At 42.8% G+C, this 62,612-nt stretch overlaps 1 protein-coding gene and 4 non-coding genes across 9 annotated transcripts; all 5 read right to left on the bottom strand.

Moving 5' to 3' along the window:
- Positions 1–11,821: 11,821 nt before the first annotated feature.
- LOC105468078 (NOP58 ribonucleoprotein) lies at positions 11,822–48,554 on the bottom strand. 5 transcript variants are annotated; one of them, XM_071073199.1, is made up of 17 exons: positions 48,504–48,522; positions 40,398–40,474; positions 38,217–38,269; positions 37,891–38,008; positions 33,418–33,539; positions 30,952–31,088; positions 27,114–27,178; positions 24,122–24,256; positions 23,292–23,437; positions 21,499–21,625; positions 18,844–19,007; positions 17,162–17,296; positions 16,776–16,837; positions 14,286–14,419; positions 13,193–13,285; positions 12,492–12,631; positions 11,822–12,102 (listed from the first exon to the last, which is right to left on the bottom strand). In XM_071073199.1, exons 5-17 carry the CDS (start codon positions 33,523–33,525, stop codon positions 12,052–12,054), a joined length of 1,497 nt encoding a protein of 498 aa, XP_070929300.1. In that variant the 5' UTR covers positions 33,526–33,539; positions 37,891–38,008; positions 38,217–38,269; positions 40,398–40,474; positions 48,504–48,522; the 3' UTR covers positions 11,822–12,051. The 5 variants fall into 5 exon arrangements, with proteins under 5 accessions (XP_070929300.1, XP_070929298.1, XP_070929299.1 ...); XM_071073197.1 differs by lacking the exon at positions 37,891–38,008 and having other exon boundaries at positions 48,309–48,554; XM_071073198.1 differs by lacking the exon at positions 37,891–38,008.
- LOC112424382 (small nucleolar RNA SNORD11) lies at positions 21,268–21,351 on the bottom strand. Its single transcript, XR_003015127.1, has one exon. It is a non-coding gene; the product is annotated as a small nucleolar RNA SNORD11 (small nucleolar RNA).
- LOC112424383 (small nucleolar RNA SNORD11B) lies at positions 23,143–23,230 on the bottom strand. Its single transcript, XR_003015128.1, has one exon. It is a non-coding gene; the product is annotated as a small nucleolar RNA SNORD11B (small nucleolar RNA).
- On the bottom strand, positions 38,028–38,112 carry LOC112424381 (small nucleolar RNA SNORD70). Its single transcript, XR_003015126.1, has one exon. It is a non-coding gene; the product is annotated as a small nucleolar RNA SNORD70 (small nucleolar RNA).
- On the bottom strand, positions 39,049–39,136 carry LOC112424380 (small nucleolar RNA SNORD70). The gene has a single exon (XR_003015125.1). It is a non-coding gene; the product is annotated as a small nucleolar RNA SNORD70 (small nucleolar RNA).
- Positions 48,555–62,612: the final 14,058 nt, after the last annotated feature.

Here is a 62,612-nt window from a genome sequence, read left to right as displayed (position 1 = left end):
AAGATATATTTGATTCAGCAATGAATTCAATTGTTTAAAACTATGTGGGCCAACATTTTGTGGAGCAAATAAAATATTTTTACACCCAAATGTGGACCAAAGGCAGACAGTTTACAATCTCTGATCTATGAGCTCAAGAATACTAATTTCCCTTCTCACTTTTGAAAATATGGCTGTTAAAAAGATTTCCTCAGGCCGGGCACAGTGGCTCACGCCTGTAATCCCCACCCTTTGGGAGGGTTGCATGAACACAGGAGTTTGAGACTAGCTTGGGCCACATAGGGAGATCCCATCTCTACAGAAAAATATGAAAATTAGCCAGGCATGGTGCCGCATACCTGTGGTCCCAGCTGCTGGGGAGGCTGAGGTGGGAGGATCACTTGAGACTAGGAAGTTGAGACTAAAGTGAGTTGAGATCATGCCACTGCACTCCAGCCTGGGCAACAGAAGGAGACCCTGTCTAAAAAAAAAAAAAAAGGCCAGGCACAGTGGCTCACACATACTTGTAATCCCAGCACTTTGGGAGGCTAAGGTGGATGAATTGCTTGAGCTCAGAAGTTTGAGACCAGCCTGGGCAACAGGGCAAAACCCCATCTCAACAAAATATAAGAAAATTAGCTGGGCATGGTGGCGTGCACATGTAGTCCCAGCAATTAGGGAGTCTGACGTCGGAGGATCACTTAAGCCAGGGGAAACTGAGGCTGCAGTGAGCCATGATTGTGCCACTGCATTCCAGCAAAACAAACAAACAAAACAAAACAAAGAAAAAAAAATTTTTCTTTTTTCTCTAAGATTTTCATTTTGGAGGAAACAAAGCAAAATGTCTATTAGGTTGTACCACATGGAATGATTTTTATAGGTCAAAACCAGTCAAATATTGGCAGTTTCATGTGGTTCAACCTAATATAATTGCCTAAACATTACAAAAGTGTATTATTTGTCTATGAAGTCCAAAACAGATGTCCTTCATCAGTCGGTAGCTGTCCTTGACACCACTGGTGATTCAGTGTCCCAGGTTTCTTCTATCTTGTAACTTTTCTGTCTTTAACAAATGACGTCCAAGGTCATCATATCTGCCACATTGAGACAGAATGGGGGGATAAGGCACTGAGGAGTGTACTGGGGGATATTTATGGAACAGGCCTCTGAGTGATGTAATCACTGCCACCCACTACCATTTCATTGGATAGAGCTCATCCCATGGCCATACCTAACTGCAAGAAAGGCTGAGGAATATTCTAGCTAGCTGTGCCCAAAAATAAGAGAAAATAAGGCTGGTACATTCTTGCATCTTATTTTTTTATGTAAATAAATTTCCAGTAATAATAATACAATAGGCGGGGCGTGGTGGTTCACGCTGTAATCCTAGCACTTTGGGAGGCTGAGGCAGGTGGATCATTTGAGGTCAGGAGTTCAAAACCAGCTTGGCCATCATGGTAAAACCCCATCTCTACTAAAAATACAAAAAATTAGCTGGGTGTGGTGGTGTGCACCTGTAATCCCTGCTACTCGGGAGGCTGAGGCAGGAGAATTGCTTGAACCCGGGAGCCGAGTTTGCTGTGAGCCGAGATCGTGCCACCGCACTCCAGCCTGGGTGACAAAGCGAGACTCCAGCTCAAAAAAAAAACAAAAAACAAAAAACAATATATTTGTTCAGTTTACAAGGAATTTGTGCTTTTTTTTGGAGTCAAGAGTCTCACTCTGTTGCCCAGGCTGGAGTGCAGTGACGCCATCTCGGTTCACTGCAACCTCTGCCTCACTGCAACCTCTGCCTCACAGGTTCAAGTGATTCTCCTGCCTCAGCCTTCTGAGTAGCTGGGATTATAGGGCTGTGCCACCACACCTGGCTAATTTTTGTATTTTTAGTAGAGACAAGAGTTTTGCCATGTTGGCCAGGCTGGTTTCAAACTCCTGACCTCAAGTGATATACTCACCTCAGCCTCCTAGAGTGCTGGGATTATAGATATGAGCCACCGTGTTTGGCCTGTGCATTTTTTAAATCTGAGGTTTTATTTTTTGGAGACAGAGTCTCGCTGTCTCCTAGGCTGGAGTGCAGTGGCGCAATCTCGGCACACTACAAGCTCTGCCTCCTAGGTTCATGCCATTCTCCTGCCTCAGCCTCCCAAGTAGCTGGACTACAGGCACCCGCCACTATGCCTGGCTAATTTTTTGTATTTTTAGTAGAGACGGGATTTCACCATGTTAGCCAGGATGATCTCGATCTCCTGACCTCGTGATCTGCCCGTCTCGGCCTCCCAAAGTGCTGGGATTACAGGCATGAGCCACTGTGCCCGGCCTAATCTGAGTTTCTAAGAGCTCTACAAGATAAACAAAAAATTATTACCATTTTATAGCTGAAGAAACTGAGCCTGAAAGGGCAAGGTTGACTTGTCTAAGGACATGAACTAGTAAGCAGTGAAATCAGATTATAACAGCAAGGATATTTTAAATAGTGCCATGTGGCTTATGCAGCACTTTCATGTATATTTTCTCTGACCAGTAGTGCAGGGCTCTTCCCATCCTGACAGTTAGCTTGTGGCCTCTCCATCATGCCCAGCTGGTTATTAGCATGTTGCTGGCCCAGCAGATTTTAGGCTATAAATAGATGTATTTGTTGTCTGACTGATTCTTTTCCTGGAGTCAGGCACATTTACCCTTGCTAGAAACCAAGCCCTCCCTGCTTCTTGGCTCAGGTTAAGAGGCAGTTTTATGAGGCCCTGAGAAGGCACATGACTGCCTCCTTATACTTCTGTGGCACAGAAGAGCTCTCCAGGTGAGTACTAAATTGCCAAAGCTTAAAGGATGTGGAAGGCCAGTTTTGGGGTGGGGAGATCCCAACTCTATTATCTGCCAAGGGGTGGGCTTTGCTGCTTTTTTTTGTTTTCCAGAGACAGGGTTTTGCTATGTTGCCCAGGCTAGACGCGAACTCCTGGGCACAAATGACCCTCCGGCCTCACCCTCCTGAGTAGCTGAAACTATAGGCAAGTGTCACCCCATTCAGCTCTTTCTGCTGTTTTCTACTTTCTTCAGATGTGTAGTATTTGGTGGTTAGTAGAGAAAGGGAGAGGAATGATTTCTGTTTCATAAACTCAAATTCGACTTCACAGCTTCTGTCTTCCTAATTTCCATAATTCTAATCTTCTATGGCGATCTCTAACTGCTGCTTCCCCACATTCCCCCTTCCTCAGTTATTTATTTCAGTGAGAACATGCCTTCCTCATCAGGAGTGTTTGAGGTCTGAGGTTCACTTTGTGAATTCTCTGAGGTCAGCAACTCCTGCATCTTTCTCCTTGAGTTCTCCCTGCTCGCAAGTGCCTGGCCCATAGTGGGTGTCCCAAATACTTGCTGGCAAGAACTTTGCAAGGATCTTGGAAGTTTTCAGAGAGAAAGAACTCAGAATTAAAGCAAAATAAATAGCATGTTTCTGCTTTAAAAAATAAGACTTTATGATCATTTCAAGCATTCAGGAATAAAAAGGGAGAAAATAGTATGATGATCATTCATATACCCACACCACATATTTCAACAACTGTGAACATTTTGCTGTATTTGCTTCATCTATTTATATTCATAATCTCTGCTGAAGCACTGCAAAACAAATTATAGACATCAGGCTACTTCTTCCCAACAGCTTGCATCTTTAAAAACTAAGGACAGGCCGGGCGCAGTGGCTCATGCCTGTAATCCCAGCACTCTGGGAGGCCACGGTGGGTGGATTACCTGAGGCCGGGAGTTCGAGACCAGCCTGACCAACATGGAGAAACCCTGTGTCTACTAAAAAAATACAAAATTAGCTGGGTGTTGTGGGGGGCACCTGTAGTCCCAGCTACTCGGGAGGCTGAGGCAGGAGAATTGCTTGAACCCGGGAAACGAAGGTTGCGGAGAGCTGAGATGGTGTCATTGCACTCCAGCCTGGGCAACAAAAGTGAAACTGCATCTCAAAAAAAAAAAAAAAAAAAAAAAAAACCTAAGGACGGCCAGCACAGTGGCTCACGGATGTAATCCCAGCACTTTCGGAGGCTGAGGAGGGCGGATCACGAGGTCAGGAGTTTGAGACCAGCCTGACCAACATGGTGAAACCCCGTCACTAGTAAAAATACAAAAATTAGGGCATGGTGGTGCACGCCTGTAATCCTGGCTACTCAGGAGGCTGAGGTTGTAGCGAGCCAAGGTCGTACCACTGCACTCTAGCCTGGGCGACAGAGTGAGACTCCATCTCAAAAAAAAACCAAAAGAAAACTAAGGACATTATCCTACATAACCCCAGTAGCCTAATCACATCTAAAAGTAATTATAACTCCCTAAAGTCATGTAATATCCAGTTTATATTAGAACTTCCCTAACTGTTCCCAGAATATCTTTTATACCTTTCATGTTTTGAAATCAGGATAAATCAAGGTTTACACATTGCATTTGACCCTTTAAGTGCCTTTTAATCCAAAACAGTGGTCAGAAAATTTTTCCAGTAAAGGATTAGACAGTAAATATTTCAGGTTTTGCAGGCCATAGTCCTTTTTAATACCTAATTGTGCTGTTGGAGCATATAGCCATGAACAGTACAGACACAGACAGCTTAAAGGAATGGGCACGGCTGTGTTCCAATAAAACTTTACTTGCAAAAACAGGCCGTGGGCTGGATCTGAACCTCAGGCTGTCCTTTGCCCACCTCTGATCTAAACAGCCCCTCTTCCTCATACCCATGTTTAAGAATAATTTTTTAAAAACAGTTTTCAAATCTAAGCAATCCATACACATCGTTTAGAGACTGAGACAACTGCTACTAAGATATAATGAAACCAGTAGTCCCTTATCCCCCATCCCACCCTCAATTCTCAGAATGTAATTCCTAACAAGCAATCACAATGAAATCCCTGCACCTTTTTTTTTTTTAATTTATTATTATTATTATTTTAAGACAGGGTCTTGCCTTTTCACCCAGGATGGAGTGCAGTGGCGCAATCTCGGCTCACCGCAGCCTTGAACTTCCTGGTCTCAGGTGATCCTCCCACCTCAGCCTTCCAAGTAGCTGGGACTACAGACGCACACTACAATGGCTGGTTAACTTTTGTATTTTTTTTTGCATAGAAGGGGTTTCGCCATGTTGCCCAGGCTGGTCTGGAGCTCCTGGTCTCAAGTGATCTGCCCACCTTGGCCTCCCAAAGTAGTGCTGGGATTACAGGCGTGAGCCACTAGGCCTGCCCTTCTCCCACACTTTTTTTTTTTTTTTTTGAGATGGAGTCTCACTGTGTCACCCAGGCTGGAGTGCAGTGGTGTGATCTCGGCTCACTGCAACCTTCGCTTCCAGGGTTCAAGCAATTCTTCTGCCTTAGCCTCCCAAGTAGCTGGGATTACAGGCGTGTGCCACAATGCCTGGCTAATTTTTGTATTTTTAGTAGAGATGGGGTTTTGCCATGTTGGCCAGGCTGGTCTTGAACTCCGACCCCAAGTGATCCGCCCGCCTCAGCCTCCCAAAGTGTTGGAATTACAGGCGTGGGTCACCTCGGCTGGCTCTCTTCCCTGTGTTCTTAATTATTTGACTTTAACGCTGCACATTTTGGATCTGATTGTTTCCTATGATGCTTTTTCTGTAAACTGAAACCTAAAAGACCAACCTAAAAGCTGAATTAAATGTGTAAACTTTCAATAAAAGAAATTGCTTTTGGCTAGGCGCGGTGGCTCATGCCTGTAATCCCAGAACTTTGGGAGGCTGAGGTGGGCGGATCATCAGAGGTCAGGAGTTTGAGACCAGCCTGACCAACACGGAGAAACCCCTTCTCTACTAAAAATACAAAATTAGCCGGGCGTGGTGGCACATGCCTGTAATACCAGCTACTAGGGAGGCTGAGGCTGGAGAATCGCTTGAACCTGGGAGGCGGAGGTTGTGGTGAGCCGAGATCGCACCATTGCACTCCAGCCTGGGCAATAAGAGTGAAACTCCTTCTCAAAAAAAACAAAAACAAACAAACAAACAAACAAACAAACAAAAAAACAAAAGAAAAAGAAAAAGAAATTGTTTTCTAAGAGAAAAGACAGGCCTCATGTCTTTGGAATACACCAGCACGCTGGGTGCATGTATAAAGGTCTCTCTGGGTCTGAGTCTTCATTGTATATAGGCGATTTCCTGGATTCCTTTTAACTCTAAAACCTTCTATTCCCCTGACAACAGATCAAATTTTTGACGAATGTGATGTCATGCTCCATGTTGTCTCATTTACAGCCATTAGCTCTCAAGTATTGTGACACCTTGAGTAATCAAGGGCTGTAGTTTTTATGAGAGTTTGTTCAGCTTTGGTTCCTTTTTTTTTTTTTTTTTTTTTTTTTTTTTGAGGCCGAGTCTCGCTCTGTCGCCCAGGCTGGAGTGCAGTGGCGCGATCTCGGCTCACTGCAAGCTCCGCCTCCCGGGTTCCCGCCATTCTCCTGCCTCAGCCTCCCAAGTAGCTGGGACTACAGGCGCCGCCACCACGCCCGGCTAATTTTTTTGTATTTTTTTTTAGTAGAGACGGGGTTTCATTGTGTTAGCCAGGATGGTCTCGATCTCCTGACATCGTGATCCGCCCGTCTCGGCCTCCCAAAGTGCTGGGATTACAGGCTTGAGCCACCGCGCCCGGCCTCAGTTTTGGTTCCTTTTATACAGGATACATTCACAGCTATCCTAGTAACAGTTTACCTTCCAACTTTGAAGGCTGCATTTGCTGCTGTGACATAGGAGTTGGTATGCAAATGGATGTCATGACCAGCTGAGTACTAGGGGCCCTTTGTCTCAACACTGTAGGCCAGGAATTTCCAGGCAGCCACTTCCAAAGCTAGCTACTGCTTGGTGGCTTGCCAGGTTTGGTGGCTTGCCAGGTTTGGGGGCTTGGTTTAAATCAAAGTAGCAAGTACCAGCCTTGGGTCCCCAGGCTTCATAAGAAACCTCCAGTGAGCTGCTACTCCAATCTGTCTCCACAGGGGTAGCAAGCACAACTCACTGCTAGACTCAAACTATTTATTTTTTCCAATGACAAGATTCCAGTTATCTTCAGGCTACTAAAATGCTCCAACAGCTGGGTGCAGTGGCTTGTGCATGTAGTCCCAGCTACTCCAGAGGCTGAGGTAGAAGGATCACTTGAGGCCAGGATTTCAAGATCAGGGCAACATAGTGAGACCCCCATCTTTAAAAAAAATAAATATTTCTCTATTTACACAAATACCCTTTGGGTTAGCAGCACAAGGCTAGGTGGGAGTATATAATCTTGAAGATGATTTCAATGCTGTACTGATAAATGGAATCTTCTTGTACATCATGGACCACAGAATTGTGAGAGGAAAATTATCCAGGTTTAAAGCCACTAAGTTCAAATTAATATTTTAAAACATTGTTTACTACTATATGAAAAATCGCTAGTGAGCAGGGGACTGGAATAGATGCTAATAAAAAGATGATTATGAGACGGTTCCTGACATATGAGCTTTCTTTTAATGCTATTGGAGTGTAAATTACGACATTCTTTTGGAGGCAAACTGACATTATTTTACTTATATCCCCTTTGACATAGTAATTCTACATCTAAAAATTATCCTATGGAAATGCAAATACATGAAGATAGATAAATGTTCAAAGGCGTTCACTGCAGCCTACAAAAAAAAATTTGGAAGCACTCAAAAATACTAAATAGAAGACACTTGGATATGAAGATATTGTGAGTCTAGTATAAATAAAAATTTGATGCTAAAGTGATAATTTTCTTTCAACTAGTCATATCAGACTCCTTAGAATTTTAGCTAATTAAAGCAAGACTAAGCAATGCTCAGCCACATGCACAATGTCAGGAATAGGGCATGAATTTATCTTCTGACATTTTTCAGATGATTTTGCATTGCATGTACACTTTTTGCTGTATGTTTTGTGGTGCGTTAATTCTGGTATTGTTCTCACAAACTTTAATAAACAACACAATGGGGCCAGGCACGGTGGCTCACAGCTGTAATCCCAGCACTTTGGGAGGCTGAGGCGGGTGGATCACCTGACGTAAGGAGTTTTGAGACCAGCCTGACCAACATGGTGAAACCCCATCTGTCCTAAAAATACAAAATTAGCCAGGCCTGGTGGTGCATGCCTGTAATCCCAGCTACTCGGGAGGCTGAGGCAGGAGAATTGCTTGAACCCGGGAGGCAGAGGTTGCAGTGAGCCGAGATTGCGCCATTGCACTCCAGCCTGGGCAACAAAAGCAAAACTCGGTTTCAAAAACAGAAACAAAAAGACTAAGTTTTTTCCCTTTTATTTAATACTAAATATACATAGAACACTTGCAGTATCAGCAATTAAGTTTGTTCCTTCAAGAGCAAATTCTTATGGCCAGGAAACAATGCTAGTGATTATTTCTTGTACCCATTCAAGCTTGCGTTTTCTATGTAGGAAGAGCATTGATCTGATTGTCTAGCCCTCTAGGGTGCTCAATTACCTACAGTGCAACAGCACAACTCAGGCCTGACGCTGGTTTTCTGGTGCTTTTCATGTGGACAAAATGGGCAGGCCTGATTTCTTGACCATCAAGTTAGGTTTTAGTTTGGAGAAGTATAGGGCTAGGCAATGTAAAAGGGAGTCCTTGTAGTACAGTGGGCCAGGTACTGTCCCCCAACTATCAACTGGAATCTGTAACAAATGGAAATTCTTGGGCTCTACCCTATACCCACTAAATCAGACACTTACTCTTTCAACCTCCAGGTGTTTTAGGAACCACCATTCTAATTTACAGTTGATCCTTGACACATAACAGATTTTCTTCCGCCTCTGCCACCCGAGATAGCATGACTAACACCTCTTCTTCTTAGCCCACTCAACATAAAAACAAGTATGGGCCGGGCGCGGTGGCTCAAGCCTGTAATCCCAGCACTTTGGGAGGCCGAGACGGGCGGATCACGAGGTCAGGAGATCGAGACCATCCTGGGTAACACAGTGAAACCCCGTCTCTACTAAAAATACAAAAACTTAGCCGGGCGAGGTGGCAGGCGCCTGTAGTCCCAGCTACTCGGGAGGCTGAGGCAGGAGAATGGCGTGAACCCGGGAGGCGGAGCTTGCAGTGAGCTGAGATCCGGCCACTGCACTCCAGCCTGGGTGACAGAGTGAGACTCCGTCTAAAAAAAAAAAAAAAGAAAACAAGTATGAAGATCTTTATGATCACCCACTTCCACTTAATAACAATACTTTTTTCTCTAGCTTACTGTAAGAATACAGTAAATAATACATAACACACATAATGTGTTTTGGCTTTGTTATTGGTGAGGCTTCTGGTCAATAGTAGGCTGTTAGCAGTTAAGTTTTGGGGGAATCATAAGTCATATGCAAAATTTTCAGCTGTGCAGGGGTCAGGCCCCCTAGTCCTTTATTGTTCAAGAATCAACTGCACTTCTTTAAAATTTTTTTTTTTTTTTTTTTTTTTGAGACCGAGTTTCGCTCTGTCACCCAGGCTGGAGTGCAGTGGCACCATCTCGGCTCACTGCAAGCTCCACCTCCCGGATTCACGCCATTCTCCTGCCTCAACCTCCCAAGTAGCTGGGACTACGGGCGCACGCCACCTCGCCCGGCTAATTTTTTTTTGTATTTTTAGTAGAGACGGGGTTTCACCGTGTTAGCCAGGATGTCTTGATCTCCTGACCTCGTGATCAGCCCACCTCAGCCTCCCGAAGTGCTGGGATTACAGGCATGAGACACCGCGCCTGGCTAAATTTTTTTTAAGAGACAGAGTCTGGCTCTGTCACCCAGACTGGAGTGCTGTGGTGTGACCACGGCTCACTGCAGCCCCAACCTCCTGGACTCAAGCAATCCTCCTGCTTCAGCCTCCCAAGTAGCTAAGGGTTAAGTCTTGACTTTACCACATAAACTTGTTCACAAGCATTATCTCACGTAATTCTCAGAGAAATCCAGTTTCAGATAAGCAAACAGGTTCTGAGAGTTTAAGTAATTTATCCTAGTACTTTGCTACCATGCACATGGACCCTCATCTAGCACCACCTGAGCTTGTGAAAAATGAGGACATCTTGGGCTCCAACCCAGACCTGCATTTTTTTTTTTCTGCTGTGGCGGCACTAATAGAGCATCAGATTTACAGTTTATCAAGCAAGGTCTCTAGATACTTCCTATGCACACTAGTTAGGGTTTGAGACATTTGGCCCTACTCCATGTTATTCTAAGGGGTACAGCTGGGATAAAGGATGAGCCTGAGCCAAGTCTGAAAATGGTCACAGAGAAGCAACAGATGGATCAGAGAACCCATCAAGGGCAGCAAACAAATCTTTTTCTAAAAGAGCCCTGGGACAGCACTGAAGTTGGAGGAGAGAGGACAGCTCACTCAAGGGCCGTGTAATCTTGCTGAGGAGCCAGAAGGCAATGAACAGACACAGGAGCTCAAACTGGAAAATAGAAATTTCCATTTTTGAAGGGAAATGGAGAATCAGTAGGTTTTCAGCAGAGTTTTGTGGTGCAGCCACAGAAATTCTTCAAATTTACTAATCAAAACTAGGTATATAAAACTCACCCGAGTTTCCGATTTCAAACTAAGTTCACAAGGCTCTTCATCAGAAGTGCTTCAATAGTACCAAGAAGAATAAGAACCTACCTTTTGGTTAGTGTTTTAAACAGTTAAGCCTTCAGCCCTTATGAGAGGTGGTTGCTGCAGGATTTAACTATGCTTTCTCTGGGCCTGCAGAAGATTATTCAAATAACTAGAAGTTTATTATTTAGGTTTCTCAAAAACCTATCTTGTTTCGCATGTAAACCTTTTGACTGTACATCTGGGTAGGTGGTTAGGCCATTTTCATCAAAAGTCGGTCATAAACTAAGTCCGTTTTGTCCTAAATTAGGAATGTATCTGCGGTACAAGTGGGTGATGCAAAAATGACAATGCTCTCCTGGGAACAAGATAACCAGCTTTATTATGTAATTTTGTCTAGGGATGGCTGCATGTATTTTATCAATATTTATTTCAAGAAAATTAAATTTGAAGCCTAGTAACATCTCTGAAAGTTTATGTCATTTCATTTTCTACAAATCAGTTGGGAGAGATAAAATTGACCATTATCTGTGATTTAGAAATGAGAAAACCAAAGAGGGGCTGTTGACTTGAAAAGCAAAGGTGGAACTCAAAAGCCATAGTCATTCTAGTTTCCACCCACCAACAGCGTTTACTGAATTGGGCTTTAGTAAGATGCCTATGACATATACAAACCGGCAATACGTAACAGTGCTATAAAACTCATGACTCTCATGACTATAAGGTCTACCAGGCTTTAAACACTACCACTCAGAAATAAAGATTTCTCTTTGGCATTCTACTGTCCTACTTTTTTATACCTCATTCCCACTGGCACTTTCTTTTTTCTTATTTTTTTTTTCTCTATTCTCCATTCTTTATGATCACTTTGTACAACCTTTAAAAAAGTCACTTCAGGTTGACTACTTTAAAAACAAATCAGGGTATTAAGAATTATTTCGGTGTGCCTTTTACAACTGCAAACAATAAAGGTAGGGATACTATCTCCCACCCTTCTGAACAGATACTAAAATGTTTTGCTCACCTAATTTTAAAATTTGAACAAGAAACAATATTTAAATAAAGAGAGGTAGAAAGACAATAGGTGGAAAATAAAAAGTAGTCCAAAAAGGCAAAAGAAACACATTAGAGTAGGGTTCTTGAATTGGTCCACTTAGTCACTGCCTTCCAAAAGGTCAAATTTCAAAAAAACTCTCACTTTTCAGTTATAATTATCAAAACAATAATCATCACATGGCAAACTATAGAAGGAGCCAAAGATTCTCTACTCAAGATATAAAGAGATCACAAAATTGTCTTAAAATACAAAGAAAATTTTATTTGTATATCAAAGACTCTAAGAAATGATGACATAAGGTTAACAGAGTTGATGTCAAGACACAAATAGGTTTGAAGTTATAGATGATAAATCACTTTGTTTTACTGAACTTTCCCTTGGTTATGTTAGAGAGCATCCCTGGTATGCTCCCAGTTGAATCTTAAGCATGATGTGTCCAGGTGATACACTTGTAATTCCTTTCTGTTAATCCTCGTTATCTCTTTTTTTTTTCTTTTTCTTCTTTTTCTCTGGACTCTGAAAATAGCCAACAAGAATGCTTTGAAAGAGCTGTAATTGTATGGGTGACTAATCACTTTTCTTCATAAAATGCAAAATCAATCTGTTTCCCTTGAAAACAAATTCAGGGAAAAGATTAAAATTGAAAATATAAAAACCCCACCTATAAAAGTAAGTTTCAGCAAATCATACTCTTCCTCTCAATGCAAACTCAATTTTTAGTAATAAATTCTAGATTTGGGAAATGGCCTTTTATAATGTAAATACAACAAAGCCATTTCACTTTTACCTCCCCATCAATGAAAACCATTTTTTAAAATGCCTGCTCATTTCTGATATAGAAAATAGATTGAAATGTGGAGAACTGGCCCCTCCAAGTGAACATCGATAATTAAAAACAAACATACAGCAATTGCTGTGCTGGTACATGGTTCTTCCTCAGAAAGTGGTTCTTCCTTAATGTGTTTCTTTTTACCCTTTTTCTTCTTCTTCTTCACAGATGTTTCTTCTTCTTCTGCCACTTTTTCTTCTTCTTCCTCTTCTTCAACTGAATAGAGTAAGTGTAAAGGCACAACAAATTAACACTATATCAGATCTCACTCTTTCCAAAAACGTTTGAGTCCTAGGTTTTTTTCTGTCATTCTCATCAACTACCCAATGTTTGTTTTGTTTATTTTATAATTGGGAAGGTTCTCCAAGGCCTACGACTAACTTTAACAAATGATACAGATAGAGCTCAGGCAATTTTCTCACGAGCATGAAATCACGTATAAAAATCAGGATTAAAACAACGGTCATCTGATCTCCAATCATTATTGGGAAGAGAGTCAATTATATTAGAAATGGTTAAGAGCTTGCACTCTGAAGTCAGAAGGCCTGGGTTTAGTCTACTCTCTACAACCCTGAAAAACTGTATTTACCCCTGGTAAAACTACATATCCTCATCTGTAAAACTTAAGAATGTCTTATCTTACTGGATTGTTACCGAGACTTAAAAAGATGATGCATAGAAAGTACAAAGTATAATGCTTAGCACACATTACAATAAGGACTCAACACGTAGCTATCATTAGACATTCAGTGACCAGCTGGGTGCAATGGCTCACACCTGTAATCTCAGCACTTTGGGAGGCTGAGGCGGGAGGATCACTTGAGGTCAGGAGATCAAGACCAGCCTGTCCAACGTGGTGAAATCCTGTCTCTAATAAAAATACAAAAAAAGTTAGCCAGGCCTGGTGGCACATGCCTGTAATCCTAGCTATTCAGGAGGATGAGGCAGGAGAATCACTTGAACCCAGGGGGCGGAGGTTGCAGTCAGCTGAGATCACGCCACTGCACTCCAGCCTGGGTGACAGAGCAAGACTCTGTCTTGTGGGGGGCAAAAAAAAAGAGGGGGGAAATTGTGGGATGAAAAATTGACAGATAAATCGGAAAAGCTTATTGGATACACAATTGAGGATACAAAAGACAGAGTTTGGTGCCTCAAATGCTACTAATGGGTTTAGGGATCTCCTTACTTTTCAATAAAAAGAAGCATAAAAGTTAAATAAATTACTTCTCTATCAAGTATACTATCCACATTTGTAGAACATACACTTTTGACCACTAAGCTACTTAGAAACCAAGTTAAAGCAATCATTGTGTTAATGCTTTACTCTTTTGCTAGACTTGCTAGTAGGTGTTCAAGAAACCCAGGTTTAACTAATAATGGGGCCCCTGCTTATCAACTTCACAAGACAGCCTAGTTAACTGGTGAGCACCTACTGGATATTGTAACTATGACGGCAGGCTACCAGTATGTGTTCCTTCTAGTCCACTCCAGATAACAGAAACAATGAAGAAAATCACTGTACCATCAATTCCATATAACTATAAAACAAAAAATTTTCAACAACCAATTTAGAAAACACATTCCTTTTTTCTCTTAATTCTCAAAATAGTTCATGTAGTAGAAACTCAAGTTTTGGTACTCTTAGTAAAATACCTAATTTGACTAAACTTCTCACATTTCCTCTGTGAAGTCTGATAAATTTAACAATATCATAACTATTCCCAGAGAACATCATGGCATTATTAAAACACCATTAGCGTTCAACGAGCAGTTTTATAATAAAGTGCAATGGCATGTACTTGTAAGACTCACAAAATCCATAGTTCTAAAGAAATGAGTATAAGTTGTGTTAAAAAAAATTCAAACTAACCTTTAACTTTAATCTTGGCTTTTTTTGCTTTCTTTTCAGTAATTTCATCCTCTTTATCTACCTGTTCTATTTTGCGTTTTTTAGAACAGGTTGGAAGTGTGGAGTCACCAGAAGGATCGTACGTCTTCACTTCACTGAAAGACCCAAAAAGTTTTAGAAAATCTCTACAAGTATCTGTAATTGAAATAATTCTCAAGAGATAAAGAAAATGCCATTAGATAATACTTACATAAGCACACAATGTTGTTTCATTTTAGTGGCTTTGGGGTAGTTTATGAAGACTAATAGTTTCCAAAAGTTAAAGGTATTAATATTTTTCAAGTAGGTCAATCACATTCAAGAGAAGTGGTGAGCTAAATGAATTCTGATTTAGTAATCAATGTAGTTACTATGGTACAGGAAAACACTCAATCAGCATGGGGGAAATGAAAGAAGAAAATGTCTTCACACCTAACTAGAAAGTGAAAAATGAACCAATCCAACTTTCAGAACACTGCGCAATTAAATGGGAAAAAAAAAAAAAAAAAAGCAAAACAAAAAAACCTAAACCAAGCTTAGTATAGAAGTCTTCATCACAAGATCACAAGCAGAACAAGAAAGGATACAAATACACACACATGGAAAAGATTCCTTAGAACCCAACATTTGCTTTTGTTCTAATGTAAGCAGGAAGAAAATACTGAAATGAGTGCCTAAAATGTGAACTGATGCTTTAACTGCATATGTTTAAAGTAAAAAGCATTAACTGCACAGGAACATTAAAAAAATTGGTTCAAAACAAGTTTAAAAATGTTCTGTTTCTTAAGCAGATTTGTAAACTGCATGACTATTTAATTTTTATAGGTTAAAGACATTTACAATTTAAGAAACAAAGACCCATGTTTGTCAACTAGAGATAATAAGTTACAGACTGTAAATATTGCAGAATGTATGGCTATTGTAGAAAGCCTGGAAAATTCACAAAAAAGAAAATGTGAATGCCCACAGAAACACATTTGATTTCCTTCCAGAACACACTAATTATACTTAAATATGTATTTATAATTGCTACTGTTACTATATATTGCTCTCTTCATCCACTTATAGTATAAGATTTTACTATTAAAATTCTTGAAGGAGGCCAGGCGCTGTGGCTCACGCCTGTAATCCTAGCACTTTGGGAGGCCGAGGCAGGTGGATCATGAGGTCAGGAGATCGAGACCATCCCGGCCAACATGGTGTAATTCCGGCTCTACTAAAAATACAAAAATTAGCTGGATGTGGTGGTATATGCCTGTAATCCTAGCTACTTGGGAGGCTGAGGCAGGAGAATCTCTTGAACCGGGGAGTCAGAGGTTGCAGTGAGCCAGGATCACGCCACTGCACTCCAGCCTGGCAACAGAGAGAGACTCCATCTCAAATAAATAAATAAATAAATAAAATTTAAAAACCAAATAAATAAATTCTTGAAGGTTTATGAGCCCTGAAAGTATAATTTATTGGGTAATGACTGGGAACATTTTGAAGAATCTTGATACATACTGTGAAATGGCTTCCTAGAATAGCTATACCACATTCTGCCTCCACCATGACAACCTCACCAGCATTGAGCATTACCTCAAATAATAAGCCAAATACCCCTCCACATACAAATCTTTTGTTAATCTGATAGTTAAGTTTGAATGCTTTATTGTGCCTCAGCCATTTTTAGACTTGTTTTCTGTCTTTATACTTTTTACAAAATAGTTTTCTGTAGGGACTAACTCTGAATGAACTTTTTTTTGAGACCGAGTTTTGCTCTTGTTGCCCAGGCTGGAGTGGAATGGCGCAATCTCAGCTCACTGCACCCCTCCGCCTCCCGGGTTTCAAGCGATTCTCCTGCCTCAGCCTCCGAAGTGGCTGGGATTACAGGCGCCCGCCAGCACGCCCAGATAATTTTTTGTATTTTTAGTGGAGACGGGGTTTCACCACGTTGGCTAGGCTGGTGTTGAACTCCTGACCTCAGGTGATCTGCCCTCCTCGGCCTCGCAAAGTGCTGGGATTACAGGCAGGAGCCACTATGCCCGGCTGAATGAACTTTTTGATAAAGAACATATTATAGAGAAACTTTAGATTTAAAAATTTACTATCAATATCTGGAAATGAATAAATACGTATATGAATGAAAAGTAGAAGTTAATGTGGAAAACTAAATGGCACGGAAAAAAATTAGGGGTGCACAACATGGTTAACTACAGTTAACAATGTGTTATATTCTTAAAAATTGCTAAGTAGATTTTAAGATGTCCTCACTACAAAAAAAAGTATGTAAGACAATGCATGTTAATGAGCTTGACTTAATCATTCCTCAATGTGCACATTTTCCAAAATAACATGTACACAATAAACAATTTTTGTCAATTAAATAAATTTGAAAAACTATGGGCACATCAAAGTGAAATTTACAAAATCGCTGTCAATAATTAACATTTAAAAAAACTATTCACCCCATTGTCACTTAAATGTACTCACCTTTTGTGTTCATATTTTTCTGTTTTTGCTAATGCCTTTCCTGTTCCACTTATTTTTCTTATCTAAGACGAAAAGGAAAAATTACAAATACAATTCTAAGTCACTTTATAATACACTAAACAGTCTAGTGAATCAGTGGGCCAGCAAACAATTTCTGCTATTTTTTGTTATTTTGAATAGCATATCCTAATGGCAAATGCTATTGTATACATCAATTCTTGGTAAATAATAGCAATTGTTAATAGTAGGCACAAAAAGAATACTTTAGACATACTAACAAGGATCATAAAACTGTTTAGCAGATAAAGTAACTTCATAAATTTACTCAATTTATTAACTTTTGACAGTTTAATACTTCTGGAATAAGCATGATGTGGTATTCTTACCCCTCTATCTTCCAAAGTTCTCAACCTGGCCTCTAATTTGGCTCTGTTCTCAACTCCCATTGCAGAACTTGAATCCTCACCAAAAGCATCATAACGGATAGCCAAAACAGTTTTCGCTGCCAGCATTCGAGAAATCTAATAGAAAAACATGAAGAACTATATTCCATGTTCAGATGTAAAATCCTCAATAACTGGCTCATGAGACAGTTCCAGCAAATTATCACATTTATTCCAGGATGTTTTAAAATTAGGAGTTATAAAACTATTATGAATCATACAATTCAAATCATCCATCGTATTTCAATCTTTGCCACAATCTAATGGCCATACATCACCACCAATTCTGTGGCTGAAAAGATTTTATAGCAGTTCCTGTCAAAAATTAGCTCAAACTGGATTTTGTAAAATAACTTTACTTTCTACCCACTGACATTAGTTCTGTACCTTGAGGTCATTCACAACAAGTGCATCTTTTTCCCCATAACAATCTTAAATATGTGTGGGTTCTGACTGGGCACAGTGGCTCAGCCTGTAACCCCAGCACTTTGGGAGGCCGAGGCGGGTGGATCACGAGGTCAGGAGATCGAGACCATCCTGGCCAACATGGTGAAAACCCGTCTCTACTAAAAACACAAAAAATTGGCTGCAAGTGGTGGCGGGCACCTGTAGTCCCAGCTACTCGGGAGGCTGAGGCAGGAAAATGGTGTGAACTCAGGAGGTGGAGGTTGCAGTGAGCCGAGATCGCACTACTGCACTCCAGCCTGGGTGACAGAAAGAGACTCCGTCTCAAAAAATAAATAAATAAATAAATAATAAAAAGTGTGGGTTCTTTTTCAACCTAATTAACATTTTATTTTATTGCACCCTTTATTTCCCTCCACCACTCTGCTCTAAATTTTATCAAATTTCAGTTTAGTTCTGTTAAACAACACATCTTTCAAAAACATTGGAAGTACTTAACTTGTCTAAGCCTCAGTTTCATCATCTGTAAAACAGATACCTACATCTCATAAGGCTACTAAAGATTTAGGATGGGCACGGGTGCTCACACCTGTAATCTCAGCACTCTGGGAAGCCAAAGTGGGTGGATCACGAGGTCAGGAATTCGAGACCAGCCTGGCCAACATGGTGAAACCCGTCTCCACTAAAAATACAAAAATTAGCCAGGTGTGCACATGCCTATAGTCCCAGCTACTCAGGAGGCTGAGACAGAAGAATTGCTTGAACCCAGGAGGTGGAGGTTGTAGTGAGCCGAGATCAAGCAACTTGCACTCCAGCCTGGCAACAGAGCAGGACGCCGTCTCAAAAAAAAAAAAAAAAAAAGGTTTAGTGAATTCTGTCAAAGTGTTTTAGCATAATGCATATACTATTGTTTATGATTCATAAATGTTAGATTTTTTTTTTTTTCTGCCAGAGATAATATTTTCAGTGTGCCAACCACAGGGAGATCCTAGGGGGAAAAAAATACTAACACGATGAAGAAACTGGCTTTAAATCAACAAATAACAATTTCTTCTAACTTTATCCTTCAGTGTACACAAAGTGCTTTTTATTTAAATAACTCACCATTCTCTAACGAGAAAGAGACAATAGAAAGATTTAATGTGTACTACAGAAGAAAAAAGGGTTGTAAAAAATGAAGAAGTCCAACCTCAAAAACAAAACAAAACCCTGTAACACACCTTTCCTTTGTGTTTGGGACTTGTCTGGCCTACGAGTGAAGCATGATAAATGAGACCGTACTTAGGGGTATCCCGTCTAGATTTGAGGGCTCTGAAGAGTGCCTTTTCTGCTCCAAGAATCTGAACGGTAGAAGCTGCATGCTTGGCCAAATTCAAAAGAGAACCTATAAAAGAAAAAAGTTACAAAGAATGCACCTTCAAATATATGAATGTTCCATGTACTAAAACAAAAGACCTATACAATATTATAGCCACCACAATAAATAAAAATCACATATAATATAGAATTCTATAATCCAGAATTCCCTAAAAACCTTGATGTTTCATTTGTAATTCCTTCATTAGCACAAGCAGGTTTGCAATGAATGCCTAGGACAAACTGAAGGTTAAGCTTATTAAGTCCAATGTCTCTATTCACCTGAGAGATGGTAGTACCATTCTATATTTCATTAGTGTACTACAGGAGTGACATAAATGTCACACACAGGAACACTAGGTTTTAAGTCTCTTGCCACCCCACTCAGCTCCCCCGCCATCCCTATCTACCCATTAGTCACTTTTGTAGCCCTCTCCGTGGTGCAGTAGTACTGCAGTGCTTATATTCAAGTAAACAATGCACAAAAATAGTTATGCTGGCATATTTTTTTTTTTGAGATGGAGTTTTGCTGTCGCACAGGCTGGAGTGCAGTGGCACGACCCTGGTTCACTGTATCCTCTGCCTCTCAGGTTTAAGCAATTATCTGCCTCGCCCTCCTGAGTAGCTGGGATTACAGGCGCCCACCACCACGCCCAGCTAATTTTTTTCGTATTTTTAGTAGAGACAGGGTTTCACCATCTTGGCCAGGCTGATCTTGAACTCCTGACCTTGTGAGCCACCCTCCTCGGCCTTCCAGAGTGCTGGGATTACAGGTGTGACCCACTGCCCCTGGCTGCTGGAATATTGTTATAACTGTTCTATTATTACTGTTGTTCATATCCCACTGTACCTAATTTATAAATTAAGCTTTATTGTAGATATGTATGTTTAGGAAAAAACAGTATATACAGTATAGGGTTCAGTACTATCCTCTGTTTCAAACATCCTTGGAAGGGAGAGCTTAGAATATATCCCCATAAATAGCTGGGGACTATTGTTATCAACATGCTGCTTAGTTGGATATGCTGAATAGAATATTTATTGTCAGAAAACAGACTCAATATTAATGCTATGAATTTAAGCACTAGACATAGTTTAAAAAGTGTAATAAATACATAGTTCCTTTTTTTTGAGATGGAGTTTTGCTCTTGTCACCCAGGCTGGAGTGCAATGTCACAATCTCGGTTCACTGCAACCTCTACCTGCTGGGTTCAAGCGATTCTCCTGCCTCAGCCTCCCAAGTAGCTGGGATTACAGGCTCACGCCACCAAGGCCAGCTAATTTTTGTGTTATTAGTAGAGATGGAATTTTACCATGTTGGCCAGGATGGTCTCGAACTCCTGACCTCAGGTGATTCACCCACCTCAGCCTCTCAAAGTGTTGGGATTATAGGTGTAAGCCACCACGCCTGGCCAACAAACACATACTTCTATTAACCCCTGCCATTGCTTACTGCTACAAGTTTAGCTGTACCTATGAAAATGGGTGGAGGCAATGAAATCATCTGATCTTATAGCTGAGGGCACTTGAATGAAATCTTTGATTAATGATGCAGCTAAAGGATATGCCAGGTCAGGCGCAGTGGCTCATGCCTGTAATCCCAACACTTTGGGAGGCCGAGGTGGGCAGATCACCTGAGGTCAGGTGTTTGAGACCAGCCTGGCCAACATGGCAAAAACCCTGTCTCAACTAAAAATGTAACAATTAGCCAGGCGTGGTGGCAGCGCACGCCTGTAATTCCAGCAACTTAGGAGGCTGAGGCAGGACAATTGCTTGAACCCGGGAGGCGGAGGTTGCAGTGAGCCACTGCACTCCAGCCCGTGTAACAGACTGAAACTCCGTCTCAAACCAACAAACAAAAAAGGAGTTATGCTGTTTTAAACACTCTGATGCAGATGATATGGGATCTTTTTTGACGGATTATAACAATGTCTCCAAGTAACATAAAAATGATGAATCAGCACTTCATTGTATTTGTAGGTATTCAATTACATAGCATTTTAATTATAGCATATCATCCTTATAATACTGCCATACACATATACAAAGTTTTATTATAAATCAGTTGTTGAAAATATTTTTCAAAGTCAAACATATTACATCCGCACACTCAATAGTGAAACTAAGATAATCAATCGAGGGCATAAATCCTCTACAGTGATTTCTTAAAACTGTATTTAAATCTAGGTCTAGTGAGTTTTTATTATGAAAATGTTAACTGTTTTATCCTTCTGCATGCATCTGATTATTCTAATTAACCATAACAAACTTCTAACAATGGACTACAAGTGTCTCAGAAGAGGTAGTGACTAAAGATGCCTTCATTATCCAAAAGGAAATCAGGCAAACAAATAGAAATCATCATTGAACACCTGGCCCTTAGTGATCTCCTACATACTATCTACTTTTGTGTTATTAGCTAAAATTTCTTTAATAGCTGTGGTTTAAAGATGTAAACAAAATCCTAACCAGAAAATACTTCAAACACTCATATTTACAAACTACATTAAAACCATCACCTGCATGAGCAATAAGCCGTGCTCCAACTAATTCCCCAACCATGACTGTAACATTGGGTGCAATGGCCATCATTCGATTTTGCAGATATTCATAGAGCTGGGTTCGATATTCAGAGATTTCAATCACCTAGTATAAGGAATAAAGTGAGTCACAAATATCATGAGTAAAAACAGTATAAAATTCCTGTCTAAAACACTGGAGCCCTCAATCATGAAAGAGCAGCTACACAACCCTGGGTACATCAACTATGCCTAACATCAGTTTTCTTTTTGTTTTTTGAGACAGAGTCTTGCTCTGTCACCAGGCTGGAGTGCAGTGGTGCAATCTCGTGACGTCGTGATCCTAATATCAGTTTTCTATAAAATGGCTGTAGTGAGGACTTTCTTATGTAATGTATGTAAACCACCTAGTCCACTGCCTGAAAATGTAACTGTACTTTTAGAAGATTCTAGGCCAGGCACGGTGGCTCATGCCTGTAATCCCAGCACTTTGGGAGGCCGAGGCGAGCGGATCACGAGGTTAGGAGATTGAGACCATCCTGGCTAACACGGTGAAACCCCGTCTCTACTAAAAAATCAAAAAAACAAAAACAAAAACAAAACAAACAAAAAAAATCTAGCCAGGCCTGGTGACAGGCGCCTGTAGTCCCAGCTACTCGGGAGGCTGAGGCAAGAGACTGGCATGAAACCGGGAGGCGGAGCTTGCAGTGAGCTGAGATCGTGCCACTGCACTCCAGCCTGGGAGACAGGCGAGACTCTGTCTCAAAAAAAAAAAAAAAAAAAAAAATTTAAGCGCTAAGCAGCTCCTAGGCCCAATGGCTCTCGCCTGTAGTTCCAGCACTTTGGGAGGTCGAGGCAGGTGGATCACAAGGTCAGCAGTTCAAGACCAGCCTGGCCAACATGTGAAACCCCATCTCTACTAAAAATAAAAAAATTAGCTGGGCATGGTGGCACGTGCCTGTAATCCCAGCTACTCAGGAGACTGAGGCAGGAGAATCGCTTAAACTGGGACCTGGGAGGTAGAGGTAGCAATGAGCCTGAGAATGTGCCACTGCACTCCAGCCTGGGCTATAGAGCGAGACTCTGTCTCCCAAAAAAAAAAAAGTTTCTAAGCAATAAACATTTGTGTCATGCTCTCTTTAATTCCCATATGACTATCTTCAAATCTGAAAGGAAAAAAAAAAAAATCACAAGATATAGACATAAAACTCAGAATTAAAAAGCTCAATCCATAATTCTCTGCCATCTTTTTTGTTTTTTTTTTTGAGATGGAGTTTTGCTCTTTTTGCCCAGGTTGGATGCAATGGCGCCATCTCGGCTCACTGCAACCTCTACCTCCCTAGTTCAAGCGATTCTGTCTCAGCCTCCTGAGTAGCTGGATTATAGGTGCATGCCACCACGCACAGCTAATTTTTGTATTTTTAGCAGAGATGGGGTTTCATTATATTGGTCAGGCTGGTCTCAAACTCCTGACCTCAGGTGATTCACTTTGGCCTCCCAAAGTGCAGGGATTACAGGCGTGAGCCAACACGCCCAGCGTCTTCTCTGCCGTCTTAATTGATTTTTGGTTAATTCATTATTCAGACGATGATTGTAAATTACTTCCTTTTAATATGTATTTCCCCCTTTTAAGTATACAAATCATGATGGCATCAGATGAGGTAGTGACTGAACACCCTCATATTTATGTTATCAGGTGAACAACAGTAAGTGTAAATCATCATTGCCATCAGAAAAATTAGCATTATAGAGCTGGTAACACCACAACTAGATTCTCCAGAAGTAAAATTTACCTGGGTGCAAAGATGCAGAATATTGCAAATATCTTCTTCTGAAACCTCTGTTCCCATTGATATCTCTGCAGCTGCTTTCACTTCTGCTTCAACTTCTTCCGGCAGCAACTCAGAAAGTTTGGCAGAGGCATAGTTCTTCCTATCGCCTATGGAATGTTTGCAGAGGATGAGGGAGAATCACTCTTCAACAAATTATATAAAATCCAGCAAACAGTCAAAAGAAAAAGCAGAAAGCCAATGAAAAGGATGCCTAAACAAAACAAAAAAATGAAGAAGTTTGACCTAGTATAATAGTTTTCCTCATTTAAGGGTTTAAGTTTAGACATGAAATGTCTCCCCAACACCTTCCTCCAAAAAATAATCAGAGTAAAAACAAGACAAAATATGCCACAAAACTTATTACAGAAAATAAGTAGCAAAAATTTAAAAAGACAGGACTAATAATAATGTCACAGACAATTTTATACTAAAGCTGGGGCCAGTAATTTGTAAGTCAAGTAAACCATGAATCAATCAAGTTCCTTTGCACATTAACAAAAATCAACAATCAAGTTCCTCTGTATATTAACAGTAGAGACAGCAATCCTGTCTGTAACACTAAATACAGCTATTTAGTATTAAGTACTAATGTCATGTCATAGGCCATCAAAATCTAAGTTAAAATTCATTTTGTTTCTTAAATTTAAGACACTAAATTGCTACATTTCCCAAATACATAGAAATTGCAAAAACCCTGGGAATCTTGCTTAACAAAATGCTATACGTTACGTTTTAGGATGCAATCAAATTCATTTACTTTCAATGCCTTAAAGGATGAACAAATTACTCACCAACTTTCTGTAAACACTTGCAGTATGTCAAATTATCTGAAATAATTTTTCCTAATTCAGGGAAATGCCAGCCGTACCATTCTCTACATCGCATAATGTAGTTGTTTAGTTCTTTATCCAAGTCATCTAACAAAGCTGTAGTAGATTAAAAACAAACAAAAACAAAAACAAAAGAAAACCAGGAACTTAAAGGGATTTATTGTGGTAAAATATACACAATATAAAATTTAACACTTCAGGCCGGGTGCAGTGGCTCATGTCTGTAATCCCAGCACTTTGGAAGGCCGAGACAGGCAGATCATGAGGTCAGCAGTTCGAGACCTGCCTGGCCAACATGGTGAAACTCCGTCTCTACTAACAATACAAAAATTAGCCAGGCATGGTGGCTCATGTCTGTAACCCCAGGTACTCTAGAGGGCTGAGGCAGAAGAATCACTTGAACCCAGAAGGTGGAGGCTGCAGTGAGCCGAGATCATGCCACTGCATTCCAGCCTGGGTGACAGAGCAAGACTGTGTCATAAAAAATAAAAAAACAATAATAACACTTCAACCATTTTCAAGTGTACCATTCAGTAGCATTAAGTACATTTATGATGTTATGCAACCATTACCACTATCTATTTCCAGAGCAATTTTATCATCAGAAACTGAAAAATTCTGTACCCATTCAATAGTAACTCATTCCCACCTTCTCCCCAACCTCTAGTTCTCTCTATACTTCGGTCTCTGAGTTCACCTATTTTAGGTACTTCATATAAGCAGAATCATGCAGTACTTTGTGACTATTTCACTTAGCGTAAGAAATGAAATGTGTGTCAGAATTTCATTTCTTTTTAAGGCTGGCTGACATTCCACTGTGTGTAGAGGCTGGGTGTACGTTATCCAAATTGCTTGGGACCAGAGGTATTTCAGAGTATTTGCAAACACATGTGAGGTTATTTTGAGGATGGGACTCTTTTGAGATGGAGTCTCGCTCTGTCGCCCAGGCTGGAGTGCAGTGGTGCAGTCTCGGCTCACTGCAAGCTCTGCCTCCCGGGTTCATGCCATTTTCCTGCCTCAGCCTCCTGAGTAGCTGGGACTACAGGCGCCCGCCATCACGCCTGGCTAATTTCTTGTATTTTTAGCAGAGATGGGGTATCACCGTGTTAGCCAGGATGGTCCCGATCTCCTGACCTTGTGATCCGCCCGCCTCGGCCTCCCAAAGTGCTGGGATTACAGGCATGAGCCACTGCGCCTGGCCGTTTTACGTAATATTTTAAAGAATTTTGTGCATAAAACAAAGTTTTGACTGTGGCCTATCACATGTGGTCAAGTGTAGAGTTTTCCACTTGTGGATTCGTGTGGTAGCACAAAAAGGTTTAGATTTTAGAGCATTTTGAATTTCAGATTAGAGACATTCAAGCTGCATCCACAAGGCAGTTTATCCATTCATCTGTTAAAAGGTATCTGGGTTGTTTCCACTGTTTGGTTTTGTAAATAACTATTATGAACATTGGTGTGCAAGGAACTCTGAGTTCTTGTTTTTAATTCTTTTGGGTATAAATCTAGGAAAGGACTTGCTGCTTGAACACATTTCTTTTTTTCTCTTTTTGGAGATAGAGTCTAACTCCATCACCCAGGATGGAGTGCAGTGGCGCAATCTCAGCTCACTGCAACCTCTGCTTTCTGGGTTCAAGTGATTCTCCTTCCTCAGCCTCTTAAGTGGCTGGGACTATAGGCGCACACCACCTCAACTGGCTACTATTTTGCATTTTTAGTGAAGACAGGGTTTCGCCATGTTAGCCAGGCTGCTCTTGAATTCCTGAGTGCAGGCAGTTCACCTGCCTTGGCCTCCCAAAGTGCTAGGATTACAGGTGTGAGCCACTGCGCCCAGCCGAATACTTTTTTGTTTTTTTGAGACGGAGTGCTGCTCATGGTGTCCAGGCTAGAGGGAAATTGTGTGATCTCAGCCGACTGCAACTGCCAACTCTCGGGTTCAAGTGATTCTCCTCCCTCAGCCTCCTGAGTAGCTGGAATTACAGGTGCCTACCATCATGCTCAGCTAATTTTTTTATTTTTTTACTAAAGATTGGGTTTCACCATGTTGGCCAGGTCTCAAACTCCCGACCTCAGGTGATCCACCAGCCTTGGCCTCCCAAAGTGTTGCGATTATAGGCGTGAGCCAAGGCCAAATGCATTTCTAAAATAGAAATATGATTAAGATTTTGAGTTTTGTGGGTTTTTTTTGTGTGAGATGGAGATTTGCTCTTGTTGCCCAGGCTGGAGTGCAATGGCGCTGTCTCGACTCACTACAACCTCTGCCTCCAGGGTTCAAGTGATTCTCCTGCCTCAGTCTCCCAAATAGCTGGGACTACAGGCATGCACCACCAAGTCTGGTTAATTTTGTACTTTTAGTAAAGACGGGACTTCTCCATGTTGGTCAGGCTGGTCTCGAACTCCCGACCTCAGGTGATCCTCCCGCCTCAGCCTCCCAAAGTGCTGGGATTACAGGCATGAGCCACTGTGCCTGGCAGCTTTTCAGCTTTCTAAAAATCATTTAATGACACAGCAGAACATACAACTACAAAGATTCCACTTATGTTTTTAACATTTTCATGGAAAAACAGAAATGAATTAATTAATGTAATGTTAACTCTGTGATTCATATAATCTCCAAATAGTCAACCTCTGCCTCCTGGGTTCAAGCGATTATCCTGCCTCAGCCTCCTGAGTAGCTGGGATTACAGGTGCACACCACCATGCACATTTAATTTTTTTGTATTTTTAGTAGAGACAGGGTTTTGCCATGTCGGGCAGACTGGTCTTGAACTCCTGACTTCAGGTGATTTGCCCACGTCGGCCTTCCAAAGTGCTGGGATTAAAGGCGTGAGCCACCACACCTGGCCTCCTTTCTCTTTCTCAACAGATAGAATCATAAAAGATACAGTTTCAACAGTATGAAAACGCATGAAGGACAGAGCAACAAATCAGACTTTGCATGTACTATACTTACAAATTGCCTGAACAATCATTGTGTCTACTTTATCAGCGCTAAATTTCAATCTATATCGAGACAGGCTGGGAAAAAAGGGGAAAATAAATTAGTAAGATAGCATCTAGGGAAAGCATTTAAATTAACACCTTAAAGTTTTTTTTTTTTTTTTTTAACTCAAATCAGCCTGTAGTCAGAGCTATAATTGGTTTTTCTAAGAAGAAAAATCAGCTAAGTAGAAATGCACCATGCAAGATCAGAAAATACACACTAAAAAAAACACAAAAAACTATGTATACTGCTACCACCTGTATTTCTGTAACATGAATGAGTTTATGTATGAGTGACAAATAGAATAAGCTGTGTAATACAAAAGTCATATTGGACTGGACATGGTGGCTCACGCCTGTAATCCCAGCACTTTGGGAGGCCAAGGTGGGCAGACCACCTGTTAGCAGTTCGAGACCAACCTGGCCAACATGGCGAAACCATGTCTCTACTAAAGATACAAAAATTAGCCAGGTATGATGGGGCATGCCTGAATCTCAGCTACTGTGGAGGCTGAGGCAGGAGAATTGCTTGAACCGGGGAGGCAGAGGTGGCAGTGAGCTGAGATCGCGTGCTACTGTACTCCAGCCTGGGCAACATAGCCAAGACTCCGTCTCAAAAACAAGCCATATTGGTTCATGCAATCTTTTATAGCACATATTAAGCTTTATACTACCAGTTAAGAACTTTGCTGGGCACAGTGGCTCACACCTATAATCCCAGCACTTTGGAAGGCAGAGGCGGGTGGATCACGAGGTCAGGAGATTGAGACCATCCTGGCTAACACGGTGAAACCCCGTCTCTACTAAAAATACAAAAAAATTAGCCGGGCATGGTGGCGAGCGCCTGTAGTCCCAGCTACTTGGGAGACTAAGGCAGGAGAATGGCGTGAACCTGGGAGGAGGAGTTTGCAGTGAGCCGAGATTGCACCACTGCACTCCAGCCTGGGCAACAGAGGGAGACTCCGTCTCAAAAAAAAAAAAAAAAAAGAATTTTGCAGCACTCTTAACATCTGAAAACAGAAAGCTGTGGAGTAACAATATTGTTTGTATATAAATGTTTTTCGGCCGGGCACGGTGGCTCAAGCCTGTAATCCCAGCACTTTGGGAGGCCGAGGCGGGCGGATCACGAGGTCAGGAGATCAAGACCATCCTGGCTAACACGGTGAAACCCCGTCTCTACTAAAAATACAAAAAGAAATTAGCCAGGCGTGGTGGCGGGCGCCTGTAGTCCCAGCTACTCCGGAGGCTGAGGCAGGAGAATGGCGTGAACCCGGGAGGCGGAGCTTGCAGTGAGCCGAGATCGCGCCACTGCACTCCAGTCTGGGCGACAGAGCTAGACTCCGTCTCAAAAAAAAAAAAAAAAAAAAAAAAAGTTTTTCATCTCAGCACAATTAACATTTTGGGCCTAATTCCTTGTTGTAGGGGCTGCTGTGTGCATTATAGGACCTTTAGCAGTATCCCTAACTTTTATCCACTAGATGTTCGTGGCAGACCCCACCCCACCTCCAATTTTGACAACCAAAAATGTCTATGGACATTGGCAAACGCCCACTGAGGGGACATCTGATTGCCCTCGATAGAGAACCACTGCTATACACAATGCAGATTTACCCAAGTTTGGATTTGTGACTCAGTTTCACCATTTGTTCTCTCTTAGAAATACTTATTACAAAGCTCTCCCTGACCTTTGTGCATTTTCTCTCTTTAACTTAGCAGCTTCAACCCTTTCAATCTATGCCCACCTTTTAATTTTTAAATAGACCTTTTTTCTTTTTTTTTAAATAGACCTTTTTTAATTGTAGTTTTTTTTTTTTTTTTTAAAGACGGAGTCTTGCTCTGTCACCCAGGCTGGAGTGCAGTGGCGCGATCTCGGCTCACCGCAAGCTCCACCTCCTGGGTTCATGCCATTCTCCTGCCTTGGCCTCCTGAGTAGCTGGGACTATAGGCACCCGCCACCGCGCCCAGTTAATTATTCATATTTTTAGTAGAGACGGGGTTTCACCATGGTCTCGATCTCCTAACCTCGTGATCCGCCCACCTCGGCCTCCCAAAGTGCTGGGATTACAGGCGTGAGCCACTGCACCCGGCCTGCAGTATTTCTTTAATATGAACTTAAGATGTCTTTTGAACTGTGGTAATAATTTTATTAGGATTACTATTTGATAGTACTGATTACAAAATTGCATAGGTTTTGAGCAACTACCTACCATTACTTTCTTCACAACCCTGTTAACTGTAGTGCAATTCCAGAGTATTATGCTTTTCATGAACAGATATATCACAACATAGCAATAATGCCTATTCTAAGGGACTTCTAATTAAATATGATAGGGTTAAGATGCAATTAAAAATAGGGACATGGCTGGGCATGGTGGCTCACACCTGTAGCAGCGGCACTTTGGGAGGCTGAGGCAGGTGGATCACTTGAGCCTAGCAGTTCCAGCCTGGGCAGCACGGCAAAACCCCGTCTCTACAAAAAGTTAAAAAACCAGCGACGGATGGTGGCACGCACCTGTAGTCCCAGCTACTTGGGAGGCTGAGGTGGCACTGTTTGATCCCAGGATATCAAGGCTGCAGCTGCCTTGGCAAGTTCGCACCGCTGCACCCTAGCCTGAACAACACAGTGAGACCCTGTCTCCAAAAAAAAAAAAAAGAGCCCAGTCGTGGTGGCTGAAGCCTATAATCCCATTGCTTTGGAAGGTTGAGGCGGGTGGATCATTTGAGGTCAGGAGTTCAAAATCAGCCAGGCCAACAAGGTGAAAGCCCGTCTCTACTAAAAATACAAAAATTAGCTGGGCGGTAGTGTTGCACGCTTGTAATCCTAGCTACTCGGAAGCTGAGGCAAGAAAATCACTTGAGCAGGCCGGGCGCGGTGGCTCAAGCCTGTAATCCCAGCACTTTGGGAGGCCGAGACGGGCGGATCACGAGGTCAGGAGATCAAGACCATCCTGGCTAACACGGTGAAACCCCGTCTCTACTAAAAATACAAAAAATTAGCCGGGCGTGGTGGCGGGCGCCTGTAGTCCCAGCTACTCGGAGGCTGAGGCGGGAGAATGGTGTGAACCCGGGAGGCGGAGCTTGCAGTGAGCCGAGATCGCGCCACTGCACTCCAGCCTGGGAGACACAGCGAGACTCCGTCTCAAAAAAAAAAAAAAAGAAAAAAAAGAAAATCACTTGAGCCTGGGAGGCAGGGGCTGCAGTAAGCTGAGATCACGCCACTACACTCCAATCTGGGTGACAGAATAAGACTCTGTCTCAAACAAAACAAAACAAAAAGAGACACATGAGGTCTTGCTATGTCGTCCCAGGCTAGTCTCAAACTCCTGGTCTCCCAGAGTTGGGATTACAGGGGTGAGCCACTGCACCTAGTCCTCTTTGCCTCATTAAATATCAGAGTAAAACAATCAAAACACAATACACACCTACCCCATAAGACCAGCAGATGACAGAATTTGGGGAAATATTAAGTAGATGGAGGAGTGGCATGACTCAGCAGAGATAAAAGAAGGAAAGCCCAAGAAATAGGGGATCCAAGATCAGAGGAGTAGAGAATTCCTTTGATGAGGTTTTGAGGTTTTAAGAATCCAGACAATGGAGCCAGACTGCCTGGGTTCAAACCCTGGCTTTACCACTTACTAGCTGTACTGACCTTGGGCATCAGTTTCATCTATAAATGAGGATATTACTATAATCGTCTTCATAAGGTTCTGATGAGGTTCAAATGAACATTTGTAATATTCTTAGAACAATGCTATGTTAAGTGCTTATCAAATAATAGTAAGTTGACTTTATTTTCCAGTAATTCTCACCTGTGAGCCAATCCAAGACACATAGCTGCCATTTCACGTGGTTCTACCCCAGGGATTAATCCATCCATTTGTGAACGAATTCCTCTCATAAGTTCATTAACAACAGGGCTATGGATACAACTGAGATTCAGCTTTTCCTACGAGAACAAGAACATCTATATTAAATAAAGAAAAAGAAGACTTACCTGTAGTTATTATTATTATTTTTTGAGACAGTGTATCGCTCTGTCACCCAGGCTGGAGTGCAGTGGCACAATCTTGGCTCACCACAACCTCCACCTTCTGGGTTCAAGTGATTCTGCTATGTCAGCTTCCCGAGTAGCTGGGATTATTACAAGAATGAACCACCATGCCCAGCTAATTTTGTATTTTTAGTAGAGACGGGGTTTCACCATGTTGGCCAGGCTGGTCCTGACCTCAAGTGATCCGCCTGCTTCAGCTTCCCAAAGTGCTGGGATTACAGTAATGAGCCACCGTGCCCAGCCTGAAATTATTTCTTAAATATTAAAGTGGCATTGACTTAAATATATGCATTTCTCAGGTGGACAAGAAGTATAATTTCTAGTGTGTTTGTAGATTACTTGAGTGTATCATTGGTGGAAGTAAAAACTGATACAAGCTTCCAGAAGGCAGCTTGGTTATGTAAGATAAAAGCTATAAAAAGATTAATATAATTTGACCAAGTAGTTGGTTTAAGGGGATCTTTTACTACCTGTTACTTAACTTTCTTTTTAAATTACAGGTTATGCTGGGCGCAGTGGCTCACGCCTGTAATCCCAGCACTTTGGGAGGCCGAGGTAGGCGGATCACAAGGTCAACAGATCAAGACCATCTTGGCCAACATGGTGAAACCCTGTCTCTACTAAAAATACAAAAATTAGCCGGGCATGGTGGCAGGTGCCTATAGTCCCAGCTACTTGGGAGGCTGAGGCAGGAGAATCTCTTGAACCCAGGAGGCGGAGGTTGCAGTGAGCCAAGATTGTGCCACTGCACTTCAGCCTGGCAACAGAGTGAGACTCTGCCTTAAAAAAAAAAAAATTACAGATTGGACATGGTGGCTCATACCTGTAATCCTAGCAATTTGGGAGGCCAGGGCATAGTGGCGGGTATCTGTAATCCCAGCTACTGGGAAGGCTAAGGCAGGGGAATCCCCTGAACCCAGGAGGCAGAGGTTGCAGTGAGCTGAGATTGTGCCACTGCATTCCAGCTAGGGCGACAGAGCGAGACTCTGTCTCATATAAATAAAATAATAAAATAAAACAATTAGCTGGCATGGTGGCACGTGCCTGTAGTCCCAGCTACTGAAGAGGGAGGATTGCTTGAGAACGGGAGGTCAAGTCTGCGGTGAGCTGTGAGACTGTGCCACTGCCTGAGCTCCAGCCCTGACTTTCGAACTGTTCTTTTTCTTTTTCTTTTTTTTTTTTTTTTGAGATGGAGTCTTGCTGTTGCCCAGGCTGGAGTGCAGCAGCGTGATCTCGGCTGACTGCAAGCTCTGCCTCCTGGGTTCATGCCATTCTCCTGCCTCAGCCTCCCAAGTAGCTGGGACTACAGGCGCCTGCCACCATGCCCAGCTACTTTTTTGTATTTTTAGTAGAGATGGGGTTTCACCGTGTTAGCCAGGATGGTCTCGATCTCCTGATTTCGTGATCCTCCTACCTCGGCCTCCCAAAGTGCTGGGATTACTGGTGTGAGCCAATGCAACCGGCCCAAATTGTTCTGCTTTCTGCATTTGGGAGGCTATTTTCCTAGTCTTTCTATCCACTCTCACATTTTATTTCATCTTCAGCAATACACCCCTACTAAAGTTTTCTTTTTTTTTTTTTTTTTTTTGAGACGGAGTCTCACGCTGTTGCCCAGGCTGGAGTGCAGTGGCGCGATCTCGGCTCACTGCAAGCTCCGCCTCCCGGGTTCCCGCCATTCTCCTGCCTCAGCCTCCTGAGTAGCTGGGACTACAGGCGCCCGCCACTGCGCCCGGCTAATTTTTTGTATTTTTAGTAGAGACGGGGTTTCACTGTGGTCTCGATCTCCTGACCTTGTGATCCACCCGCCTCTGCCTCCCAAAGTGCTGGGATTACAGGCTTGAGCCACCGCGCCCGGCCCTAAAGTTTTCTAATAAACACATTTCTAAAAAATATAAGGACCCCATTTTTGTTGAAAAAAGAAAAATGTGGCTAGACAAAAATATAGCATAATATACATAATGTTAACATTATATATGGGTAGCAGATTTGTTAAAGACAATTTTTATCATTTTTTGTTTTTCTATATCTTCTACAACAAATAGGTATTGCTTATTTGCTTGGTTCAGCAGATGTTAGGGGAAATCCATTATCATGCAGCTTAGAGAAAAGAGAGAAAAAAGTATTAAGAACTTATGATAAGCAACTTATTACAAAGGCTAGGCTTTGCAGTTGGTATGCTGTGAGATCTGACTAGCAGGCATGACCAAAAAAATCATGACTTTACCTTTATGACCCCTCCTAGTTTAGCATCAGCTACTGCCAGCGGTTCATGGGCTTCTTTTACTATTTTCTTCAGAACTTTCTTCAGCTGTTTATTGATTTTGCCCTCCATCAGAGCTGTGAATGCTTTTCAGGAAAAAGAAAAACAAAAGCATTAACTCTCAAATTTTTAACTTTGAGACTTTGTCCTATTTGACATTTAAAAAAATAAAATAGACCTTTCAAAGGGCTTGAATTTAATGTTACTTCTAAAATGAAACGATATATGTTTTATAAGTTACAAATTTCACAATTTCATTTGATCTTCCCACCCTCATTTTTGCTACAGAGTCAGGGGTAAAATCAGGTACAGAGTTTCTTCCCTCTCACAAGAATCTTCTCATGAACTCAAGAGAGAATCATGAAATCTTAGAAACAATCTTTTTGGGAAGACAAAATAGATTCACTTTCCTTTGTCATTTCAAATAGACCGTCCTGAAATACCCTAAAATCACATCAAAACTAGTAAAAATGAGTGTAATCATTTTCAAAATTCTGCCACAACATAAGCGTGTTTGAGTGAAAGCCTTACCTTTGCTGTATCTCTGCTTGTACACCTCCAGCAATGTAAAACTTTGTAGCAAAGGCTACCTATTCTATTTTGAGACCTCTGGTATTTCTGGGAAGTTCTAAATCGGCTACTTTATAATACTCATCCTTCCTTAGACCTTTATTCCCATTTTCTGGACCCACATGAACTAATACCTCTTCGGATATTTATTTGACATTTGACTGACGTAAAAGTATGCTTGGGTTACCCAGGCATGGTAGCATGTACCACCAGCCTGGCCAACATGACGAAACCCTCTCTTTACTAAAAATACAAAAATTAGCTGGCCCTGGTGGCTCATGCCTGTAATCCTAGTTATTCGGGAGGCTGAGGTAGAAGAATCACTTGAACCCAGGAGGTGGAGGTTGCAGTGATATCGTGACATTGCACGCCAGCCTGGGAGACAAGAGCAAAACTCCATCTCAAAAAAAGAAAAAAAAAAAGAAAAATGCTTGGAAGGAAGGAAGGAAGTCAACAATTTCCAAGGTAAGGCAGTTTGCACTTAATGAGTAAGGTCTTGCTCTTCCCTCCAGATTGTATATCCATTTGAATTATGATCAAATGGATAATCCCAGCACTTTGGGAGGCTAAGGTGAGCAGATCACGACGTCAGGAGATGAGACCATCCTAGGCAACATGGTGAAACCCCGTCTCTACTACTAAAAATACAAAAATTAGGTGGGCATGGTGGCATTCACCTGTAATCCCAGCTACACGGGAGGCAGAGATTGCAGTGAGCTGGGATTGCGCCACTGCACTCCAGCCGAGGATCAGTCTCAAAAAAAAAAAAAAAAAAAAGACTTGCAAGTTGAAAACACAATCAAGAATAAAAATAAACCATTTCATGTAAATAGCATATATGAATGTCTGAAACCAATACAACTTCAATGTCATACCCCAACAGACCCAATTTCTTTCTTTTTTTTTTTTTTAGATGGAGACTCGCTCTGCCGCCCAGGCTGGAGTACAGTGGTGCAATCTCAGCTCACTGCAAACTCCACCTCCCGGGTTCATGCCATTCTGCCTCAGCCTCCCGAGTAGCTGGGACTACAGGTACCCACCACCACGCCCGGCTACGTTTTTGTATTTTTTTTTTTTAGTAGAGACGGGGTTTCACTGTTAGCCAGGACGGTCTCGATCTCCTGACCTCGTGATCCACCCGCCTCGGCCTCCCAAAGTGCTGGGATTACAGGAGTGAGCCACCGCGCCCAGCCCAGACCCTATTTCTTTATTTAAAAAAAAAAAACAAAAAAAAAACTGATGGCCAGGAACACTTGTTCGTGCTTGTAATCCCAGCACTTTGGGAGACCAAGGCAGGTGGATCACCTGAGGTCAGGAGTTCGAGACCAGCCTGGCCAACAGGCAAAACCCCGTCTCTACTAAAAAATATAAAAATTAGCTGGATATGGTGGTACCACCTGTAATCCCTGCTACTTAGGAGGCTGAACCCAGCCTCCTGGGAGAATTGCTTGATCTTAAGAGGTGGAGACTGCAGTAAGCCAAGATCGTGCTACTGCACTCCAGCCTGGGTGACATAAAGAACAAGACTCTGTCTCCAAAAAGAAAAATTTGAGAGGGGGTCTCACTATACTGCCAAGGCTGATCTCAAATTCCTGCCCATCTTAGCCCCTCAAAATGTTGGGATTACAGGCGTTAGCCACTGCGCCTGGTCTCATCAAACTCTAAGGCTATGAGGTTTAAAATGTACATTGTGACATTAACAGTCATTTAGTTGTAGTTCTGTCATGTCAAAACTGCCTCGTAACAGGCAGTGAGAAGTGAATTCTCAAAAAAGGATTCTGCTCTCTTAATTAGCTGATGTTCATTTAACTTTCTGGTGAAAACAGATAGGAAAAGGCACTGTAAATGTTTCTATGACAGCACTCCTGACAAAATTCACTATTTTCATTCATTTTCCCCAAAGTATTTATTTATAAATCTTATATAGGAATTTGACAGTACAGAACAGTCTCTGCCCTCATGGAGCTTAGACTGGGAGGGGAGGGGGAAGTCTGACTTTAAATTCTCAACTACTATGGCATTTTGTCCATTTACTGTACATTACTTAATTTTACGTTATTTTTCAGACAGAGTCTCGCTCTGTTGCCCAGGCTGGAGGGCAGTGGTGCAATCTTGGCTCACTGCTACCTCCGCCTCCTAGGTTCAAGTGATTCTCCTGCCTCAGCATCCCGAGTAGCTGAGACTATAGGTGTCTGCCACCACACCTAGCTAATTTTTGTAATTTTAGTAGAGACGAGGTTTCACCATGTTGGCCAGGCTGATCTCGAACTCCTGACCTCAGGTGATCCACCTGTCTCGGCCTCCCAAAGTGCTGGGATTACAGGCGTGAGCCACTGTGCCTAGCCTTATTGTACATTACTTTAAATAATACAAAGAAGCTAGGTAAAGGAATCTAGAAGGCTGGGCGCGGTGGCTCAAGCCTGTAATCCCAGCACTTTGGGAGGCCGAGGCGGGTGGATCACAAGGTCAGGAGATCGAGACCATCCTGGCTAACATGGTGAAACCCCGTCTCTACTAAAAATACAAAAAACTAGCCGGGTGTGGTGGCAGGCGCCTGTAGTCCCAGCTACTCGGAGGCTGAGGCAGGAGAATGGCGTGAACCTGGGAGGCGGAGCTTGCAGTGAGCCGAGATCGCGCTACTGCACTCCAGCCTGGGTGACACAGCCAGACTCCGTCTCAAAAAAAAAAAAAAAAAAAAAAAAGGAATCTAGAAATACTGCTCAAATTTCAAGTTTTATCATCTGTAACATAGAGATGATGGTTATCTTCCTCACAGGATTCAAGAATTAAATAACAATTATGAAATCATAAATATAAATTTGACAATCAGTATGTGCTCAATATATTAGGTATTAATAGTAAAAACCTGCTTGTTTGGGCAAAAGCTTGGCTTGTCCATTTAATACAATTTAATAAGGACTGGCCAGAAATATCCCAAGCAGATTAAAGATCATATACAAAAAAGAATTCAGAAGACACTCCTTGACATCAGGACTGCAGCACACTACATCTCCACTAGGAACTGTTCATATCCCAGTGTGTGTCAACAACACCCCCTAGAGTTGGAATACAGGTAACACAATCTTGCTTGGAATTTTACCAAATTTTTACCCATACTTACAAGCTGTGATGAACAGGCTATCTTTTAAAAAATTCTCCCAGTTAATATTGCCACAGTTGTTCTTTATGGCTGTATATAACTCTAATTACTGAAGGGTTGGTGAAGCTGGAGAACTATGTTTATAAAACAAAGAAACTGGCCCTATGGGTCTTCCTTCAGTTTACCCCTCTGCCAAGGTTAGGGTGGTCTGTTATGTTCCAGAATGTTTAGTTGGATTCCCAATTTTCGAACAAAAACTGTACCTTTCTCCTGTGGTTATTTAACACAATTTTTTGCATCTGTCATATTCTTGCCCAGCTTTAAGCCATATTCTTCCTCACAGTCCTTCATTTTCAAACTACACTGCCAAAGAGTTGGCTGATTTGTGACAGAGAATTTAGGCAGTTGAAAATTCAATGATTTGGGCTTTATATCTGCTCTTCCTGTTTTCCCCAACACTTAAAAAAACAAAACTGTAAGACCTACCGCAGTCAATTATAGTAAATAAACCCTACCACTCTGTTGTCCCATGATGAAATCTAGTTGAAGAGTATGAGTCATCCATTCTTCTAAATCTTTTAAAAATAACACCTCTGTCAGTTTCTGGATAAATCTGAATATTGATATGCTTTTTTTGAACTAAAAATCTATAAGCCAAGAAGAGCTTTTTAAATTATTTTTTCAACTGTGAATCCTGGCTGCTCTCAAGATTACAACTCTACCCTTGGATTAAAATGAGGAGAGAGCTGTGTACTTGACCACATTACCTTGGTCCCTTGTAGAACACCTTTTACTGAATTGTGCTTCAGCATTATGTTGCTGGTTTCCACAGGGAGATCAACTTAACCACTTCTCACCTCTCCTCACACATGGGGAAAATCAGCCCTACGGTGAAAAAAGCTAACTCAATGTTGTCTCAGTGGTAGTGACGAATGAGTCAGATCACTTAAATTCAGTTCCAGTAAGAATGCATCATTGACAACATTGAATAAGGTTAACACAGGCAACTGAAGCAAACAACCTTTTAACAAGAAAAGCAAGCGGCTAAGACTTAATTTTTTCAAAAAAGCAACCTTCTAGTTTTTTACTTTACCTGCTAATGCTTCTGCTGTATCCTGAAATTTCTCAAAATGTTTTAGCTTTACTCTAGAATTAAAAAAGAGAGAGAGAAGCATGTTATTGGGGGTGGGGGACAGTGCATTGATTCAAAAGCCACATAACTTGGAAAGAAGTGCTTGACTGTTTCCAAAGCACACACCAATAAAACATGCCTATCATTGTGTGTCAGGGTGTGAAGTTAAATATTCTTCATAAAATTACTAGTTTTTCTAAATGTTAGACTAGTAATGCTTGGATTATTAAAAGAAAGTTGTAAGCTTTGAAGGAAACTTTGGCCAACTGTAAAGATGTTGAAGCTTTAATACAAACTCCTGTTGCATAAAGCCGTACAGAGATGACTTTATTATACAGCATAGAACTGACTCAAGAAAAAGTATGTGGGTCCCTTTTAAGAATCTCATGATATTCATTTGTCTATCCTGTACAAATGCCATTAAAAAAATAACTTATTGTCAGATCTCATTCTTGTTACATCCTACCCTTCATGTTTTTGAGACAGGGTCTCCCTTCACTGTCACCCAGGCTGGAATACAATGGTGCAATCACAGCTCACTGCAGCCCTGACTTCCCGGGCTCAAAGGATCTTCCAGTCTCAGTCTCCCAAGTAGCTAGGACTATAGTGTGCACCACCACGCCCGGTTAATTTTTGTTTTTGGTAGAGTTCCCTATGTTGCCCAGGCTGGTCTTGAACTCCTGGGCTCAACTGATTCACCTGCCTTGGCCTCCCAAAATGCTGGGATTACAGGAGTGAGTCATCACGCCCGGCCTCAGGGCAGTATTTTATGCAGAAAGAAACATATAGTTGATTCATTGTTGTCTCAGTGGTAGTGACGAATATTGAGTCAGATCACTTAGATTCAGTTCCAACAAGAATACATCATTGACAACAACGAATCAGATTAACCCAACAAAGCATATAACCCTTTAAGAAGGAAAACTAGTCTTCTATTTGCCTAAAACACAGTATCATCTTTTTTTTTTTTTTTTTTTTTTTAAAGACAGGGTCTCACTCTGCCGCCCAGACTGGAGTGCAGTGGCGCAATTTTGGCTCACTGCAACTTCCACCTCCCAGGCTCAAGGGATTTTCCTGCCTCAGCTTCCTCCGAGTAGCTGGGATTACAGGCATGCGCCACCACGCCTGGCTAATTTTGTATTTTTAGGAGAGATGGGATTTCACCATGTTGGCCAGGCTGGTCTCGAGCTCCTGACCTCAAATGATCCACCCACCTTGGCCTCCCAAAGTACTAGGATTACAGATGTGAGCTACGGCGCCCAGCAACAGTGTCATCTTAAGCAAGGTTTTCTTACCTCGTAAAGGAACATGCTAGTGTGGTCCTTTAAATACACATAAAAATACGAAGATTTAGGCCGGATGCGGTGGCTCATGCCTGTAATCCCAGCACTTTGGAAGACCAAGGCTGGCGGATCACCTGAGGTCAGGAGTTTGAGACCTGCCTGACCAACATGGCAAAACTCTGTCTCTACTAAAAACACAAAAATTAGCTGGGCGTGGTGGTGAGCACCTGTAATCCCAACTACCTGGGGGGCTGAGGCAGAAGAATAGCTTGAACCCAGGAGGCAGAGGTTGCAGCAAGCAGAGATCGCGCCACTGCACTCCAGCCTGGGAGACAGAGCAAGACTGTCTCAAAAAACAAACAAACAAACAAAAAACAAAGATTTAAGATCTACACCAAGAATGAATCTTCCATGAAATTGTGATGAAGGAAAAAGAAGTTCATGCTAGTTTTGCTGTTGCACCTCAAAAAGCAGGTTACAACCCCTGTGTGTGGTGTTTAGTTAAGATAAAAAAGGTATTACATTTGTGTGTGGAAGACATGAAGACAAATGTGTTCCTGACAGCAATCACATTTGGTACTATCCGAGGTTTAAAGTAACCACTGGGTTTTCTGGAACATAATCCTTGGGGTAAGGGAGGGACTACTGCCTCTAAATTAATTGAGATGGCCTATACTCCAAATAAAATATTTGCAATAATTAGGTTCATACCAAAATTATTCCTGAAACAGATTTCAAAACAGAAAACTACGAACGTTAACATTATCAGGAAAAAATGTAAAATTATCAGGAAAAAATGTAAAAAATAAAACAAGCTCTAAATGTTAACTGCTAAATTACTGATTTCAAGATTACTTACATTTTGTTTGCTTTCTCTGGAGTTTCAAATTCTTTCCATAAACTATCAACCTCTTGAAGTTTCTTCTCATTTAGAACCTATAATAAAATGTTTAGTTTTCTTTAAATGGTACAGGTTAGGCATACACAGCTGCATTCTTCAAGTACAATTTTACATGTAAAATGAGGGTGGTAGAAGCTATTTCTTTCACTAAGATAATGAACTAGTTTTCCTACCATGTATATATTTTTGGTCAAATTACTAGTTCGAATTGCCCATTTAACAGCTGAATGGAATTCAGATCTAGTCCAGTCAGATGTAGTACAGTGGCTATTCACAGTCTAGGATCTACCTGGCCTCAAGTGATATCCCTGCCCCAGCCTTGGACCATAGCTGGAGCTACAGGTCCTGGGGGGTAGGGCAGGGAACCTACCTTTCTTTTTATTTTTTTGAGATGGAGTCTCACTCTGTAGCCCAGACTGGAGTGCAGTGGAGCAATCCTGGCTCACTGCAACCTTCACCTCCTGGGTTCATGAGATTTTAGGGCCTCAGCCTCCTGAGTAGCTGGGATTATAGCCGTGCACCACTGCACCTGGTTGAGAACCTTTCTTTTAAAAGAGCCATTAATCCCTTTACAATAAAGTACCGTAATAATTAAAAACTTTTATTTGTGCCAGGTGCGGTGGCTCACACCTGTAACCCCAGCACTTTGGGAGGCGGAGGCAGGCAGATCACCTGAGGTCAGGAGTCCGAGACCAGCCTGACGAACATGGAGAAACCCCGTCTCTACAAAAAAAGAAAATACAAAATTAGCTGGGCGTGCTGGCACATGCCTGTAATCCCAGCTACTCGGGAGGCTGAGGGAGGGGAACTGCTTGAACCCAGAGGCGGAGGTTGCAGTGAGCCGAGATTGTGTGACTGCACTCCAGCCTGGACAACAAGAGCAAAAAACTCCATCTCAAACAAACAAACAAAAAAACCTTTTATTGCCTACTTTCTTTTTTTTTTTTTTTTTTTTTTTTGAGACGGAGTCTCGCTCTGTCACCCAGGCTGGGGTGCGGTGGCCGGATCTCTGCTCACTGCAAGCTCCGCCTCCCGGGTTTACGCCATTCTCCTGGCTCAGCCTCCCGAGTAGCTGGGACTACAGGCGCTCGCCACCTCGCCCGGCTAGTTTTTTGTACTTTTTAGTAGAGACGGGGTTTCACCGTGTTAGCCAGGATGGTCTCGATCTCCTGACCTCGTGATCCGCCCGTCTCGGCCTCCCAAAGTGCTGGGATTACAGGCTTGAGCCACCGCGCCCGGCTTATTGCCTACTTTCAATAGATATTCATAATTTACTGCTATGATCATCCTAAATGAAAGTATTATGGATTTCTCTAAAACTATCACCAATTGTGAGACACATCTAGATGTGTGAAATTTTTTTAAATGTAGGGTAATCAACAAAATACTCATCAACATTCAGGTATATATTCTCCAAGACTTTGAATGTCTGTGCAACGCATGTTTATGCATACTTTTAGGAATCACATTACATGTTGTTTTTTTTTTTGAGATGAGGTCTAGCTCTGCCACCCAGACTGGAGTGTAGTGGTGCAATCTTGGGTCACTGCAACCCCACCTCCTGGGATCAAGCGATTCTCCTGCCTCAGCCTCCCGAATAGCTGGGATTACAGGCGTGCACCACAACACCCAACTAGTTTTTGTATTTTTAGTAGAGACTGTGTTTCGCCAAGTTGGCCAGGCTGGTCTTGAGTTACCGACATCAGACGATCCACCTACCTCAGCTTCCCAAAGAGCTGGGATTACAGGCGTGAGCCACCACACCCAGCCCCCTCGTATTGTTCTGAAGCAAGACCTAGACATTTATTTTTACCTGTTAATATTTCAGTTTGTATCTATAAAATATAAAGACTTGTTTTAAAGCTACTATTATTGTAACAACAATGCTAAAGATTGCGATGGTAATAGTTGCATACTATTTCTACTTAGAAATGGGAATTATTCTATCTTAAAATGATAAAACTTAAAATGGATTTTTGTATACAAATATTTATCATTATCCTGGCTGAAAAGAAATGATTAAAAATTTGAGACAAATAAAAAAATTTTGAGACAAATGTAAAACAGAAAATGTAGCAATATCTCTGAGTTTCTTATTTAGATTGTCTTTATTAGCAATGTTTTCTTCAAGATGTTGTTGCACAGTTGGGAACACAGTGGTTTTGTCATAGTAATGGTTTTGGCTGTCATAACATAGTCTTTGAAAACCTTTGTGTGCTCATGAATTGCCCTGATTTTATTACATCTCCTTTGTTATTTTAACTTCAGTTTAAGAATGGTGATGGTATCTTTTATTTTATTTATTTATTTATTGAGACAGAGTCTCCCTCTGTCGCCCAAGCTGGAGTGCAGTGGCACGATCTCAGCTCACTGCAAGGTCTGCCTCCCGGGTTCACGTCATTCTCCTGCCTCAGCCTCCCGAGTAGCTGGGACTACAGGCGCCCGCACCATGCCTGGCTAATTTTTTGTATTTTTAGTAGAGACGGGGTTTCACCGTGTTAGCCAGGATGGTCTCTATCTCCTGACCTCGTGATCCGCCCGCCTTGGCCTCCCAAAGTGCTGGGATTACAGGCATGAGCCACCTCACCAGGCCGGCAGTATCTTTTAAATATGGCAATTTTGTTACCCAAATGTTATCTTCAAATATACTTGCTTTTCAGCTAGAAAAAATGTGAATTTTACTCATGAGTCATATCCCCTAGTTGATACATATCCTCTTAAAAATAGTGAACTTCAGTTACGGTTAGCTGCATTCTCTGAACAATTTCAAAAAATTTTAATCAGCCGGGCACGGTGGCTCAAGCCTGTAATCCCAGCACTTTGGGAGGCTGAGACGGGCGGATCACAAGGTCAGGAGATCGAGACCATCCTGGCTAACACGGTGAAACCCTGTCTCTACTAAAAAATACAAAAAACTAGCCGGGCGAGGTGGCGGGCGCCTGTGGTCCCAGCTACTCCGGAGGCTGAGGCAGGAGAATGGCGTAAACCCGGGAGGCGGAGCTTGCAGTGAGCTGAGATCCGGCCACTGCACTCCAGCCTGGGCGACAGAGCCAGACTCTGTCTCAAAAAAAAAAAAAAAAAAAAAAAAAAAAAAAATTTTAATCAATGTTTTCAGTATAGTCATGAGGCTTGGCGAGATGTCTTTGGATTCTAAAGCTTCATGATATATAAAGGTAGAACTATTAGTTTATTAATTGTTAATACCAACTCTAGGCTTTGTCGTTGTTTACTGCTTTGTGTGACTAAGTTTTTCTAGTTTGGGTTATTTTTACCAACATATCTAATTCAACCATGTGTGATTAAATTTATACATCAGAACAAATCCCTAAAATCATCTTGTCACGCTCATCTAAGTTTTATACAACTTGCAATTTTGTTTCTTTTACTGAAAATACATAAGCAGACTAGAACTGCGTGTTAATGTGTAAATGTGCTATATTATGGACTTGATAAATAATGCTTATTAGCAAGGTATAGTTTTATATTTACTAGCTGTGTTGTTTTTCCAGAGACAGGGTCTCGCTTTGTTGTCCAGGCTGCAGTGCAGTGGTGTGGTCCTATGTCACTGCAGCCTCAAACTCCTGGCCTCAAGCGATTCTTCTGCCTCGGCCTCCCAAGTAGCTAGGACTAAAGGTGCACACTGCCACACCTAGCTATTTTAAAAATATTTTTGTAGAGACAGGGGCTTGCTTTATTGCCCAGGCTGATCTCTAACTTCTGGACTCAAGTGATCCTCTTGCCTTGGTTTTTCAAAGTGCTTCGAGTACAGGCAGGAACCATGGTGCCTGACCCAGCTGGTTTTTAAATAAAAATATATGCATAATATCTATGCATACTATATTTCACCAAATTTAATATGCTATTTTTTTTTTTGAGACAGAGTCTTGCTCTGTTGGCTAGGCTGGAGCACAGTGGCATGATCTCGGCTCACGACAACCTCCACTTCCCTGGTTCAAGCAATTCTCCTGCCTCAGCCTCCCAAGTAGCTGGGATTACAGGCACACGCTGCCATGCCTGGCTAATTTATTTATTTATTTATTTTGTATTTGAGTAGAGACAGGGTTTCACCCTGTTGCCCAGGCTGGTCTCCAACTCCTGAGGTCTGGCAATCTTCCTGCCTCAGCCTCCCAAAGTGCTGGGATTACAGGCGTGAGCCACCACACCCGGCTTATGCTATTCTTTTACACTCCCAATTGACCTGTCATCAATTTTAAGACATCCCAATTTTAGGGATGTTAAATATGGGGGTTGTGCATTTTAGGATTAATCCCATCCTATCCAATACTTTGGCAGTTGACACAGAATATTGGTGAGGCTGTATGGAATTAATAATTTTAATCACTTTTTTTTTTTTTGAGACAGTGTCTCGCCCTGTCACCCAGGCTGGAGTGCAGAGGCGCAGTCTTCTCACCGCAACCTCCACCTCCCTGGTTCAAGCGATTCTCCCGCCTCAGCTGGGACTACAGATGCGTGCCACCATGCCTGGCTAATTTTTGTATTTTTAGTAGAGACGGGGTTTCACTATGTTGGCCAGGCTGGTCTCAAACTCCTGATCTCATGATCTGCCCACCTCAGCCTTCCAAAGTATTGGGATTACAGGTATGAGCCACCATGCACAGCCTCCTAATTTTCACTTTTAATTGACTGCTTGAGACTTTGTGTGGTTTTCGTTTTGTTTCGTTTTTTTTTTGAGATGAGGTCTCACTCTATTGCCCAGGCTAAAGTGCAGAGGCCCAATCGCGGCTCACTGCAGCCATGATCTCCCTCCCACCTCAGCCTCCTGCAGTAGCTGGCACTACAGGCAAGCACCACTGTGCCCAGCTAATTTTTTTCCCACCATGTTGCCCAGGCTGGTCTGCAACTCCTGGGCTCAAACAATCCTCTTGCCTCACCTCCCAAAGTGTTAGGGTGACAGGCATGAGCCACTGCACCCAACCTCTATATTTGTAAATACGTGATGCTAACTTTTACTTCCCCAGACAATATGAGCAAGTAATGTTTTATGAAACTTGTTTGAATACAGGATAAAACTGATAATTAGTTTAAAATGTGCACGGCTCAAAAAGAAACAAATCCATACACGCAACAAGAGTGAAAAAGCTCTTGGGTTAGCTTCAGAAGCACTAGGCTAAGTGAAAAAAGCCAAACACAAAAGACTAAAATACTACTCCATTTACATGAAACTTCTAGAAAAAATTATGCAAAGAAAGCTGATCAGTGGTTGTCTAGAGCAGGACTAACTTGAAAATGGGCAAAACTTTTTGCAACAAAGTGTACTAGAAAACTGGACTGCAACTAAAACCTACAGGCGAGTTATACAGTATGTAAAGTACCCCTAATAAAGTTAGAAAAAATATATTGCTCAGTGCCTAGGTTTTATACAGACATTTGGTATATAAACCAAAAATCTTTCTCCAAACCTTGAGAAAACGAAGTGACACAAAATGCTATGCTACACAGCTACACTGTACAATATAACCATTAAAATTCAAATAAGTTAAAATGCACTTCCTCAGTCCTATCAGTTATATCTCATGTGAAATAGTTATACATACTAATGGCTACCACATGAGGAGCAGCCGAAGAAAGTCTGGTATGAGCAAGACTAAAATCTTATGCTGTGTGCCACGTGACACAAGGACACAGGTGTAAATTTTTTTTTTTTGAGATGGAGTCTTGCCTTGTCACCCAGGCTGCAGTGCAGTGGTGCGACCTCAGCTCACTGCAACCTCTGCCTCCCAGGTTCAACTGATTCTCCTGCCTCACCCTTCTGAGTAGCTGGGATTACAGGTGTGAGCCACTGCACTCGGCCACAGGTTGAATTTTTATAATATCTTAGAATTAATCACAAAAGTTGCTTTACACAATGTCTTTATATTAATATATATACATATATATAACCCTGTTAATGAACAATAAAGTTTTGAAGTGTTTTCCTTTCGAATCGCTCTAAATACAAAAGTGGGCAGAACACTGTACCTCATGCCTGTAATCCCAGCACTTTGAGGCCAGGAGTTTGAGACCAGCCTAGGCAACATAGGGAGACTGTCTCTAAAAAAAAAAAAAAAAAAAAAAAATTGTAGGCAGACCATTGATAAGCCAATTCCTTCCTACCATGGGAGACAACCAGTGCACTGTGCACAGTTGCTCCTCTTAACATCCGGTTCAGGACAGCATATTGTATCAATTAACGGTGAAATTCGTCGACAGACACTGACAGACCACATTGGCTAAGAGAATTTGGAGCTATGCAGAACTCTACATGAGATTTTAGATAAGATTCCAAAAAGCTGGAGAAAAGTAAAATTGACATGTTTCGTAGCTCTAAAGGGGACTAAGTAACTTAAAATCCTTAAAACTACTAACACTGCAATTACAGATAACTCCAATTAAGGTAAAAACAAGCAAAACTGCCTTTTCGGTTTTAATGATTTTATTGGTTTTCTTAAAAATAAGTATTTGACGTATCAAATGCAAACTGCATATTTTCAAATGTCAGAAGTGAAACATGGAGAACTCCGCACCCATCTAGACCTTCTGCATCCACACCACAAATGGTTTTTTTTGGTTCACAGCTAAAATTGTATTGCATTTATTTTTATCTAGCGTTTTTTGCTTTCTACCAACACATATATACGTAGAATATACATAAAACTTTATTTTTCATTGCTATATTCGCAGAGCTCAGAAGAGTGCACGGCACAAAAGGCACTCAATCTCACTCATTCTTACTGACATCTCAACAGCATCTTGCGATACGAATGTCTTACCGTTCAACCATTTCAGTGCTGACGAACTTGTCAAACTCTCCCCATGAAAACAACCAAATCTCAAATTGACATCACCAGCCCAGATTGTTTCCCCTAAGCTTCGAATTTGAAATACTGAACTGCCCGATCTACACAACTGCATTATCAGGTCTAATAAACATTGCAAGCTTTGCACAGCCCAAACCGGAAATCTTTCGTCCTTCCCCCGCAAAAACTTTCTTAACATCTTATTTAAACCAAAACTCCAAATTCAATCTATCAGCCAATCCTTTCTGTTCTACCTTCAAAATTTCTATCGATATTTGTTTATCTCCATACCAGGCAATTTCATCTTGTCTAAATGAATGCAAAAGTATTCTTGCTGCCTTTCTTACCTCCTCGAGTCTAATCTCCACATAGCAGAGTAACCGTATTAAGACCAATTAGCAGGTCATTCCTTTGCTTAAATCCTTTCGATCGGCAGAGCACGGTGGCTCACGCCTGTAATCCCAGCACTTTGGAGGACGAGGCAGTTGGATCACTTGAGGTCAGGAGTTCAAGACCAGCCTGGCCAACATGGTGAAACCCTGTCTCTACTAAAAGACAAACAAACAAACAAACAAAGCAACTAGCCAGGCGTGGTGGTGGATGCCTGTAATCCCAGCTACTCGGGAGGCTAGGGCAGGAGAATGGCTTGAACCCGGGAGACGGAGGTTGCTGTGAGCCAAGATTGCGCCACTGCACTCCAGCATGGGCAACAAGAGCGAAACTCCATCTCAAAAAACAAAACAACAACAAAAAACCTTTCGATCATTCCTTAAAACATCTAGAAGAAAATCCGAATTTCCCATAACTATACTGTTAAATTCTAACACGCCTCCTGCCCACCTCTTCAACGGAGGAAATAAAATCCTTTAACGCAGAACGGGTCTCCCCAAACGGCGGGGCCACGTGTTACCCGTAACAAGGCTCTCAGATGTAAAGGCCTTCTCCCTCCTCTCAGAACCCGGGCCATAACAGGCACCCACGCTACCCTGAGTAGTTCTGTGCTTAAGTCTTTCCCTCTCCTCGTCTGTCCAGCACCCGCCTTCCCCCTTTAACGGCTCGCTCTCCCACCTACCTTAAAGATGGCGTAGCCCACAGACGTTTCAAACAGCACCAACATGGTGAGGCCGGGTCAGGGCGCCGCACGGCCCACCACGAGCTGTGGACTCAGTTCAAAAACACCGACTACGCGGCCCCAAAAAGTCCCCTAAGCCGCGGCGGGCAAAGCACAAACGTGCTAGCCGTCCCTCAGAGAATCAGAACACGTTACCTAAGCTCTCCACGCTGTACTGGGACTAGGACGCAAGAACGCGCTTCTCCTTCTCTAAGGATTCTGGGATAGCGACGTCACTTCCGACAGAAGACTGCCGCAGAGATTGCCGTCACTTCCAGAATGTTCCCGCCACACGGGGCTGGGTCGGGAGGAGAAAGTTTGTATCGTGGGATCTAAGGACTGAACGGAGCCTTTGCGCCTTTTTTTCTTTTTTCTTTTCTTTTTGAGACGGAGTCTCGCTGTGTTGCCCAGGCTGGAGTGCAGTGGTGTGATCTCGGCTTACTGCACCCTCCGCCTCCCGGGTTCAAGCAATTTTCCTGCCTCAGCCTCCGGAGTAGCTGCGACTAGAGTCACGCACCACCATGCCCAGCTAATTTTTGTATTTTTAGTAGAGACAGGGTTTCAGCATGTTGGCCAAAATAGTCTGGATCTCTTGACCTGGTAATACGCCCACCTCGGCCTCCCAAAGTGCTGGAATTACAAGTGTGACCCACCGCGCCCAGCCTTTTTTTTTTTTTTTTTTTCTGTTTTGAGACAGCCTTGCTGTCGCCCAAGCTGGAGTGCAGTGCCACCATCACGACTCACTGCAACCTCCAACTCCCAGGCTCAAGCGGTCCTCTCACCTCAACCTCTCCAGCAGCTGGGACTACAGGCCTGTGCCACCACACCCAGCTAATTTTTTGTAGAGACAGGGTTTCGCTATGTTGCCCAGTTTGGTCTCGGACTCCTGACCTAAAGCGATCCTCCCACCTCGGCCTCCCAAAGTGCTGGGTTGCAGGCGTGAGCCACCCCTAGAGATTTAAAGGGGAAAAATTTCACATTATTATTTTGTTAACCCTCTATGAATTATATGTTTACTTTGAGAGAAGCGTGGAGCTGTCTCGGTGCCTGTCTGTCTCAGGCATCTAGAATTTGAAATGCCAGCTACTGCCCTTAGACTTTATCTCCTTTCAAGCCCTTCCTTGAGGCGAAGGCCTCAGAATGACACCATTACTGTCACTATATTTGTAAGCATTCCTGGCCATTCTGTCTGGCCAAATTAATTATTAGCACAGTTTTCTCTCAATGTTCTCCCATGTTTGCTGCATTTGTTAAAATGACCCAAGGGTGTGAATTTAGACTTTTTTCTTGGTTTTTTGTTTTTTTTTTTTTGAGATGGAGTTTCACTCTTGCTGCCCAGGCTGGAGTGCAATGGCACGATCTCGCTTCACTGCAACCTCCGCCTCCCGGGTTCAAGTGATTCTCCTGCCTCAGCCTCCTGAGTAGTTGGGATTACAGGTATGCGCCACCTTGCCTGGCTAATTTTGTATTTTTAGTAGAGATAGGGTTTCTCCAGGTTAGTCAGGCTGGTCTCAAACTCCCGACCTCAGGTGATCCGCCCGCCTTGGCCTCCTGAAGTGCTGGGATTATGGGCATGAGCCACCGTGCGCGGCTGAATTTAAACTGTCTTCTTGGCATAGTGTTACTTGCTTTTCTGGAGGCTTTTCAGTCTCAGGGACTGGGATTAAATACCCCAGTTATTTCACAAGTCTGTCTTCCAACAGGAGTAAAATTTCCTCACTTCCCAGGCCCTATATGCAGATTGCTCCTAATCATTAAATTGCAACCTGCTTGGAGAATTGCTTGAACCCGGGAGGTGGAGGGTGCAGTGAGCCGAGGTGGCACCACTGCACTCCAGCCTAGGTGACACAGCCAGAGTCCGTCTACAAAAACAAAAAGTTGCAACCTGCTCAAGATTGTGGAACATTAAATAGGTAGCAACTCTGCAACCTGAGATCAAGAGGAAAGAAAATCCTGGGTTGAATAACAGAAAGTCACAGGACAGAGGAATCTAGGGTGAATTTTTTTTTTTTTTTTTTGAGACGGAGCCTCACTCTGTCGCTCAGGCTGGAGCGCGGTGTTGTGATCTCAGCTCACTGAAGCCTCCGCCTCTTGGGCTCAAGCGATTCTCCTGCTTCAGCCTCCCCAGTAGCGGGGATTACAGGCACACACCACTGTGCCCGGCTAATTTTTGTATTTTTAGTAGAGATGGGGTTTCCCCATGTTGACCAGGCTGGTCTTGAACACTTGACCTCTGGTGATCTGCCTGCCTCAGCCCCCCAAAGTGCTTGCTGGGATTACAGGCGTGAGCTACCATGCCCGGCCTAGGGTGAATTCAAGAGCATAATTGGCCGAGTGCATGGTTCACACCTACTATGATCCTGCCATTGCATTCCAGCCTGGACTACTAAGCAAGACCCTATTTCAAAAAAAAAAAAAAAAAAAAAAGCAGCATGGTTGATTGTAGTTATAGCTATAATCCAGTGTGGTCAGGGAGACAAGAGAGATGAAAATTACCTAATTGGGAGAGGGGTATGTGTCAGTGGACGAGATAGAAACACCATGTCTGTTTATAGTGTTATTTAACAGCACATTATTTTTCTGTCTAGTCTCCTTAGCAGAAGTGACATCTGCTAGAGAATTGAGTATACTTTACATGTATTTGTGTCTGTATAGGATGTTATGTTGTGCTACTGATGAAATAGAATCTCATTAATTCTTAAAAATTTAATGAATGAATGTCTGCAGGAAGTAAAATTCTTTAAGCCTTAAATCCTTTTCCCAAAAAGAAATGAAACCACTTATTCAATGAGAAATATCTTTACCATGGTATCTCCTATAATTTGTCCTTGCACATTACCATTTACATAGTCATCTCCATATGATGCTTTAATCAGGAGTTCAGAGCTGACTCTGATTTTGAGTTTGTAACTTGGCCAAATAAAGTAATTAGAGATTTTTTCTTGCAAGGGAGAGGTAAGAGTCTTAGTACTTTGTTAAAGTACTGAGTCAAGGGGAGATAGCACAAAGAAATATAAAAAGGAGAATATAGGAGAGTACAGATGATAGAAGGGCTTACAATTTTTTTTTTTTTTTTTTTTTGAGACAGAGTTTCGCTCTTGTTGCCCAGGCTGGAGTGCAATGGCATGATCTCAGCTCACTGCAACCTCTGCCTTCCGGGTTCAAGCGATTCTCCTGTCTTAGCCTCCTAAGTAGCTGGGATTACAGACATATGCCACCACACCCAGCTAATTTTGTATTTTTAGTAGAGACGGGGTTTCTCCATGTTGGTCAGGCTGGTCTTGAACTCCCAGGCTCAGGTGATCTGCCCCCCTTGGCCTCCCAAAGTGCTGGGATTACAGGCGTGAACAACTGCGCCAAGCCAGGGGCTTATAGTTTTACTGGTGGTTAACATGGTGAAATGACAAGGATGAGAAACATGGTTCGTGTGTCCTCTCTGTACACCCCACCTCCACCCCTGTTCCAACTAGAATATAAACTCTATAAAAGTTTGTTGCAAAATCTGCAAGTACTAGGCTAGTATCTGGCACATAGTAGAGATTCCATAAACATGACTAATAAGTAAGTAAATGAATAAATGGAGTGAGTGAATAGTGGGATAATTTCAAGGTGCTGGTAGAGCCTCCAGGGACTTTTAGAAACCTATTAAGATTAGCAAAAGATATCATTTTGCTCAGACACCTTCCACGTGCCTGGTAACAAGAAGGGGATGTTCTGGATGGTGAACATTTTTTTTTTTTTTTTTTTTTTTTGAGATGTAGTCTCATTCTGTTGTCCAGGCTGGAGTGCAGTGGCGCGATCTTGGCTCACTGCAAGCTCCACCTCGGATTCACGCCATTCTCCCACCTCAGCCTCCTGAGGAGCTGGGACTACAGGCGCCCGCCACCACGCCCAGCTAATTTTTTGTATTTTCAGTAGAAACGGGGTTTCACCGTGTTAGGTAGGAGGGTCTCTATCTCCTGACCTCATGATCTGCCCGCCTCATCCTCCCAAAGTGCTGGGATTACAGGTATGAGCCACCGCACCAGGCCTTGTGAACATCTTTTATATATTCAACAGATATTTGAGTGTCTACTCTGTGCCAGGCATTCTTTTTCTTTTTTTTTGGGGGGGGGGGGTGGAGTCTCACACTGTCGCCCAGGCTGGAGTGCAATGGTGGGATCTCGGCTCACTGCAACCTCCACCTCCCAGGTTCAGGAATTCTCCTGCCTCAGCCTCTTGAGTAGCTGGGACTATACAGGCGCGCACTACCACGCCCAGCTAATTTTGGCATTTTTAGTAGAGACAGGGTTTTGCCATGTTGGTCAGGCTAGTCTTGAACTCCTGACCTTGTGATCTGCCAACTTTGGCCTCCCAAAGTGTTGGGATTACAGACATGAGCCACCGCACCTGGCCTGTGCCAGGCATTCTTACAGGCACTAAGGACACAGCAGTGAAAGAAATATGTAAAAATCTCTATACTTATTATTACTCTTATTTTCCTTCTCAGAGAAGTTAAGTAATGCAAGATCATATAATCTTCCTCATAGTTTCCTTTAGGACTACCCAGAAGATGGACATGGAAATTGTTTCTATCATACAATCACTGACCTGCCACGTACAGTGCTATTTCTTTCTTTTTTTTTTTTTTTTGAGACAGAGTCTTGCTGTGTCATGCAATGGTGCAATCTCAGTTCACTGCAACCTCCACTTCCCGGGTTCAAGCGATTCTGCCGCCTTACCCTCCAGAATAGCTGGGATTTCAGGCACCCGCCTTTATGCCTGGCTAATTTTTGTATTTTTGTAGAGACAAGGTTTCTGCATGTTGGCCAGGCTGGTTTTGAACTCCTGACCTCAGGTTATCGCCCACCTCAGCCTCCCAAAGTGCTGGGAGCTGGGATTACAGGCGGGAGCCACCGCGCAGGGTCTACAGCGCTGTATTTTCTTGCTGTGGTGTCTGCTGGTATTGCAGACCTCTACTGTGTTGACTGCTCCCACTTTGTTGAACACAGGTGCTGCCCACAGGATTGCCTACCTTCTCTATATCGCTACCTTCATGGGTTGATGTCCCTTTCCAGCCAACAGGGAATCAGCTTTTGTGCCTTCTAATTTGTTCTTTCAGAGTTATTGGCCTCTTGTGTCACATGTCTTTCTTTTTGCCAGAGTCCTTTTTTTTCCAGAGATCATAGGTGCTTGGAGAAGTCAGGCTACTAGGATAATATGTTGGGAGATGGCCAGAAATAGCCTCAAACCTCTGATCATCTGTTCTAACAGCCATCCTTTTGGTTTGGTCTGGCTCATGCAACTAGATGTGTGATGGTTTTCTCTTATGACGCTGTTGTCTTTTTGGGCAGTCCAGCATTTTCTGAGGACTTCTTGCCATCAAATCAGCACTAGTAGGAACCTCAATGTCTTTCCCTCACTTTACCCTGTGGGCCCTATGCAAATCAAGGATATCTGTTTCAATTGAGTTTCTAGTTCAGTTTAAAAGTTTCCTGAACATGGCCGGGTGCGGTGGCTCATGCCTGTAATCCCAAGCACTTTGGCAGGCTGAGACGGGTGGATCACCTGAGGTGAGGAGTTCGAGACCAGCCTGACCAACATGGAGAAACCCCCATCTCTACTAAAAATACAAAAATTGGCCAGGCTCGGTGGCTCACGCCTGCAATCCCAGCACTTTGGGAGGCTGAGGCGGGCGGATCACGAGGTCAGGAGATCGAGACCATCCTGGCTAACACGGCGAAACCCCGTCTCTACTAAAAATACAAGAAAATTAGCCGGGTGTGGTGGCGGGCGCCTGTAGTCCCAGCTACTTGGGAGGCTGAGGCAGGAGAATGGCGTGAACCCGGGGGGGCAGAGCTTGCAGTGAGCCGAGATCGCGCCACTGCACTCCAGCCTGGGGCACAGAGCAAGACTCTGTCTCATCAAAAAAAAAAAAAGTGAGCGAATAAATTGGTAAACCTTGAGGTAAACATAAACAAAAATGAGATGTATAAAACAATAAGAATTATAATAAAATAATAATAATACCTTTGATTATTATTTATTTATTTATTTTTTGAGACAGAGCCTTGCTCTGTCAGCCGGGCTGGAGTGCAGTGGCAGGATCTCAGCTCACCACAATCTCTGCCTCCTGGGTTCAAGTGATTCTCCTGCCTCAGCCTCTGGAGTAGCTGGGACTACAGGTGCATGCCACCACGCCCGGCTAATTTTTGTATTTTCAGTAGAGACAGAGTTTCACTATGTTGGCCAGGCTGGTCTTGAACTCCTGACCTTGTGATCCACCCACTTCAGTCTCCCAAAGTGCTGGGATTACAGGTGTGAGCCACCACGCCTGGCCTATTAGTATTATTTTTGAGAAAGAGCCTTGCTCTGTCGCCCAGGCTGGAGTGTGGTGGTGAGATCTCCCCTCACCGCAATACCCGCGTCCCAGGCTCAAGTGATTCTCCTGCCTCAGCCTCCTGAGTAGCTGGGATTCCAGGCGTGTGCCACCATGCCTGGCTAACTCTTGTATTTTTAGTAGGGATGGGTTTCCTCCATGTTGGCCAGGATGGTCTCTAACTCCTGGTCTCAGGTGATCTGCCCACCTCTGCCTCCCAAAGCGTTGGGATTACAGGCATGAGCCACTTCACCAGGCCTACGTTTATTATTTAAAAACTGACCTCCTGGCCAGGCACAGTGGCTCACGCCTGTAATCCCAGCATTTTGGGAGGCCGAGGTGGGCGGATCAGCTGAGGTCTGGAGTTCCAGACCAGCCTGAACAACATGGAGAAACCCTGTCTCTACTAAAAATAAAAAATTAGCCGGGCGTGGTGACACATGCCTGTAATCCCAGCTACTCGGGAGGCTGAGGCAGGAGAATTACTTGAACCTGGGAGGCAGAGGTTGCGGTGAGCCGAGATCATGCCATTGCACTCCAGCCTGGGCAACAAGAGAAAAAACAACAACAACAACAACAACCGTAAAATAAAATGACCTTCTCAACAACTTTTCTGCAAGTAATTTTTTTTTCTAAATGACTTTTTGTTTCATTCTTTAGATTCCATTGAGAGGACCACACGGATTTGCCTATCAGTGCTTAGGAGACTGTACTTCCAGAGAAGGGAACCAAGTAGCTTATTTTCACCTCTGCATAATTTTTCTAGCTCCTGAGTTGACTCTTGTGTTGCAATAGAGTTTTACCCTAAATTTATTTCAGTGTTTCTAGTTAATGGCCAAGTCTGGACCTAGTTCTGGTTTTGATTTGTATAACACTATGGATGGTAGCAACATGGAATCTGGCATTTACTTGTTTGTTTATGAAATGTCCATTTGGTCTCTGCCTGATGGCCAGCAGACACAACGAATCTCTCACTGTTGGGTAGCAGAAGTCAGAGTATCTGGCTGTCTTTTTATGTTTTTTTTCTTTTTTTTTTTTTTTTAATTGGTTTGTCTCTTTGTTTGTCCTGGCATCCTCTATGTTATTTGTCTTGTCTGCAGGTCATTATAAATTAATGAACTAAAAATATTGTATGGGTCTGTGAACAGAAAACAGCTCTTTGAGATCTGGAGCTGCTATAAGTAATTGGTGAGTTTTGTGCTCTGTGCTTCCTGTCAACCTTTGAGGTTGGAAAACTGTGGCTGCTCATTTTCTGTTTCCATACAAATGAAAAAAACTTTCCTTCTTTCTGCAAAAGTAAGATAGCTAACATTTACAATGGTTCATTTATGTTTCTGTATCTATGGCTATGTACCCTCTGAAAACTATTTGAGATTAATTAATCTTAAAAGTCTGCTGTTTGTATGCAATCCCAAAGATCACCATCTAAGTGGAGAAAATGTATACAAGAAAGAAAAAATGGAAACTGTTTTCGTGTGACATATAGGAGATAATTTGGCTTTGTCTAAAATGAGGTTTGGCCTTTACCCTCAGCTTCTGGGAGGTAATCTATGTCATACCTTATAGGAGGGTCTTAGTTTAGAGCAGGGGCTAGCCACAATCAATAGTTGTAGGGTAGGGGCTGGCCATGTGAGAAAGTCCCACCATGTGATTTAGAGTGGGACTTTGGGTCATGTAATGTCACTCACACTGGAGACTGAGTGCAGCTGGTGGGCAATCAATCAATTAATCATGCCTATGTGATGAAGCACCAATAAAAACTCTGAACATTAAAACTTGGGTGAAATTCTCTGGTGGCAGTACTCCACGGATAGGGTCATATGTTGATACTGAGAGGGTAACACATCTCTCCACAGGACAGAACAGTGAAAGCTTTGAGTTTGGGACCTGTCTTAGTCCATTCCAGCTGCTATAATAGAACACCATGAATTATGTGTCTTATAAACAACAGAAATTTATTTCTTACGGTTCTAGAGAGTGGGGAGTCCAGGATCAAGGTGCCAGCACACTTGATGTCTGGCAAGGACCCACTTCCTGGTTCAAAGATGGCTGTCTTTTCATTGTAACCTCACATGGCTGAAGTGGGGAGGGAGCTCTCTGGGGTCTCTTTTATGAGGGCATTAATCCTATGACTTATGTGATAAAGTCCAATAAAAACTCTGGATAAGGCCGGGCATGGTGGCTCACACCTGTAACCCCAGCACTTGGGAGGACAAGGCAGGAGGATCACAAGGTCGAGAGATTGAGACCATCCTGGCCAACATAGTGAAACCCCATCTCTACTAAGAATACAAAAATTAGCTGGGCGTGGTGGCCGGCGCCTGTAGTCCCAGCTACTTGGGAGGCTGAGGCAGGAGAATTGCTTGAACCCGGGAGGTGAAGGTTGCAGTGAGCTGAGATCGTGACATTGCATTCCAGCATGGGTGACAGAGCAAGACTCCATCTCAAAAAAATAAAAAGGCCGGGCGCAGTGGCTCACGCCTGTAATCCCAACACTTTGGGAGGCCGAGGCGGGTGGATCACGAGATCAGAAGATCGAGACCATCCTGGCTACCATGGTGAAACCCTGTCTCTGCTAAAAATTCAAAACCAAAATTAGCCAGGCGTGGTAGCACAGGCCTGTAGTCCCGCTGAGGCAGGAGAATGGTGTGGAGGTGGGAGAATGGTGTGAACTCGGGAGGCGGAGCTTGCAGTGAGCGGAGATCGTGCCACTGCACTCCAGCCTGAGCAACAGAGTGAGACTCCCTCTCAAAAAAAAAAAAAAAAACAACTCTGGATATTAAAGCCCTCAGAGCCCTCATAACCTAATCACCTCCCAAAGGCCTCACCTCCAAATACCGCCCATTGGGGATTATGTTTCAACGTATGAATTTGAGTGGGACACAAACATTTAGTCCATAGCAGAACCTGCCCAGATTTTGCCCTGTGTGCTTTTCCATTGCCTGATTTTCATCTGTATCCTTTCCCTATAATAAATTGTAACCATGAGTATGACAGCTTTCAGTGAATTCTGTGAATACTTGTAGTTAATTACTCAATCTGAGGGTGGTTTTGGGAACCTCCCCAAATTTGCAGTTAGTGTCAGAAGTGAGGGCAGTTTTTTGGAAGACTGTGTGCCTTCTAAACATGATAGTTAGCTTTAAACTTTGCAGTTAAGCTGAGTCCAGGCATATGGAGTTAGAACAAAGGATAGAGAATTTTATTTTATTTTATTTTATTTTATTTTATTTTATTTTATTTTATTTTTTTGAGACGGAGTCTTGCTCTGTAGCCCGGGCTGGAGTGCAGTGGCCGGATCTCAGCTCACTGCAAGCTCCGCCTCCCGAGTTTAGGCCATTCTCCTGCCTCAGCCTCCGGAGTAGCTGGGACTACAGGCGCCCGCCACCTCGCCCGGCTAGTTTTTTGTATTTTTAGTAGAGACGGGGTTTCACGGTGTTAGCCAGGATGGTCTCGATCTCCTGACCTCGTGATCCGCCCGTCTCGGCCTCCCAAAGTGCTGGGATTACAGGCTTGAGCCACCGTGCCCGGCCTAGGATAGAGAATTTTAAAATGGATTTACTTGGTTTAACAATAATTATATGAATAATTATATGAATGAGCTTGAATGTGTGATAGAACGAAAATCCAAAACAATGGAGCTTCACAATCTTTTGAGAAATCTAAAGGGTTCTGGAAGCATTACTTTTTTTCTCTCCTTTTTCAAAAGAAAATAGAAAAGTCCTATAGAAATATACAAATGAACTAAGTCAGATGTGACGGAAAGCTCCATGTATGGTCAAGCTTATGAACCCAAACTATCTGAGACGGGTCTCAATCAATTTAGAAAGTTTATTTTGCCGGCCGGGTGCGGTGGCTCACGTCTGTAATCCCAGCACTTTGGGAGGCCGAGGTGGGTGGATCACGAGGTCAGGAATTCGAGACCAGCCTGGCCAACATGGTAAAAACCCCATCTCTACTGAAAATACAAACATTAGCCAGGCACGATGGCAGGCGCCTGTAATCCCAGCTACTCAGGAGGCTGAGGCAGGAGAATGGCGTGAACCCGGGAGGCGGAGCTTGCAGTGAGCTGAGATCCGGCCACTGCACTCCAGGCTGGGCGACAAAGCAAGACTCTGTCTCAACAAAAAAAAAAAAAAAAGAAAATTTATTTTGCCAAGGTTAAGGATGCGCCTGTGACACAGCCTCAGGAGGTCCTGACAACGTGTGCCCAAATGCGCCTAAGGTGGTCAGGGTACAGCTTCCTTTTATACATTTAGGGAGACATAAGACATGAGATGTCAATCAATATGTGTAAGATGTACATTGGTTAGGTGGTGGGACAACTGGAAGCCAGGCATAGGCTGGGGTGGGGGTGGGGCGCTGGGGGCGGTGGAGCATTGGGGGCGTGGAGCTTCCAGGTCGCCCGCAGATAAGAGACAAATGGTTGCATTCTTTTGAGTCTTTGATCAGCCTTTTTTTTTTTTTTTTTTTTTTTTTTTTTTTTTTTTTTTTTAGACGGAGTGTCGCTGGGTCGCCCAGGCTGGAGTGCAGTGGTGCGATCTCGGCTCACTGCAAGCTCCGCCTCCCGGGTTCACGCCATTCTCCTGCCTCAGCCTCCTGAGTAGCTGGGACTACAGGCGCCCGCACCACGCCTGGCTAATTTTTTGTATTGTTAGTAGAGACGGGGTTTCACCGTGTTAGCCAGGATGGTCTCGATCTCCTGACCTCGTGATCCGCCCGCCTCGGCCTCCCAAAGTGCTGGGATTACAGGCGTGAGCCACCGCTCCCGGCCTGATCAGTCTTTCACTAAATCCACAATTTACATGTGAGAGGGGAGTAGAGAAATAGTCACTTATGCCTTAGTCTGGCTGAGTGAATCTGCATTTTTACATAAAAAATAGGGCAGAGGAAGTGATCAGATATGCATTTGTCTCAGTTGAGCAGAAGGATGACTTTCTGTATTGCACCTGTGAAGATAAGCTATCAATTTACTTTGCCAGGGTGAAATTCAACAGAAATGTTTTAGGATAAAGATGTTGAAGACCGGGTGCGGTGGCTCACACCTGTAATCCCTGCACTTTGGGAGGCCGAGGCGGGCTGATCACCTGAGGTCAGGAGTTCGAGACCAGCCTGACCAACACGGAGAAACCCCGTCTCTACTAAAAATATAAAATTAGCTGGGCGTGGTGGCACATGCTTGTAATCTCAGCTACTAGGAAGGCTGAGGCAGGAGAATCGCTTGAACCCGGGAGGCAGAGGTTGCAGTGAGTTGAGATTGCACCATTGCACTCCAGCCTGGGCAACAAGAGCAAAACACCATCTCAAAAAAATAAAAAATAAAAAAAAATAAAAAAATAAAAAAAAGAGCCGGGCGCGGTGGCTCAAGCCTGTAATCCCAGCACTTTGGGAGGCCGAGACGGGCGGATCACGAGGTCAGGAGATCGAAACCATCCTGGCTAACACGGTGAAACCCCGTCTCTACTAAAAAATACAAAAAACTAGCCGGGCGCGGTGGCGGGCGCCTGTAGTCCCAACTACTCGGGAGGCTGAGGCAGGAGAATGGCATGAACCCGGGAGGCGGAGCTTGCAGTGAGCTGAGATCCGACCACTGCACTCCAGCCTGGGCGGCAGAGCGAGACTCCGTCTCAAAAAAAAAAAATTAAAAAATTAAAAAATTAAAAAATTAAAAAAAATAAAATAAAAAAATAAAAAAAAGATGTTGAGACCCACAAGGAATTTCCTTGTGGCTAAACTGTAAGGGAGGTATGGAGCTTTTTTTTCTTTGCAGCTATCTTATTTAAGAATAAAATGGGAGTCAGATTTGCCTGACACAGTACCCAGCTTGAATTTACCTTTGACTTGGTGATTTTGTGGTTCTATTTTCCTTTCACAAGGTATTGATAAATCCTAAAGTTCGGCTGTGCGTGGTGGCTCACACCTGTAATCCCAGCACTTTGGCAGATTCAGGCGGGAGGATCACCTGAGGTCAGAAGTTTGAGACCAGCCTGACCAACATGGAGAAACCCCGTCTCTACTAAAAATACAAAAATTAGCTGGGCGTGGTGGCGCATGCCTGTAATCCCAGCTACTCCAGAGGCTGAGGCAGGAGAATCACTTGAATCCGGGAGGCAGAGGTTGCGGTGAGCTGTGATTGCCCATTACACTCCAGCCTGGGCAACAATTGTGAAACTCCGTCTGAAAAAAAAATAAAAAATTTAAAAATTAAATAATTAATCCTAAAGTTGTGCCCCTAGGCTGGGCACTGTAGGTCACGCCTGTAATTCCAGCACTTTGGGAGGTCCATGCAGATGGATCGCTTGACCCCAGGAGTTTGAGACCAGCCTGAGCAACACAGCAAGACCCAATCTTTATTTTAAAAAAGCGTTGCGCCCCTAGATTGACTCATAATCTGACTGAGTATTATACAATACAGTACATGACATAGGGAAAGACCCACACTCTAGCCTTGACGACAGAGCAAGACTCTGTCTCAAAATAAAAAAAAGGAATTTTTTTAAAAAAGAAAAGCTCAGGGGCCAGGTGCAGTGGCTCATGCCTGTAATCCCAGCACTTTGGGAGGCTAAGGAGGGCAGATCATAACGTCAAGAGATCCAGACCATCCTGGCCAACATGGTAAAACCCTGTCTCTACTAAAAATACAAAAATTAGCTGGGCATGGTGGCATGCCCCTGTAATCCCAGCTATTCGGGAGGCTGAGGCTGGAGAATTGCTTGAACTTGGGATGTGGAGGTTGCAGTGAGCCAAGATCGCCCCACTGCACTCCAGCCTGGTGACAGAGTGAGACTCAGTCTCAAAAAAAAAAAAAAAAAAAGAAAAGAAAAGAAAAGCTCAACGTCTACAAGTTAATTATATATTGTAAAAATGATATCAATTATTGATATGAGTAATGAGTATATATTAGTAATTGGGTGTGTGTGTGTGTATATATATATATATGTATTTTTTTTTAAGAGACAAAAGAGACAAGGTTTTACTCTGTCACCCAGGCTATAGTGCAGTGGCATGATCACAGCTCACTGCAGCCTCAATCTTCTGGTTTCAGGTGATCCTCTCACTTCAGCTTCTGGAGTAGCTAGAATTACAGGTCACACCAGCATGCCTAGCTGATATTTATTTATTTATTTATTAGACGGAATTTCACTCTTGTCACCCAGGCTGGAGTGCAGTGGTAAGATCTCAACTCACTGCAACCTCCGCCTCCCAGGTTTAAGTGATTCTCCTGCCTCAGCCTCCTGAGTAGCTGGGACTATAGGCACCTGCCATCACGCCTGGCTAATTTTTTATATTTTTAGTAGAAACGGAGTTTCGCCATGTTGGGCAGGGTGGTCTCAAACTACTGACATCAGGTGATCCGCCTGCTTCAGCGTCCAAAAGTGCTGGGATTACAGGCGTGAGCCACCACGTCCAGCAATTTTTAAATTTTTTGTAGAGACAGGATCTTGCTATGTTGCTGATATGGTTTGGCTGTGTCCCCACCCAAATCTCATCTTGAATTCCCAAGTGCTTTGGGAGGTACCCTGTGGGAGGTAATTGAATCATGGAGGGGCAGGTCTTTTTGATGCTGTTCTCATAATAGTGAATAAGTCTTTTTAAGGGGGAGTTTTTAAGGGGGAGTTTCCCTGCACAAGCTCTCTCTTTACTTGTTGCCATACACGTAAGACATGACTTGCTCTTCCTTGCCTTCTGCCTTGTTCGTGAGACCTTCCCAGCTATGTGGAACTGTATGTCCATTAAACCTCTTTTTGTTTATTTATTTATTTATTATACTTTAAGTTCTAGGGTACATGTGCACAATGTGCAGTCTTTTTTTTTTTTTTTTTTTTTTTTGAGATGGAGTCTCGTTCTGTCACCCAGGCTGGAGTGCAGTGGCCGGATCTCAGCACACTGCAAGCTCTGCCTCCCAGGTT

Source organism: Macaca nemestrina, chromosome 11, assembly GCF_043159975.1.
Source record: "Macaca nemestrina isolate mMacNem1 chromosome 11, mMacNem.hap1, whole genome shotgun sequence".
Lineage (NCBI taxonomy): Eukaryota > Metazoa > Chordata > Mammalia > Primates > Cercopithecidae > Macaca > Macaca nemestrina.
This window is presented reverse-complemented; position numbering and strand designations above follow the sequence as displayed.

Excerpts from the sequence above, each read along its gene's own strand:
- LOC105468078 (XM_071073197.1), bottom strand. The coding sequence starts at position 48,353 with ATGTTGGTGCTGTTTGAAACGTCTGTGGGCTACGCCATCTTTAAG. Across the intron at positions 33,540-38,216 it reads TACAGCAGAAGCATTAGCAG|CATTCACAGCTCTGATGGAG; the intron begins GTAAAGTAAAAA and ends TTTCCTGAAAAG. Across the intron at positions 12,103-12,491 it reads GTACCAGCACAGCAATTGCT|AGTCCAGAGAAAAAGAAGAA; the intron begins GTATGTTTGTTT and ends GGCTATTTTCAG.